General features: G+C 40.2%; 1 protein-coding gene across 2 annotated transcripts; it reads right to left on the reverse strand.

Annotated features, from left to right (window-relative positions):
* Positions 1-4,479: 4,479 nt before the first annotated feature.
* Positions 4,480-60,215, reverse strand: LOC120515643 (transmembrane protein 245-like). 2 transcript variants are annotated; one of them, XM_039736848.1, is made up of 18 exons: positions 59,527-60,215; positions 46,490-46,607; positions 44,095-44,193; positions 43,879-43,992; positions 41,927-42,130; positions 40,695-40,864; positions 40,297-40,320; positions 29,120-29,224; positions 28,575-28,657; positions 26,517-26,607; positions 23,472-23,570; positions 23,192-23,323; positions 20,712-20,834; positions 20,160-20,305; positions 16,926-17,026; positions 12,257-12,431; positions 9,889-10,083; positions 4,480-7,694 (listed from the first exon to the last, which is right to left on the reverse strand). In XM_039736848.1, the coding sequence occupies exons 1-18, from the start codon at positions 60,145-60,147 to the stop codon at positions 7,649-7,651; spliced, it is 2,646 nt and encodes an 881-aa protein (XP_039592782.1). In that variant the 5' UTR covers positions 60,148-60,215; the 3' UTR covers positions 4,480-7,648. The 2 variants fall into 2 exon arrangements, with proteins under 2 accessions (XP_039592782.1, XP_039592783.1); XM_039736849.1 differs by lacking the exon at positions 40,297-40,320.
* Between the last annotated feature and the right edge of the window lie 11,874 nt (positions 60,216-72,089).

Consider the following 72,089-nt stretch of genomic DNA (forward strand, 5'->3'; position numbering starts at 1 on the left):
TGTGAAGTATATACAGTGGTGTGAAAAACTATTTGCCCCCTTCCTGATTTCTTATTCTTTTGCATGTTTGTCACACAAAATGTTTCTGATCATCAAACACATTTAACCATTAGTCAAATATAACACAAGTAAACACAAAATGCAGTTTTTAAATGATGGTTTTTATTATTTAGGGAGAAAAAATCCAAACCTACATGGCCCTGTGTGAAAAGTAATTGCCCCTTGTTAAAAATCACCTAACTGTGGTGTATCACACCTGAGTTCAATTTCCGGAGCCACCCCCAGGCCTGATTACTGCCACACCTGTTTCAATCCAGAAATCACTTCAATAGGAGCTGCCTGACACAGAGAAGCAGACCAAAAGCACCTCAAAAGCTAGACATCATGCCAAGATCCAAAGAAATTCAGGAACAAATGAGAACAGAAGTAATTGAGATCTATCAGTCTGGTAAAGGTTATAAAGCCATTTCTAAAGCTTTGGGACTCCAGCGAACCACAGTGAGAGCCACTATCCACAAATGGCAAAAACATGGAACAGTGGTGAACCTTCCCAGGAGTGGCTGGCCGACCAAAATGACCCCAAGAGCGCAGAGACGACTCATCCGAGAGGTCACAAAAGACCCCAGGACAACATCTAAAGAACTGCAGGCCTCACTTGCCTCAATTAAGGTCAGTGTTCACGACTCCACCATAAGAAAGAGACTGGGCAAAAACGGCCTGCATGGCAGATTTCCAAGACGCAAACCACTGTTAAGCAAAAAGAACATTAGGGCTTGTCTCAATTTTGCTAAGAAACATCTCAATGATTGCCAAGACTTTTGGGAAAATACCTTGTGGACTGATGAGACAAAAGTTGAACTTTTGGAAGGCAAATGTCCCGTTACATCTGGCGTAAAAGGAACACAGCATTTCAGAAAAAGAACATCATAGCAACAGTAAAATATGGTGGTGGTAGTGTGATGGTCTGGGGTTGTTTCACTGCTTCTGGACCTGGAAGGCTTGCTGTGATAGATGGAACCATGAATTCTACTGTCTACCAAAAAATCCTGAAGGAGAATGTCCGGCCATCTGTTCATCAACTCAAGCTGAAGCAATCTTGGGTGCTGCAACAGGACAATGACCCAAAACACACCAGCAAATCCACCTCTGAATGGCTGAAGAAAAACAAAATGAAGACTTTGGAGTGGCCTAGTCAAAGTCCTGACCTGAATCCAATTGAGATGCTATGGCATGACCTTAAAAAGGCGGTTCATGCCAGAAAACCCTCAAATAAAGCTGAATTACAACAATTCTGCAAAGATGAGTGGGCCAAAATTCCTCCAGAGCGCTGCAAAAGACTCATGGCAAGTTATCGCAAACGCTTGATTGCAGTTATTGCTGCTAAGGGTGGCCCAACCAGTTATTAGGTTCAGGGGAGAAATTACTTTTTCACACAGGGCCATGTAGCTTTGGATTTTTTTTCTCCCTAAATAATAAAAACCATCATTTAAAAACGGCATTTTCTGTTTACTTGTGTTATATTTGACTAATGGTTAAATGTGTTTGATGATCAGAAACATTTTGTGTGACAAACATGCAAAAGAATAAGAAATCAGGAAGGGGGCAAATAGTTTTTCACACCACTGTATGCAACTGGCCAATGGTGTCTGCTTTTTCAAAGACATAAGATTTGGATGTTATGAGAAGAAAAGAGGCAGGACAAGGTAAAGTGTTCAGATCCCTGGGAAATCCCGGTTTAATAGTCACAAAGCCACATTTAAAAAATAAAAAAGCAAAACCAAAAGATGAACGTCAGGCATTCACTGATCGTTAACAGCTCTAAGTTTGACACGTCCGTGGGCAGTCTGGCTCCATCAGTCGTGGTTTGTTGAATGAATGCCCACTTCCAGCTGCACAGGCTGGGGTATTTGAGTCAAGTAAACCTGGGGAGCGTTGGATGAGGGTGGGTGTTGGACCAGCGTGGGGTCTGGGCTGAGGAGTTGCATGCAGCAGATTTGTTGTCCCTCTGTATTGACTTCATTAGATGACCAGTAGAGGCCAATTACAGAGACGGACAGAATGAAACATCAGGGTTGGGGTATTTAGATGCACTGGGGCTGTCAGTCAGCTTTTGTACCTGACCTGTCCCACAAGTGCTCACCATTTGAGGGAGATCAGCCTTGGGTGAAATGGAAAGGAGATGGAATGTGACAAACCAGACTGACTTTTGTGTTCAATGGTTTGAGCTCAGCTGAGAGAGAACCTGTGTGTGGACCACATGCTTCAGTTATGGGTAGAAGTACCAGGTGTTGATTAGGTGGAACCCTCTGGGGAAGCAGTGAGGTTGTCTTCACAAACAAGACTTGGATGTTCAGCCGTTTTTAACTGTCTATGTGATGAAGACGTATTACAGACCAGCCATAACTGCAGTGGCACCCAAAACATCCATTTTCACCGTCCCATCACAGAGCGAGAGTAGGCCTGCTGCTGTGTAATAGACAGCCACTGTGTTGAAGTCGAGAGGGCCATTGCTTAGCAGAGGGAGGGAGAAGCTGGATTAGCACTTGTTTCTAACTTGGAGGCCCTGGGTTTCATATTAACCTAAATATTGACGTTCAAACACAGAAGGATGTGGCTGTCATTGACATGACTTATGAAAACACCCAGCGACTAACTTGCCAACAGTCCATGTTAATTCATAGCTGCCATGGGCTCTCGTACTGCATATGCGCTTTTGAACCACTTTGAGATTATACGTACATTTAATGGGGCCTCACGCACAAGTCCTGAACATACTCTTCACAAAGTCTTGAACAAGGTACTAACAAACAAAGCTGTTCTAAAACAAATGTATAACCCCTCTAAAAATAATTCACTCCCTTTGGAAGTTGTTACATTTTCATTTTAGAGAGTGTTGAATGATAGTGAATTTAAATGAGCTCTTTTGACATTGACCAATAGAGAAAAAGACTGAAAACAGATCTCTGCAAAGTGCTCTCAATTAATGGCAACTATAAAACACAAAATAACTGATCGCATAAGTGTTGACCCCCTTCGAGTCAGTGTCTCATGGCAGCAAGCGTTCTTTTGTATTCATTTGCCAGTTAGGCCACAATACTGACTGAGCACAAGTTGGACCTTCCACAGGCAGGTGGTCTCCATTGAACTAATTCTGTTACTTCGAACACCAGCTGGCAGCACAGTCAGGACTTGGGGGGAATCCTATAAAAGGGGGTGAACACTTACATGATCAGTTGTTTTGTGTTTCGTATTTATAATTAATTTGGACCATTTTGCACAGATTTGTTTTCACTTTGACTTGAAGAGCGGCGTTCTGTTATCAATGTCAAGAATGGCCAATTAAATGCACTGTGATTCAGTGTTGTACAAGAATAAAATGTCAAAACTTTCATAGGGCTGAATACTTTATAGATGTGGTCAATGCAGCTCTGCCGTGTGATTCAGTTTACAAACACCTGACAAAAGCACCAGTAGCAGAGCTGTAGAGAGAGGATGGTCCAAGGGCGTGAATACTTTTTGTTTGCCCCCCGTCTTTACATTTCTGTTCATCTTTCCACATGTGTATGGCTGACATGGACATGGAGCAGGTGCCTTTGTACTTTGCAGTTTAGCGGCTTCAGTAGTTCCCCTTGGTCTGCTCTTCTCTTCCATGATGCCTCCTTGCTGCCTCAGCTGGACCACCTAAAAGTTTGCAGTCTTCTCTTGGCATCATTTGATTTAATGTAGCGACTTTCTCTATTGAACATCCAAAGGCAAAGGTAGCATTCCACTCATACCCAGTTTAGAAGAAAAGGTGACGCAGTTCATGAGTGATGGGGACTGAACAATGCCCATCATCTTCTGGTATTACTGTGTGTGGAAAGGAAATTTCACATTGGCACTGACATTGCATCCTCTCATGCACAGAAGAAAGATTGTAAGAAAAGTGTGCAGAGATGCATTCTTCCACCGTCCCGATTGTGAAAGCAGGCTGGGTGTTGGCGGACGGTTTCAAAACATAACTCAGGAAGGACGTGTAGTTGATCTGCAGCAGTGGACACCTGACAGACATTTCCTACTGAATTTCTAATGCCATTTTGGCGTTTACATGCTTCTTTTATATTACTGTTCAAAATGTTATATTACATTCATATTTCTTGGGGAAAAAAAGTTTGAGTTGTTTTTCCGGGGATAAACATATTGCTAAGGAGGTTAATGTGGGTCTCGTATGAAATAAGTTAAGGAATAAATACTTCAACAGCAATTAATACAATTCAATAAGAAATTAGTTTGGAACAAAAGCTTACAGCCTCTGTGGTCCCCTGAGGACTCGCACATTTAATAAGACCATCAAACAACAAGTGAAGCCAGCAGCCCCTCATAACCATTTCACAGCCTCTTGAACCAGTGGCCCATCTAGCATTCTTAGTGTACAGCCTGATGGGACACTTTAGTCCACTGGGGCTCTTTTGCCCAGCAAATCACCCCACCACACTCGGCCCAATTTTGACAGAGAGAGAGAAAAGCCACTGCAGACACACTCTGCTCTGCTCTCTGATGTTTTATTGGTGTTTTTAGTATACAAATGGAAACTTTAAAATACTTGAGATTCCAAAAACATTCTTGACAAGGTTAGCTACTGAATAAGTCTTTACACAGTGCATTATATTCAAACTCTCATGAATAAAAAAAAAATAAATTAGCAAAGTAACAGAAAATCAATGGCATTTGATTAGACATCCACAGGCTGCTCCAATAACGATTAACAGAGGAGTGCCAGGTGCTGCCCTCTTGTGGTGGACATTGGCAGCACACATCTGCTAAGCTCCCTCTCTTCCTCTGGTTGCTCATTGCTTTCATCTCCAGGTCAGCAGGGCCGCTCCACAGCGGCAGAACTTGTAAAACTTCAAAAAGCTGTGACAGAAAACAAGTGAAGCTGTGTGGGCTGCTAATTTGTAAAGCCATGACACCATTTGTGTGTGTGTGGTTTTTTTTGCAGCCTTATAAACAAAAAGGCCAAACCTGTCAATGTCAGTGGGAAGCAGAAAATCTGCATGTACTGCCCTTCATCTCTGACATGATCAGCATGTGTCTTCTGGTGCTTTGCTCTAGAAGGTTGACCTCCTCGACCATCTATAATAATCGTTATTAATCTGAGATGAGGCCTTGGGCAGATTCTGTAACCTCTGGTTGTGCTTTTTCAGGGAGGGCTATTATGGAATCGATAGGGGATGACCGTCCTGGTAAAAGGTAACCCTTGGTTGCTGGCACTGGCACAAAATAGTTTAAAAAGATGCTGAAAATACTAGAGACAAATGTCAAGAAACCACTGGAGCCAAGCATCCATTCATGGTAGAATGGTGTAAATTATAATGAGACTGTGACTGTAAACATGTTAGTGTCTCTTGATAAAACCATGAAGTGACTGGGCCTGCCATCTTGTGGGCTGAAATCTGAATTTTTAGCAGTGGCACATTGCATTCTGCATTCTTATTTTTTGACAGATACGTATGCATACACCTGCATTCTTGAGGCCTGCTAGGCAGTGTCGCTGTCTACATACTGTCTGTTGTACGTTCTGCACGGTTTCCAATTTGACACTTTCTACATGTTTATTTAAAAAACATAAAAAGGGCGCTTCTTAAATTCAAGGTTCACACACTATTTCATTTTCATGTGTCCAAAGTCCTTCTGAGGCTACACAAACACACCAAGTTAAGCTCATGCATGTTTGTGAAGCAGGTGCCAGTATAGCAGTGTGCTTAGTTGTAATTCTTGCATATCGCAGTAATTTTTCCTCCAACTCTGTTTTTGAAAGAGGAGAGCCTCTTAAAATGGAGCCAATACATTAGAGTATAGAATCTATAGTAAACTAACATCCATACAGTACAGTATGGTATATGGGGGAACCCCAAAATTCCCAGCGCTGTAAATACAAACATATTATACAACTTCCAGCAGTTCCCTTTTTGTCACCTTGACGTCCCAGCACTTCTATCAGTCCTGTTAACATTTCCAGCCCTCAGCGTTTGTTACTGTGGCGTTTTTAGAGACTCCTGTGATTTCCTCACCCCGGCCGGCCCCCCCCCACGTGGTAGCATGTGGTCTTTTCTTCGGTCTGTTTTAATTTCGGGGGGTTGGGGGGAGTCTCAAGGAATGAAATGTAGAGATTTGGGGGATTTAATGTCACTGATTCAGTCTGCTGGGGTGGGGGTACAAGTCCATTAATGCATTAAAACGTGATCATCGTCGTCTTGATAATCGATGTGATCTGATTTAGAAAGAGGAAAAAAAAAATAATCACAGTGTGCCAAGCGCACAACTGCAGAATAAAATGTCAGAAATGCACAATCACCTCAGCACATTGCAACGCAGTGGACTGATTAACAAGACTGTAGGCATAGGAGAGCCAGTGGCATGGCCAATAATTACACGCTATACCTGTGAACGTGACTGATTTTAGGAAGTGTTGGGTTCTCCCCCCCCATATACTGTACACAGACTAGCGGGCCTAAAGAATGGTGGTTTAGCAGGTGCCTTACATGCTTGTATCCTATTTGTCACCTAACACATTGTTTTTTAAAAAAAAAGGATCAAACTAGCAACTGGCAGAAGGTCGAGGCAGTGAAGGCAATCAACTCTTTATTTAAAAACAACTTTCACACAAACTGGTTTGTCACAACATGAACACCACAGGCCAGGCCAGGCCAGGCCATTACAGTCCCAGCTGGCAGCAGGGCCTTGTTGAATGGCTAAAGTCTCCTAACAGTGTGTTGCAGATCATATGAACAAAAATGAATATCTGAGGTGCTTTAAAGTAAAATGGTGGAAAAAAGGCTGGTGGTTCTGACATAACTAACTCCAGGATTCCAGCAAAGATAACGAAGTGAATGATTTTAAAGGATGAAGAAAAGTCTTCCACAGACTGGTCACCTACAGCGTCTGGCATTAGGACACTAATCTGTGTTTAAGATTACACAAGCAGCAGCAGAAGTGCTGCACCACACAAAGAGCTCTCACCTTCATCAGCGTTTTTTGTCAGTTACCGCTCCTCCACTAAACTCCCTTACTGATTTGTTTGTTGCATTTTGGCTTTGTCTTTTTATGTGTTGATTATTTTAATTTGTTTTCCTGTCACTTTGCTATTCAGCAGCTAGGTAGAGCACCTAAGTGACCCTGACACTCGGCCTCAGTGCAATCACAGAATCAATAACTCAAAGGAACGGCGACACATGAGGCCACAGCAGGATGAAAACGGACAAGAATGATCTGGCATCCTCTCTCTGCAGTTTCAAAAATGCAGGACTCGCAGTAAAACTTGCTGTTTGTTAATTGTTCCTGATCTTTGAATGACATTTGCTCAATTGTGATCACCTGTTGAGCTGGACTGATGGCTTCACGCTGTGTCCTGTCCTGCCTGGGTCACCATCACAGGTAGGAAAAAAGGCCCAAGTCAGGGGAATTAAAAAAACAAAACTAATAAAGCACAATGTTTGAGGCACAAGGTGTGCAAGTTCTAAGGCCAGCCTAAGTACAAAAACCAAGTCAGGACCACCAGAGCGGTCCACCGCTTGTGTGTGTTGAAGCAGGAAATAAGGCCCCAGGCAGGCATCTGGGCATGGCCACGCAGGCCACCACTTCCATTACACGAAAGAAAAGGAGTCACAATCTACTCAACTCCACTTTTCAGCTCGTCAGTTGTGTCGGCAAAAGACCTGAGGAAAAAAAAAAAAAAATTGAAATTATGAAATCAAAAAATAAGCAAAAAAGCAAATCTTGAGCCAAAGTACAGACTACTGAGAATATCCTTTGTCTTCTATTATATTCTGAGCTGAATCCTCAAAAACGGAGGACTTTTTAAAAAACAAACATGCATAGAGTGCGCAGCATAGGATCACAAGTACAAGAGTCTGAGCACTTGTGCCACTAGCGAGAAATCAAAGCCAATAAAATCTGAAAATAAAGTTGAAAAACTAGAAAAAAATGGATGAGGCGAGTGTCCATGTCTGTCAATAATATCAAACTTAGATTAGCTGTCATGTTACAGATTGCCAAGTGGCCTTCTCTTGTGCTGCTTCTTTTTCTTTCTCAATACAACTAACTGCTCCTGTAGGCCTCACCTGCCTACCACCATGAACTACGGCCAACCATGAACTTCAAAAGAGCATGAACCGAGCATCAGGTGGTAGACGACTAGAAATCTCTCAAGACACAGACATGTATACAAAGAAACAATTCTTTAAAAAAAAAAAAAGACCCCATTTTAGACTTGGTGAGGGTGCGGGACACAAACAACTGAAGTTTACGGCTTGACAGAGCCTGACCTAAAACAGCAGATCACTCAAAGTGTGCCATCGTGCCTGCAATGCCAAGTTGAGACACAGATTTTATGTACTTGTTTTTGGAACTTCAGGATGGAATTCTCTTGGAACCCTTTATAAGAGAGCAGAAATGACAAACATGTCTAAGTATAAAACAGAAACAGGCCAACAATTTTGAGGAGATCATTCAGTACTTTTACTAAAATAGTTCAAAAATGGGGCCCTCACAATTTCATATGATTTTCTGTAAACATCATTGAAGCATGCAATGCTCACGCAGAATGAAACTATAGCTGGAAATGACACAAAAAAGACAGAAGGAACTTTATAAATACACACACACTTGGTCTGAACACACACCAATATGACTAAAAATGAAGAAAATTTAATAAGAAAAAACTGCCACAGTAACAGTGAGGCTTTATGCAGGTACATTGCGGTTTGTTTAAAGGAGCCCCTTTATAGCGTTTGAAACATGTCTGCTGAATAATTCATTGTCCAAAACTCCTCAGTGCTAGTGTGTCACAGAGAGGATGTGCAGCATTGTTCGTATTGGTACTCTGTTTTAAGTCTATACTTTGCTACGACCTCCAGGGGTTCCAGAATAAGTCCCATAACTGACCTTGCTCTTTTGATTAGCTTGTTGATTTGGTGGGCCTTTCCTGAAGTGACCCAGCATACCAGAACATAGAAAATCAAACTGGCCATCACAGAGGTGTAGAAGACGAGAAGGATGTCATTTTGCATCATAAAACAAAACTTCTCCACCTAACTCCTAACCCTTTAAGTGCAGAATCAGCTGAGAATTCCTGCAAGTGACATGAGCTGGTGTTATATTTATAGTCTGAGGTTCACATAGTGAAGAGCTGGGAGACAGGACTTTTCCAGTGTTGCTCACATCCATATCAGGAGCAGCGGTCTGCCCAACAGGTAGTCCATTATCCAGGACACCATAGGCTTATCCACCTGCATATCTCCGAGTTCACCCCTTAACAGGAATCGGTGGATGGTACTGAAGCGCTGGAGAAATCTAAAAACAAAATCCTCACAGTGCTGCCAGTGTTTTCCAGGTGAGAATAAGCCTGGTATTGCATCATCCACTCCAATCTTTGTCTGATAGGCAAAATGCAGTGGGGCCAGGTGGTCTACCACAAGAGCAGCCTCTCAAAGGTCTTCATGATGCGAGATCTAAGTGCCACTGGTTTGTACTTAGGTGACAATCAGTAGCAACCTTGTATTTTTCTCAAAATGACGATTGGAGGTTCTCACCAACACTACAAAGTAGGAAGATGACACATCACAAGTGGTAACTCTGAAGATCTCCCAGTACCTGAATGCAATATTAACTCCTTATTCTACTAGATGCCCATTTTAATTAGAAAAACCACCAAACTTATGGTGCAGAACGCCCAGAGTAACTTTTCTTGCAATATTTTCATGATTTCTGGTTAGTCAGGCCAAGCCGAGAACATAAATGGTTAAATAACTTAGAGAATGTACAGAGAAAGCAGCTGCTGGTACACACTGAGAAGAGGACTGCCTTTCTGTCCTCTTCAATTGTGCAGAGGCGAGGTCAGACTACTCTTACCTTTGTGCTTGTGTAGGCCACGGGCCCTGCAATGGTGTCGTCTGCACACTGTTCGGGCTCATCAGCATAGCACTGTAGATGTTGGAAGCCACCACTAGGATACAAAGCAGGATGGGCCCAATTATGGCTCCTTCAAAGCCTAGATAGTAGGCCCCACCTGCAACTGCCAGACCCGTCAGATAAGGGTGCCCACCTCTAAAGAAAACACCAGAAAAAAAAAAACAAAAAAAACCAGTTTATCTAATTGTCTGGTACAGCATGGATGTCAAGTATACAAAGCTCTACTCCTGCCTGTGGTATTTCTTACTAGCCATCTGCTGATGGTATGCGATTTATACTCAGCTTGACCAAAGGATGTCGATATGTGAAGCCCTGTCCTCATTAATGACTTTCTAGTAATTAACAATAAGGTCTTATATATGCTTTTTATTTAATTGATTTTGTTGTTAGGGGAATGCCCACCTGGCAAAATGCTGCCAGGGACAAAAGCACCAACAGGATGGCACTGAGCAGTGGAAGTCCTACAAAAAACCCTGCGAGAGAGCTGTAGTGGAAGCAGCAGGAGAGCTCCTGCTTATGTTGGCGTGGAAACTCACTAGTGGGAGTCATGATCTGCACCCCAGTAGAGCAAGAGTGAGAAAGATAAGACTTGGATGAAAGCATGCAATGCTCCCAAAGGAGAACAGACGGAAGGCAACACAGCAGAAGACAAGGGTGCCTGACCCTCCATGAAGGCAGTGTTTCTAAGCATTAATGGCACACATTGTAGGTTGTCCTGGTGAAAGGTAGCAGAAGGCAGCCATTATCTGAGGAAATGTGGGCCAAGCTGCCTGTTCTAAAGGGGAGTTTATTATTTAACTTTATTAATCCCGAGGGAAAATGCAAATATAGTCCAAAATAGTAAAAAGTGGATGGGCAGCTAAGTGGCTACCTAAGAGACCCTTCCTTGTTAAGACAAAAAAAAAGGCTTAGAGCTGTAGGAACATTGTGGCTGGACAGAAGACAGACATTCTAGCCTGGTGTCCCTGATATGAAAGCGGAGAAGGACTGACAGCAAAAATGATTGTGTGTCTTGGCTGTAAGTCATTTCAAGACAAGTCATAAAACCACCTAGGAATCTGATGCTTGTTAAGTAAACAGTTGGAAGGAGACACTCGGCTGAGCTTCACATATACACATACACTCACTGAGCAAATTTTTAGGACCACCTGTACACTTGCTTTCCGTGCAATTGTCTAATCAGCCAATTGTGTGGCAGCAGAGCAATGCATAAACTCACACAGATACAGGTCAGGAGCATCAGTTATTTAATGTTCACATCAACAACACACACCAGAATGGGGAAAAAAAATGTGATTTCAGCAAATTTGATTGTGGTATGATTGTCAAAGCTGGATGGGCTGGTTTGACCATTTCTGCAACTCTTTTTTTCACACATAAAACAGTCCATTTTTGTTTTTTGTGCCATTATAAGTATACTTGAACAATATAATGAGCTGCAGTTCCGTGGACAGAAATGTGTGGTTGATGTCAGAGGTGAAAGGCCGGACTGGTTCAGGCTAACAGGATGGCTGCAGTTACTCAGATAATCTATCTGTACTACTGTGGTGAGTACAAGAACCATCTTGTAATGCACAAAATGTCAGGCAGATAGCCTACCACAGTCAAAGACCATGTTGCATTCCACTTGTGTCAACCAAGAACAAAAAGAAGAGGCTGCAGTGGGCACAGGCTCATCAAAACACTATACATACATACACACATACATACATACACTGCGGAGAATCAGTCTCGACACAGACAGACAAACGGACTCAAAAGTCCCAAAACAACACACGTTTATTATTTTGTTCTTTTCTGCATGCAGCACAATGCACAAATCAGCAATCCAAAAACTCAGTCCCTTTTTCTTTCCTTTCCTTGTTCACTGCTGCCTCCACCCCTCTCTCGCAAGCTCTGTCCTCTGCCACCCGACTCCGGCTTGCCAAATGGAGCGAGGCGGCCTCTTTTATACCGCACCCGGAAGTGCTCCAGGTGCTCCCTGATCAACTTCTGGCAGCGCCTCTGGGTGTGGCAGAAGTTCTGCACACCAAGGCTCCAGAGCTGTCCTGGTGCCCCATATTGGTGGCCACAGGCCCCAGCAGGGTTGAGCTTCTAAGCTCCAAGCCCATGGCTCCGATACAAACCAGGGGGCTGCCATCTTGTGTCCTGGGGGAGGTACTACTGTTGACTTGTCCACACTCCCGGAAGGGTGTCCAGACCGGGCAAGGACCCTGGCAGTCTGTCATAATTATATATATTCTTTCCACATGCAGATATAATAATAATAAATACGTAATTCTTTGGCTGCCATTCCTTAAAGACTCACCCTGAGATGTCTGAATAGATGGCTGTATCTACAAAGTAGGTTGGCAGCAAGTGGCACACCAGGAGCAGCAGTGCCAGGACACTTTCTCCTTGTACGAACCAGAGGTCCAACACAGCTGGCAGTGCTGCCCAATAGGTTCCCAGGAATGGCACAGCACCAAGGATAGCTGCTAAAGCTGGAGAGGAAGGAGACAAACTCAGAAACATGAGCACAGTCACCATTGACTCAGTAACAACAAACACCCGGTATAAGAGCCATTAGTTGGGCAGATAGATTAGAAGAGTTGTGACAAGAGGCGGCCATTAAGCCCAACAAGCTCATCCATCCGATTCATATGCTGTAGTTTGTCTGGTTGACGGACCTCAAAGACCCTGCTCATTATCTTAGTGTTGCAGGCTGCTTTTTACTCGAGTGTGTCCTTCCAAAAATCACAAATCAGACCAAAGAATGGAACACTCAGCAAACCATTCTGCATTTTAAGAAGTTAAATTCAATGTGTTTATGTAAGAAAACAACTTCAGTTGAAATGTTTTACCAAAGCTACTGTAGCTCACATTCTTAACTGACCACTAATTTGGATTCAGAAATGTTTGTAGGATACAATTTGCTTGACTGTCTAGTCAAAAGATGAACCTTGGCAATAGCAACTTGTCAGCATGCAGAGGCATGTGAATGTAACCGGGCACATTAGAACATCTGTAAACCAGATTAATGATTAGGCTGATAGCTTGTTCAACAGTTCACTCCATATACACCCTGTTGATAGTTTCTGGCAGTAAGATTACTCATGTCAACCTGGAAAAATCACATTCATCATCTGCAAAACGAGGTTTACTGTCAATTATGTCGGTTCAGATTACCGCAGTTTACAAGCTGTAGTCCCTGCCAGACTTTTTTGCATTACAGTCGATGAATTCTGGTCAGTACAGACATGAGGAGACTTGAGGTCTTCCACAACAGATGTCTCAGACAAATCTGCCAGATCTTTTGGCCCAACAAAATATCAAATCAACAATTATACAAGAAAACAAGCAGTCAATGCATCACCAAGGACATTACAATAAGACGCTTAAGATGGCTTGGACATGTGTTATGGATGGAGCAAAACTGCATCCCAAGAGTTGCTTTAAGATGGATACCACCTGGAAAAAGAAAAACTGGAAGACCCAAAAACACCTGGCGTAGAACGGTGGTACAAGAGCTTCAAAAGTTGAGCCTGTCATGGGGAGAAGCACAACATGCGAGGAGGGAGCTCATTGAAGCCTTATGTCCTACAAGGGGCGAAGACGACTGATTGATTGACGAGTTCACTACTTGTCATTATTTTATTAGATCTGATATGTTGCTTTGCATACTTTTACCCTTTGCTTACTCTTTTTCAGATAATGATCTTCTTCTTAAATGATGCCACTAGGGTTGGCCAAGTATAGCCAGGTTTCCATCCAAGGAGTTTTTGCGAAAAAATATTTAGCGCTTCAAATTTTAGCTGATGGAAATGCTAATTATCGATAAAATGTTGTACATGTCGACATAATATTTTTCCGTTTAACTTTAGCGCATAAATTCCGTATCGATACTTCAGATGTCGCAAAAACTACACTGGAAACATTTTTTGTCGGAAAAAAGGGCTTTAACGCAAATAAATGTGTCACATGATACATTTTCATCACGTGCAATTAAAACGAGAACAGCGGAGCGGTTCGCATGGTCTGATGAAGAGACTCGTTATTTCTCGTGATGAGCCAATGCAGTAGCGGATAGGCTGGATCTCCTGCTACTAAAAGGGGTACCTGAACTCCCTCCACATCAACTGTAGCCTGGGGGTGTCTCTCAGGATGGCTAAATAATACAAAAACCGCAAAAGGTAGTTTACTGTGCCAGTCAAAATATTTAATAAACCGTGTGTTTCATTATCTAAACATTTTTTTCTTATTATTAAATGGCAGATGTTTTAGCATATATGAGAAATTCTCTCATTAATATTAACTTTAGTTTTTTTTTATTAAACGTCATTATTTTGTATTAATTCAAATTTTAGTTTTAATTAAAAACCTTAAGGGAAGCAGGTTACAGTACTAATTCAGTTGTTATCGCACAGAGAAGCGATGTTGAAAGGTAGGCTCACTTGTACAGATCCGATGCTGCAAACACAGCTGCATCATGGGCACTTCCAGGAGTGCCAACGCAAATGTCTTGTTTCACGCACCTGTCATCAACAAGGGCCTGGAGAACAATAGATGGCCACCCTTTGCTATTAATGTAATCGCGGTAGCCTTCCGTCGGGGGAAGAATGGGCACATGCGTGCCATCCAGCGCACCGTAAATCTGTGGCACAAGATGCACCAAGGAATTGCGGTATGCAATTTCATTGGCCTCCGCTACAGTCGGAAGTCTGATATAACGACGCATTAATTTTTCTTTAATAGCGGTGCACACAGCATATACACATCGATGGACGGTAGTTTAACTAACCCCGAAAGTTTCTCCAACTACTCTATACTCGGCGCAGGTTGCCAGCTTGTAAAGGGGGATGGCAATCCGCTTTTGGGTTGGAACCGGTGGTCGATGGCAACCTGTGATGAGCACAACATCAGGACTGATGAATCCACACAACATCTCAAACGTTGGCCGTGTCATTCTAAAATGTTGCAGCCAGAGATTTTCTGTGAAGTGTCTCCCCACCACCTCCTCCCAGAAGGTCTTATTTCGTCGTCTCTTCCATACCCGTGGGTTTCGTCACACTGGGGTACTTTCTTCGAGCTCTAGGGCTATCAGACAAGCAACTGCTTCATTCTGCTGTCGTCTTCGGATATTATGTACAATTTCAATTATTTGTGAAACTGAAATAGCAGTAAGCTGGCAAATTTAAAAAAACTGTCTAAATAATCTCTCCATTTCTTTGTTTAGTGGAGGGGGTGTAACGTGGAAAACAAAAGGTAGATAATTTGCGGCATGCACAAAATTATGTATGGAAACGGCTCAAGGGCAGATTTTTTTTCGCAATACAACAAAACTTATGCGACAGTTCGTTTTGGGGGGGATGACGTCATCACGCACACCATTTTATCGATAAAAAGCCAGTTGGATGGAAACAGGCTGGAGAAAGCAAATATCGCACATTTTTTTAACGTATATTCTGTTTGTCGATAACAAAACGTCGCAAAAAACTGGATGGAAACTTGGCTTATGAAAATATTCTCTCTTTACTACAGTGACTAAAAGCCTACCCCTTATTACCCTTTTCATTTCTTTGGTCAAGGTCTTCATTACCATTTTTCTAAAAAAACATTACTGCTGCCGTGGACCAGGATGGTCCATAATGGATGGTAGTATCATTTGTGGTTCAGAAGTAAACTGATTAAAACTTAAACTTGATTCAATGTTCAAAGACGTCCATGAAACTTATCCTGGCATCCTTAAGGCATCAGGTGCTATATTCTTCTTTCTTTCTGTGTGGTGCCATGACAAGGCTCAAGCATCTTGTGTGAAGAAACCCCCATGGATGACAGACTTCCAACAAGATGTTGCGAGTATGGGGAATATGATATGCAGATGTTTTAGCTCAGGACGTGGTAGTTTCGTTGTCTCAAAGCACGCATCAGTATTCGGTAATGTTGTTACGATAATCATGTTCATTTAAAAATGCTGCCACTCATAATGCTGTATTGGCATGAAACGTGTAGTTTTTGATTTATGACAGTACAGCCTACGCTTTGTGGCTTACCTACTGAGAAGTATATGCCTGCACTGCTGACCTGAACTGGCATCTAATTAGAATGGTGTTGTTGGGTTAGATTAAACGATCCTATAAACTGGTTCATTTGCACAAAGTATATAGAATGAAATAACATTCCTTTGGACTATAATTCCTTTGTCCCTTGGGGGGGGGCTTGGTAGAAAAGAAAAGAGAAAAAAAAAACCGTCACCCTTTCTTCTTAAGGTTTCTTGCTTTTCTTTTCTGGAAAATGGAATTTGGCTTTGGTGTTTTAACTCTAGAATCCCTGAACTCTGCAAAAACATTCTTAATGCTGAGCCACGTTAATTTTACTCGCACCTCTTCATCACTGCGAAGTGCATAGGAAAGTAATATATCGTTAGTTGAAATAAATACATTTCATTTGTGTTAAACGTCTACAATGATCTGTGTAAATGTAGGATGACATTAAATGTTGAACACATAACTAAAACAGACTTTTTTTCATATTTTATAGTAGTAACAACAAAATGTTGATGTGAAGTGTTTAGAGTGTGAAGACTTAAGTCCAAATATCAAGCAAACACTTTCAGTTCAGGCTACGGTGCCCCTGCCTGCACTCTTCCCACTTTTAGTGCGACGCACTGATCAGGCTGCCTTCACTCTGCAGCACACTCCTGCTAAACTACTGGTGGCTAAGAGCAGGAATCTCACACACCACACCTCCAGCCGTGAGTGTTTAAGTGCCGCATGGCTTTTAAAAAAAACAAACAAACAAACAAACAAACAAACAAACAAACAAATTGAACGGCTGCAGTTTGGCATTTTCAGGAAATTTCTTCAAACATCTTTAGCCATTTGGCAATGTGCCCAGTCAGTAGGGGATGGACATTATCATCGGCCATCAGCTTGGCTCTAATATACAATAATAAAAAGGCACAATTTTCATAGAATTGTTAGCCAAAAATACTTTACCTGCTGGAATGAACACAATATTGATTCCAAACACTGTGTGGGTCAGCCATGTGTACAGCCCATAAAATCCAGCCATCTTCAATGATGCATCAAAAACACCTCTGCAATATGACAAAAAAATGTAAAGTATGAATGTATATATCAATTGTAAATATAAACATTTAATACGTTGCCACTTTTTCAATTCAGACACATTTTTACATTTGTGCAGTATAAAAATAAAGTCCCACTATGTTAGCACACTGATATTCTTTAAAATCGATTTTGCTGTACATAGGCACATGGAGGAAAAGAAGAAGAATACAATAAAGCAAGAAACAAATTCTTCCATATTCAGATGTATGTATGCTCAGTTGCTATTTGAGTTGCTAATGTCGAAGCAAACATCACTTTAATGATAAAACAACTCACACCAGACCACCAGATTGACAGCAGCAACTGGCAGGAATGTGAAGCAGAGGAAAAGCCCCAGTAGCTTTTAGTGATTGGGTAAGAGACGGGGGGGTCGTTCAGAAAAAGCTCCTCGCTGCCCCATGAAATTGAGAAAAGGCAGCCACAGTATCAAAATCATTTTATCTGGGAAAAAAAATCATTCTGTGAGGCTGCTATCACTCTAATACGAAAACTCAAAAAGAGAAAAAAGGTTCTGTAACAATCACATAATGACGAGGGGCCATTACTGTTCAAAAATATGCAAACTTAACTCTAAATGTAAGGCTGTACAGACTTGAATGTAGTGTTTGCCTAACAGTATACAGCACTGCCTAATCTCCAATGTCACACAGAGAATCCGTTTCAGACATTTCCTTACTATTGATCTTCTTTATGAATGATCTTATATTCTACCTTGTCTTCATTTATAAAAATGCCCTTTTATTTAAAGTAAAGAATAATTGAGTTTTACTACAACGGGTGCCTCAGAGCAGCAGGGCCAGTCCAGGCGAGCTCGGTGCCCCTCACAAGAAGCTCCCACTTCAGTCTTCCAGAAACAAAGACCCTGCTTACTGGGCATAGTCTCATTCAGCCTGCTCTCTCCGACACACACATTAGCACTCCTATCTGAATTTAAATGGAGCCGAAATCTCTAAACGGCTCTTTCCACAGTGCATCTCTCCTGCTATTTAAAGAGCACAGAACATACAGTACGTTGGCAAGCCACAGGGCACCTCATACCGTGAGGCATCTCCTTTGTGCAACACAGACCACTCCATTACGGGCTCAGCACTCCTCCTTGCTATCACAGCAGCGTCCCTCTACAAATCACAAAGGTTTTGAGTTTAAACACATTTTTCAGCATCACAGTCCACAAAATAAACACACACCATTCACGTATTTCACAAAATTATCACAGGTTCATGTAAAATCTTCCTGATATTTTGGCAATATTTTATTAACTTATTTTCAAAGTATTACTCGGAACAGTTAATGATGAGAGTTAAAACTCTACTGCTCTGCCTCCCCAAACCATAGACTAAAACGTTATAACTACAAAAAAGTAAGTTGATCTGAAATGTTTTCTTAAGCATTTCTCTATTTCAGATTAATTCCGCTGCAGTCGTAGGTTGATCATGCAGGCAGAAGTTTAATTACACTTGTGCTTGGCTGCTTTAGCCCTGATTAAATTCCAGGCGTATTAAGTTTGTGTCTCCAGCTAATGATTACTAACTTCATTACTGCATTCTATTTGCATATCAAATACTGAAGGTCACTGAATAAATGATCAGGAAAATAAAATAATGTACGGGAGCAATTTGATCGCGTGACGGCCTCCATACTCGGGTTTTTACACACACACAGCCTGTATTAATGAGCAGCAAAAGTGTAAGCAAAGAAGCCGTTTTCTACCAAATTAAAAATGACACAATCATCAAAAACTAGGAAACTGAGAGTAACTATTTAAATATCATTATTTATGCAGAATATACTCTTTCTGCTAAAACAAAAATGACAAACATTTTATATTGTTATATTTTCTATTTATGCTGTTGATCCCACCAAAGGATCAGCAATACTGTTGAATACTTGTGTGTGTTTGAGAACAGAGTCAGAAATTCAGAAAGGGTTTGTTGTTAGATTGGTTTCTGGACATTCTTGTTACAATTTTCCTTTTCTAATAAATATCTGATCACTGGCAATGTGATGTCTGCTAAGTAGATCCGCACTTTTTCGAAACAGTTTCAATGTTTAACATGTTATTGCCGTCTTTCGCAGACCACCTTGAAGCCTTTGGGGTGCTTAAATCTACAGAGAGTTTGTCTAAGGCCCCATCCACACTACTACGCTTTCTTGTAAAATGCAGACATTAGGCTCCATGTTTGCCTTTTGTCCACACTGCCTGTAGAAGAACAGAAGCTCAAGGTTTGCATTCTGCTCTGTTAACTTTAAATCCTATCACTAGGAAAATATATTTTGTTGTTTAACAATAATAATAATAATTCTTTGCATTCATATAAGTAATGAACTGGCTATTTATGCATGTTAAATAGTTTTATGTTTGAAACAAATCTGTAACTTTATAGGAAATTAAGTATATCATACCCATAAAATATTTCTACAGACAGTCATTAGTGTTACATGAAGATGATGGGACTCCTTTTTATTAAATGAATATCTTGGTAGTTTAAGGAGAGATTGTTTTAGATAAGACAATTAATGACATTTGTAAGAAATAAAGCTGATGTTTGCTAACCTATGTCACCAGACATGACTCAAGTCTTGTTTGGTATGAACCAAGCAGTTTGAGCCTTATGGTAAAGCAAGAGTTTTTATGGGTAGTTTTCCAGGCTATTTAGAGTTCCCACCGTGTTAATTGGGTATTCGGGACTTTAAAGTTTGAGACACTTTTTACCCTCAAGTCTAAAGACTTTCCAACAACCTCTGTTAAGACATACATTTCAACACTAATATACAGCAGGCATTGGTAAACTCGCACAGTCACAGTGATGACAGCAGACAGCGAGTCATGGTGGTTTTCCCATGGAGGTTTCTGAATCTGATGACCTTATTTTTTTTTTCATGGCAGCGTTACCTGATACACCTCAGTAATGAAAATGGCCAGATGCTGGGTCTCCTACACTCTTGTATTATTAATAAATCAAAAGGCTTTCTATCATCAAACGATACAATCTGAATGAATATCTTTTCATAAGCACTGAGAGAGCCTCTTGCCACAGACCAAATGATGAAGAAGAATGTCCAGACTCAGGAATCATTGCTCAGGTGACCAACACTGACCTTATAGCTTCCTCAACTGATTGGCCCACAATGTTGGACGATGGTCCAGGTTGTGACAAAGGCGTTAGACTGATGACCCACTTGACTGGTTTATAATATTCTCCACTGGAACTCAACAGGTAGAAAAGCGTGGTCAGAAAAATAACCTAAAACCAGGAGGATAAACAAAAAAAAAAAAACACAAAACAAAGTATTACATCATGAAATTAATGACAATAACAGCAGGAACACAAAGTCACATGACTGTTTCAGCTTATTTATTATACATGTTAAATCTGTTCTGTCACTGATGAGACATTTACTCTATATGATCTACAAAGAGTAGACGGTGTGTACAACCTCTCAGCTGACAAGCCAGTCTTGGGAAAAGTGCAAAAAGTAACTTCCCTCAAACTTCATCGTATGGACAATGGCAATAAAAGGTTTGAATTGAATTGAATAAAGGGGCAAAATATGTGCCTAACAAAATATCCACAGTAGATCTTTGTTCAATGTCATTTCAATACATCATAGCAAAAAAAGCTGGGCTACTACAGAAGCAAAGCTCCTTACCATGGACAGCGCAAAGTTGAGCAAAGCTGTTCCGCTGTAGAAGAGAACGGTCAATAGCGTTGTTGCAGTGGTGAACAAAAGACTGACATTTCGGCTCATGACGATCCACAGCGACTCTAAAATCTGCAATGAGGTACAGACATTAAGCTTTTTATATTAAGTATTAAGAGAGTGGAATGCACCAACTCAGGAGAACACACATCCTTAGGCATAAACAAGAAAGAAAATTATAGGTGGTCTGGAGAGAAGTCACTGAGAAACCAAGCAATAAATGCACATTTACCTTATCATTATTATTATTATATTAGGTGATAAAAAACATAGTGCTGCCAAGTATACATGTATACTACCATCATGTGCATTATTTTATACTCCTAAAATTCAATGATTGATCAGTCACATTTGTGCATTGTCAGGATATGAATACATGATTAAGAATTTCTTTATTTTCTACTCAATTTTAATTTATCAGGAAAATATCTGGTTTTTAATGAATATACAGCAGGGAAAATAAGCATTGAACAAGTCAATGTTTTTCTTAGTAAATATATTTCTAATGGGGCTATTGACATGAAATTTTCATCCGATGTCAGCAACAACCCAAGTAATCCACACATACAAAGAAATCAAAACAAATAAGTCCATAAATTATGTAATAAAGTGGAACGACACAGAGAATAAATACTGAACACAAGAAAAGGAGGTGCAAAGAGGCATGGAAAGCCAAGACACCAGCTGAAATCTGTCTGTATTTAGGAAGCAATGCTGATAGCCCCCCATCAGTGCAAATTAATTTCAGCTGCTTTAGTTCTAATTGATGGCCTATAAAAGGTTTCTCCTCACCAAGGTGTCATACAAGAAGCATCACATGATGGGTAAAAGCAAAGAGCTCTCTCAAGACCTTTGCAACTTTCTTGTTGCAAAACATACTGATGCCATGTTTGGAGGAGAAATGGCACTGCAAACCACCTAGAAGCACCATACCAAAGCGAAGTTTGAAGGTGGGAGCATCATGGTGTGGGGCTGTTTTTCATCATATGGTACTGGCAGACTTCATGTAATTGAAGCAAGGAAGAATGGAGAAATGTAATGGGATGTTCCTGATAAGAATCTGCTGCCACCTACCAGGATGCTTAAGATGAAACAAGTGTGGACATTTCAGCAAGACAGACAGTGATCCCAAAACGCACAGCCAAGGAAACTCTCAATTGGCTTCAGAGAAAGAAAATGAAGCTGCTAGAATGGCCCAGTCAATCACCCGACTTGAATCCAATTGAAAATCTATGGAAAGAACTGAAGATCAGAGCTCACAGAAGAGGCCCCCAGAACCTTCAAGATATGAAGACAGTTTGTGTGCAAGAAAGGGCCAAAAATGATACCTGAGCAATGCATGCAACTCGTTTCTCCATACAGGAGGCGTCTTGAAGCTGTCATTACCAACAAAGGCTTTTCTACTAAGTATTAAATAAATTTCAGTAAGTGTGTTCAATACTTATTCGCTGTGTCATTCCACTTTATTGCACATAATTTATGGACTTATTTGTATGTGTGGTTGATTTACTTGGATTGTTACTGACATCTGGTGAACATTTCATGTCAATAGCCCCATTAAAAATATATGGGGCTATATATATATATAAATATATGAGAAAAATGTTGACGCATTCAGTGCTTATTTTCCCCGCTGTATAACAGCAGTTCTTAAACGTTTAATAAAATACATACAAGGTTAACTTTTGGTTTTTCATGGAGATATAGTATCTGTCCTTCAAGACTCTGCATAACTTACAAGCACCTTGCGGGGCCAGCAAGGGCTAGGATTGACCCTAGGATAAGTAAATGGACTCCAGTTACTTTAGTTAGAAACCCTAAAGTTGCTAGAGAGCAATGAGTGTAACCTCTTAAAATGTATTGGGGAAGACACCATTATAGCTTTGTGGTGCTGGGCACGTGCCCCTTCAGCCTTTGGTAATCATGGGCCAGGGCTTTAAAGCCCCAGGCTGGGGTTGGGGATGAAGGGATAAGAGTCTTCGTCAAAGGCTCTACTGGCATGACAAGTCAAGTGGGTGTTAAGATGTTACAGGTCAGAGGTTGAGAATGTTTAGAATTTTGGGCAACTGGACCCGCCATCCCATGTGACAAAACCTGGTGTTCCAGTATTGTTTTTCCTTGTTTTGTATATTGTGCTCTCCCTGGTTATTCTTTTCTCAACAATAAACACCATCAAAATGTTCACAATGTCTGTCACACTTGAACCTAACTGAGGTTTGAAAACAGGTTAACAGTTCACCTACCATCCACAAACTCGACATGGTAGCTCAGGATTCACCCACCAGGTGTACTTTCAGTACCTGTGATTACATATCAATGCTTCTTTGTGAACCTCTAGTGAACAAATCTGGGAGTAACATTCACACAGCACTTCCCTTTCCATTCTGAATTCTGATTTGCTTTGAAAATAAATTTTTTTGCACACTTACAGAAAGAAATGTTTCAATGTTTTCATGCACAAAGGAGGCGATGTCTTGCCAGTCCAAAATGTCTCCTAGCCAGCTATTCTGCCTCTGAATGTGCATCTTGTGACCTCGGTGCCTCCCAGAATGGTTGACATTCTTTTATAAGGGGAAAAAAAAACCAAACAGTCTTTTTATTTCTATGTACTATTAATATCATGCAACTGGAAGAGAAAAAGAACCCTAAAAATACGATTTGAAAAAAAAAGATCTACTTAAATAAAAAGGTGTCTTTAGGGTGGCCTACCTTTACAAACCAGGACTGATATAATCTGTCCCAGAGCTCCAGAACCTGCTTCTCAATTACTGCTGTGTTATTCACCTTCTCCCCTAAAATTTTGTGCAACTGAAAAAAGAATACAAATATTTCCCCAAGTTACAAACATTATTACCCTCTTTTAAGCATTTTAAAGATTCAGTTAATGTCAAAAGTCTAACATTAAGGCCTATGTCACACTCACTGAAGTTTAAAAAAAGAAAATCCTTTTTCTTTAATATTACAGCTTGCCTCACACACACCATATAAAAGAAAATTTCCAAAGCATGGGAAGTTAGGGCTGAAGCAGGCCTTTCATGAATAAGCAAACATCCATCCATCCATTTTCCAACCTGCTGAATCCAAGCACAGGGTCACAGGGGTCTGCTGGAGCCGATCCCAGCCAACACAGGGCACAAGGCAGGAATTCAATCCCGGGCAGGGTGCCAACCCACCGCAGATAAGCAAACATAAAATGAAAAATTGTGGTGCGATATGTAGTGCTGCCACCTCACTGATCTGGTGTTCTGGATTTCAATTCCAGGTTATCTACGTGGTATTTGTCTACTCACTCAGGTCCACATGGGCTCTACTTCAGATCCTCAGATGTTCCTTCCCACATCACCAAAGACATGATGGTTACATTACTCTGTATTCCTGATCCAAAATGGCTCCCATGTGAATACATTAATGGAACCTTCAATGGTGTGGCAGCTAGTCAGTGCCCAGTGCTGACAAGATTGGCCCCTGCAACTGTGAATGTCAAGATGCTGTGCAGAGTCTGGAGCAGCTCCATCTTTTTTGTCGGTCTGCTTCTCTAAGACTTTCTTGCTTGTGAGGTAAAGAGGTGGCAGATTAAAGAGAATGATCAAGAATAAGAATCTTACCTGGGAAGCTCCTTTTGAAAGGATGAGTAATACAATGAAAGGGAGTAGAGAAAGTTAAAGAAGAGTGGTAGACGTGAAATGTAGCCTTGATGACCCTCAGGTTACTTGGACATCCTGATGAACCCTAATCTGTGAAGTATTTGTAAGGAAACAGTGCAAGGAGTGGGCTTGGATGGAGCCTGAAGAAGTCTACCAGTAGGAAATCCAAGCTACGTTTAACCACTTGGAGAGCGCTCTGCCAACCATCTTATCCATTTTTCTTAAACTGATTACATGAGCTGGTGTTCCAGCAGGGTCATCGATATGGACTATATCCATTTAGGCAGTTTCTTGACACCTGGACTTTGAGTGATTTGCTATTGTTCTCATCTTTGATTGATTGCATTTAATGCCAGAAGTAAAATGCATAAAAGTTTATTGAGGTTGCAAGGTGGGTCTGTAAATAGGTATTGTTTCTTTCAGTTTTCTAATATATGTATAAAATTGTAAGAGTCTTATCACGCTAAAACCCATGCGACCAATGAATTTGACATTCGGCTCATGGCCGAACAACACTCCATTAAATATTTTGAATGCTGAAGACTTGGGAAAGGATGAGTAGAACAATTAAAGAGTGCAGGGTAAGTTAAATATCAAATGTTCATAAGTTGTTTACCAAGAAGACACAAGACTAAAATGCTTAACAGGTTTATAAGATAAAAAATAATTAGAAATCGCTGCTTACTAAACAATAGTTTTGTTAGCTACTATTTTTATCTTTTCTACTTCTAATTAAGGTACGCTGATGCACTTAAAACAAGCTTGCTGTTCAAACAGTAACTAAAAAAGGTCTGAATTCGTTAAAGTCGCTTTTCCTGCCGTTTGCCCATCTGCACAGGACGATTCCTCCGATTGATTTCTCTCAGTTTATCACTCCACCTGCTTTAAAATTAAAAGCTAATATTCCAATCTCCTCTCACTCTCTGCTAAATGGAAGAATCCACATTGCTAGAGCAAGTCATGATAAATTACTGTAAAGCTTAGAAAAGCAAGGCCTAAAACAATTGGTCTATTTACCAACCTCTGATCAAATCTTTAGTAAAAACTGGCCGATTCAGACTGGCAGCCAATCAATCGGAGTAACCCTAAAACATAATTGGAATTGGGTAACTTATCTCCCTATTTTTCCTCAATAGTAGCAGCGTAGATAAATTCTGACAAAATTATTTCATTGTCTGGATTACACATTTTAGTTTTGATGTAATGTGCTTGCTCATTTGCATTGTTGTCCAGTTCCCAACAAACCACATTTTTCTACTCCTTCCGATCTTAACAGACAAAATCCACCCAGCATTAAAACAGCATCTGGAATAAGACGTTTAATTTGGTTCTCCTCCATACATAGAATGTCACAGTACCTAAATGCACAATGACAGCTGTCCCATTTTAATTGAAAATGTTCAAAAACATTCCTCATTATATGGAGGCAGGCTAGTTCTGAAATTGGTCCACCATACTTTTATCCTCGCTAAAATTCTTCACCGTTTCAGACTTCAGGAGAGATGCTCTTCTGATAAGCGCCTTGAGCATGGGATAGGACGCTATATAAATAAAATTATTAATATTAAGGTTTAAAAGGTGCTAGCGACCGCAGTGCCACCAGCTGACTAAGGGACTATTTAATATACTCCAATGTACAGTGTGCAGAGTCTTTTAGATTCTCAGATTCTGCATATGTAAGGTGGCCTTCAGATCCTAGTCGCTCCTTCTATCACCTCTGCCAAACTCGCAGCTTGTCTGAAAGGCAGTTCATGAGAGCAGATACTCAGTTTGCAATGACGGCAACATATCGTGTATAATTTCCTAGAAACAAGCCAGATGACAGTTAGTACATCTAATCTTAGCATCAGTAATTGTAAATGGAAAACAAGTTTATAAAAATAGTAACTACAAAGAAAAAAAACCAGAAAGATCATAGGGCCTGTGCAAAAAAACTGCTGCTAATCTAACAGAAAATTATGATCACTAGCCAGACTTCACTGGCAGTAGGTGACAGGCTCATTTTAAAAATGACAAGGACTGTCAATGCTACTTCTTTTCAGCACATTGAGGATAAAGCACAGTATTCAGAAACGGACATAGAATGGTTTCTGCAGAGACCACCACATACCTTGTGTGTTATCCACTCTCTGCCATACTGGTACACATTGTTAGCTGCTGAATTCAAGGCTTTTTGTACAACTTGAGCTTCAGGAAGCCAGCTGTTACAAACAGAAGACCACAATAAGAAACTGAATGGATAAAATAAAACAAACAAAAAAAAGACATCAAAAAGTTTACTTGAAGTACGCAAGTTCTTCCCTCAAACTAATGACCCTGGAAATATTCATGACTTCCATTTTTTCTTAAATCACCTTTCTGTTACAGCATCATGGTGAGTTTAGCCTATCTTAAAAGCATTACACAGAAAATCCTCTAAACAGGACATCAGCTTTTCCATGTAAAGCCACATGGTTTGTTTTAAAGTAATAAATTAACTTGGCACCCTCTGTTCGGGATGTGGGACACAACTCAAACCTGCATAGACACTGGAAGACTGTGCAAACTACATGCCGACTGGAGAGGGGATCAGGCCACAATGTGCTATTCCAGCATGCCGTTTTCAGTTCATGTTTAAAGGTAGTCCACCATGGCCCATGCCAAATTAACGCATTACCAGCACACAGTTTGAGGATTTAGCATATTAGAGCATAAGAACAATCTAGACATGAACAGGCCATTCGCTCCAACAAAGACCGCCAGTCCTATTCACTTCACTCTTCCAAAATAACACCAAGTCCAGTTTTGACAGTCCCTGAAGTCCTACTGTTTGCAACACTACGTGGTAACTTATTCCATGTGTTGGACGTTCTCTGTGTGGAGAAAAACTCTGTAAAGTTTTTTGTGAAATTTACCCGAGTTTCCAGCTGTGTCCCCATGCTTGTAATGAACTCATTTTAATGTAACAGTCTTGATCCACTGGACTTAATCTTCTTTTGCTTAAACTAAACAGGCTCAGCTATTTCCTTATAACTCATCCCCTGTAGCCCTGGAATCAGCCTAGTTGCTCTTCTCTGGACTTTCCTGGAGACCAAAACTGTACACAGTACTCCAGAGGAGGCCTCGCCAGAGCATAATAAAGCTCCTTGGACTTGTACTCCACACAACAGGGCGCTATATAGCCCAACATTATGTTAGCCTTCTTGATGGCTTCTGAACATTGTCTGGCAGTTGACAGTGTGCAGTCCACTACAACTCAAATCCTTCTCATAAGGTGAATGTTCAATTTTCAGACCTCCCATTGTGCATTCAAATCCCAACATTTTTGCTTCCTACCTGTAATACTTTACATTTATTTACATTAAAATTTCATTTGGCACAAATCTGTCCAAGTTCCTCAGTAATGATTCAACAGATTGAAGATTAAATGCCAATCCACCTACCTTGGTACCATCTGCAGACTTAACCAGCTTGTTATTTATATTCCTGTCCAAATCATTTATACACATTAAAAATAGCCGCGGCCTTAGCACTGACCCCTATGGGACACCACTCAACATCAGCCGATTCTGACAAAGTTCCTCAAACCGTAACCCTTCTGCACCAACCTGCACACAACACCCTCAACTCCCACTTTGAACCCTGATGATCGATATGAGCGGTTACATGGTGTGTGATTTTAGACGCAGAGCAGATCAGCAGAGTCCGTACGAATGTGAGAAGTTGTCCTTGTCAGCCTAGTGAACTGTGATGTGCCACAGACATGGTCTTTTCAACATTTGATGCATGTTTAACACTCTCTCCATATTATAATTGTCATTTGTATCCGCTGCAATTTTCTGGACGATTTGCATCAAATAATTTGAAATAAATATAAGGCTAAGAAAGATGAAAAGTATCTTTTACCAAAGTACAAAATAATCAGCAAATAACTATTCAATAATATCTTGCCATGACATAGATACACATATTCAGACTGCTTTAATATGAGCAGGATCAATGAACAGCTTTAAGAGGCACATTTTTTCAGAAAAAGAAAAAAAAGGCACATATTTATGCAGACGTACGGCCACCGACACACTGAATGCACACTTCCACGGTTTTTGCACTCGGCCTCGCCTCGCTGGCACATTCACTCCGATATACAGAGGATTTTTGGTCTTTCGATCAGTGAATGCATTTTACTTACTTTGCCCACTCTGGGTGGTTTGACACAGTCTCGTTGATGAGGTTGCTTGTCACTTGGATAATATGCACGCTCTCTTCATGCACCTAATAATTGAAAATTAATAAACTTATTTACATTTTAGCACTGCATGGTTTTCTTTACCTCTTCAATATGTCCCAGATAAACAAAGCCAGCAAACACTTCCGCCACTGGAGAAATTAAAATTATAAGCTAGTTCTTTACATGACATACTTTTAAAAGCACTTCAATAGAACTGCCAGAGGTTCTAAAATAAATTTTGCATATGGTACACTTTAAAGAAATTAAACAGTTTGCCTAACTTAAAGTCACTGCCAACTGATTAGGTGAACAAATCTGCAAAATGAGAATGTAATGCATATTCACGGTTACGGTAAATTCATGTCAGTTTTGTGCAACATTCTTTTTTTCTCTCCCACAAACAAAGGTGCTTAATGACTCCTGCCACTCAGATCTTGTGCTGATGCCCAGACACTTGAGATACTGCTGTCAGACCGATTATGAAGCTTCATGTGAGCCGGCCATACCTTTGCTGTGAGCAGCAGGGCCAGTAGCAGCGTTCCCATAACCAAGAGAAAGATGATAAAGATGCTGATCAGTTTGTCCAGCGACCTCTCCAGCCAGATGACCATCTGTTAAGAGATCAGTTTATACGGTGATCATTCCAGCATTTCAGGGTACGACACAAAAAACAAGTAGAGCTTGGAGACACCCAGGTGGGCGATTTTCTTTTTTTTTTGCTAGTTGAAAGTCATCTGTAAGAGTAAAGTAGTTGAACAATATCTTAAGAGAAAAAAGTGCACTTCACTTTGTTCATTCCGTTATGTTAAAACATAACCAAATGCAGCATTCTGAGCTAATATACTCGGGGGTTATTATCTCAGAAGAAAAAATGCACACTTTGATAAAAACAGGAAGGGCGGTTTCTTTGAACATGTTAGTAATTAAATACAAGATATTTCTGACTACTACAAATATGACAATTTGTAACGCTTTCACAATGTCATTTGTGGCCTTTGATTTACTACCAACTTACACAGCCAATCTGAATTACAAGTGAAAACTTAGCTTAAACAAGATATGCTCACTTGCTTAAATGCGTCGCACTTTTTGGTTTAGATACAAAGGTTTTCATTTTCTAGGGTGATTAATAAAATGCCCTTGTGCACATAATCTTACTTATAAACATCAACCTGAGGCAAAGTACCATTAAAACTGCTCTAGGATAAAAAAAAAGAACAAAAAAGTGTTTTCTATTTCTAGATGTGTGCATCCAAACGGATTTCTAAAATACTTCAATTTGAGAGTACAAGATTTTTATCACTTCCTTTCTGCTGCCCAGTAATACACTCTTTACAGCGAGTGGACTGTCCTGTCATAAATCCGATCTCCTTCATCTGGGCTCTGCCTTTTCACACGCATTTCCACCAGCCTTTGTGGTTTTTTCTAGCAGTCCAAAGCCATGCTGACAAGATGACTGGGCGGAAAGTATGTTTGGCAGGTTGGCAAGATCTTACTTGTTTTCAGCGTCTTCAGAGATGGTACACACACAAAAAAAAAAAAAAGAGAGACTGCACATCTGATGTCTGCTCTGAAACAGCCCCCTGGACTGGTGTTTACTCAGTTATATTAACCTCTTTGTATGTCGCTTTGGTTAAAAGTGTCCACTAAGCGAAGAAATGTAAATATGAAGATTGCAATGAATGAATGAATGGACAGCCTGACTACAACACACAAAAGTGGTCTTAATGGTGCGGTTTATCCTGGCCAGGTACAATAAAAATAGCTCTTACTTAATGAAGAGGTACTGGCTTTCTTAACAAACTTCACGTGCACGGCATGATCTACGGTGGAGTCTTATCAAATGTATCCCTAAGCCTAACCCTTAACAGTGCTCATTTCCAACTTAGGATCTATCCCTTCACGGTTTGTTCCCGTCTGTTAGTATATCAACCATAGATTGCATCACCAGGTTAATCTACTTGCAGATATTTGAGACCCTGAAACTGTTACAAACAATCTTTTGCTCAAAACAGCAGCAATCTGAAAATAATTCCAGGTTATGCCCTAAGCGTGGCGACGTCAAAGAGATGTGTGGGCGCAAACGGCACAACTGACCTCATGGCATAAGCATGTAACTGTATGCCACCCACTTTAGCCCATTCAAACCACTCAAACCTTCCAAAGATTTTTCAAATTTCTAATTGCACATAACACATGCTGCTACTAACACTACCTCCAGTTGATCTTAATGTGTTATTTATAAAATAAAAATAATAAAAAAAGAAATTAAACTTTAAACAGACTAACTTTATTAAAACAGTCATATAGGCTAAGTAAGAGTGTAACTTGATTCCTAACGTTTTTTCCTTCAACCTCTGCTCTGCAAACTATTGTCAGTCTAAAGAATTAACATTTGATCAAATAAAACCCTTCCAATCAATTCTCTGAACACAACTTTACCCAACATGTGGCACAAGAAACGGAGGCCTTTTCCCTTCATGACTACACCCGCCATCATTTCACTGTGCAAAAGCTGATCGATTAACCTGACGGTATGTCTTTGGACTGCTGGAGGAAAACCAGAACGCCAACTTGGTGAGAAGTACGATTGTATTTAATTGGTACGGCTCTACTCATCAATACAAAACACAGTAGGGCTTTTAGAAGTTCAAAATGATCTTGTATCGCTTACTTTGACTAAGAGATGTCAGACACATAAAATAAATACATGAGCACTAAGGTATTACCTACTATCTGCATGACAGTACTTCAAGAGTATTTTATGGTTCCCTTTTCAGAAAGAGAGAGAGGGGGGGAAAAAAAAAAAAAACACACCCCAAAGTAAATCAATATTAACAAAATAAGCACACTTGTTTTTAAATTATCTGGTTAAAAATAGCAAAAGAAGTTTAAGAAAGAGAAGGTAGAGAAGAATCATTAGTCCAGAACAGATGTTAAATACACAAAGGCTATGAATCAAACAATCACTACATTAAGGAACATTAGACTAGAGGACTAGACTACTCTCTGAGAATGGTCTTGACATGAGCTTGTGAATGCAGCATGTACTTCTGAAAATTGCCAAATGTATAGAAGTTATTATGAAAGCTTAGATTCCAAAGCAGATTATATGTATTTATTTTTTAGTAAGTCACTAAAGCCCTCAAAAAATACTCGTAACCCTGTCTTTGACCCCATACTAGGAAAAACATTAACAGACGCATCTTTACTTTCTACATACTGCTTACTACTAATTACTTTCAGCAGAACACTTTAGTTTTACTTGAATAACTCTGGACATTTCAGAAACCAAACCGATTCTACTATAAACTCCCTTGAAAAGACGGCGATCTACGAGGTTAATGACATTGATACTTAAACTAGTGTGGCTAGTGTGATCTTCTCTTTTTTAAGTTTGGAAGAAGGTCACCTAGGCTGATGAATCCTGATGTTTCTGTTGCATCATGTGGACAGCCAAGGTTAGTGTGAATCATTCACCTGGCGAAGAGATGGCAACAGGAAGCACTACAGGAAGATAAATCAGTAGAGGGAGTGCGATGCTGTGGGCAATGTAGTGATGAGAAACCCTGGGTCTGGGCATTCATGGAGACATCACAGCAGACCAAGAACACTCTCTCATGGCAACAGCATTACCCAAGAAACTACTCTGTTATGAGAAAGTTTGTTTTCAGAGGTAAACTAAAAATGGACAAAGCAGAGATGTGTTCTTACACAATGAAAATAGTATACATATACAATAAACAAAAACTAAAATGTATTCTAAATGAAACAAGCAACATTAGACAATGAAAATTTACAAAATGTACAAAAACTAAGATTCATTCAAGGAAACACTAATTTTTGAAAAATATATCTAGTGTTGATTGTTTGGATTTTTTTCTTCTTTTATGTAGTAACTGCACATTTTTTCTATTGCAGTACTGCATGTGAAAGTTCGTTTGAATGTGGCGACTTCAGTGCAGTTTTGTGCAGGCTTTATAAATTTTGTCTGACTGACTTAAGATTTTTAGAGTGGATTCTGCTAAAACACAGATGCTGCTAAACTGAACTTTTTTTCAGCCACTAAGCACTTAATAATCTTTAACTTTGTTTTGAGCAAAACTGCTTTCCTATTTCATGATTCTAATATATTAAACATATAAAAAAAATATTACTTACTATAACATTGAAAACTAACCTTATCAACGTTTCAATGCTCTGCAAAATAGGGCGAGAAAAGCCTTAAAAACCATCAAGACACGTAATGAACTGCTGGTGAACCGTTCACTGTGTAATATGTGCAAAACACAAGTTATGTACAAGTTGTGACTTTGAACATCTAAACGACGCAGCAGGGGTTTAGCAGTAGTCGGAAGTTAGCTCCATTGTACCAAAACTTTGTAGTAAGAGGACCATGAAGACACGACAAATACAAGCACAGAATATTTGTATTCCACTGTACAGTAATTTTAGAAGACCTAAACACACATTTTTCAAGTGACTTTGCCTTTACATTTGTCATCTCAAGCCATGGTGCTTGCTCTTTACTCTTACTCCAGAAGTGGCTTCATATCTAGAATTTCTCCTTATTTTTATACTTTCATTTAACACAGCGAGTCACCAAGTGTAACACTGCCACAGGATCTTTTGCTTACATTATGTGAATAAACGTTGGTTATCTAATCAGAGAGCAATTGCAGTCATTTACAGTAAGTATTTCAGTCCATGCTAAAGACAGGCCAGTCTCGTAAACAGGAAATGACAGACGGTAACAACGTCATCGAAAGCCTATTTATCATTGAAATCAAGTGAATCTGAGCAAAACAAACATTTAATAAAAGAGTCTGATTAAAAAATATTCAGAGGGCAGCCTGTCTCATACATTTGAAGTCAGAAATTAACTTGAATTACACAACTTCCACATCAATATACGTTTTGCTGCAAACAGCACAGATAATTTTTAGATATGATGATTGCTAATCCAGATATTCATACTTCAGTAACCAGTTCCAGTAACACGCTAGTTTAGGTACTGCAAAAATGTATCGATTACTCCTTTACTCTTATGTAACAATACCTTAAGAAAGGTTTCTTTTGGTGTTAATTATGTTTATAAAGCTTTAGTAATAAGCTTATTGTCTCTGTGCAGCACAGCATATTAAAAACCTGTGATACGCTGGCAAATTGCTTACGAATATCAAGGATTTACAAGTGTTATTTACCTTGATACCACATACTTTAGTAGATGTCTCACTTAAGACCCACTCTGACAATTCTAAAAGCGCCTTTCGCCACATCACACTGATGAATAAACATTATACTGATGCTTTGTAAATGTGATTAATCTCACATTAAAGAGTAATAGATGCACCTTAAAGTGCCTAGAGTGTTAACCAAGCTCCCAGTAATGAACATGACCCCATTTTACAGTATTTATGTAATCTCATTATTTGACTGTTCTGTTCACCAACTACACCCATTGAGTCAAACAAACTGTTAGCAAAACAAGTATAAGAACATTAATTTCCTGATCAAACTAAAAGTAATGCAATAAACGGCACAGCAGTTAACCACTTCTCATAGCTCCGAAGTCCTTGGCTCAAAACCTTGCCCCCAAGGAAAATCTGGCATTTTACAGAAGCTCTTTAAATAAAAACAAATAGGTAGAGAAGTAAATCTATACTAATAAAAGGCAAAGCACTGACTGACTCATCACTAATTCTCCAACTTCCCATGTAGGTAGAAGGCTGAAATTTGGCAGGCTTATTCCTTACAGCTTACTTACAAAAGTTAGGCAGGTTTCATTTCGAAATTCTATGCATAATGGTCATAACTGGAACCTACTTTTGTCGATATATACGGCCATAGCCTGCAGCTCGGTCGCCTTGTGAGGCGGAGTTGCGTCCCGCATCATCACGCCTCCCACATAATCGAGTGCCTGCCCATATAAGGTAAATATTCGCGGGTGAAGGACTGTGCTTAGCATATTCATAAGTGCGGCTACTGCGGAAACCCTCTGACGCTGAACAAGCCTTTGTACACATATCAATAGGAAAGCAAGGTGTAAAGCTTAAGTTTAAAACTGACCGGTGATGTAAGACCTGATGAGTTAACCATGAGCTTGAGTGGTGGGCCATCAGGGCCTGCAAGGCCTTTTCTGCTGGCCTAAAAAAATATCTTAATCACAAACTGATGTTAATTATATTTTGTCCATGAATACTTATTAAATAATTTCAAATAATCTGTCTGCTTCCTTTCATAGCTTTTCCAATGGTTGTGCTGCTTCCAGACATATATTTTTCTATTAAAGCATTTAACCAATCACATTTCAGCCATCATTTGTTGCCAGGCAGAGGGGCCTTCACAATCCATTGTGCAGGCCCTCTAACACAGAATAAATGTCAATTAAACTGTTGCTTCAACCAATGAGATTTTGAGTTGGCGTCAGTAGGGCCCTCTAGCAGGCGTACGGCAACGTCACCGTATTTAGACCCATTGATTAGATAGAAGCCGATATGAGGAACTATGAGGCCACTGAATGCACCGCAGGCACTCCGAGCGCCAGATCCTTGCGCGCACTACCGCCAACTCCATGGCAGGATTCTGGACAATATTATTTGCCAGACGCAGACCAGATTTCAAGACCACGATAAACTGATGTTTGTCATGCTCCTTGACCCCCAGAAGTTTCGGGAATACAAGAAAAATGTCCCACATGCAGCCTTCTCCAGTTTAACACAAGAGCCACGGAGCGCTTTTTGATCTGTCTCGGGTAAAAACAACTGCCTGTAATGTAAGCCATGGATGATTTTGCGGGAAAATTTCTCACTGATCTCCTTGACTTCCTTCATCAGCAAAATCTGAATGAGAGCATGGGGCAGCTGTTCACATTGGTATATTTGACAGTGATCATTCCCGTGTCCACCGCTTCTGTCAAGCGGACATTTTCAGCACTAAAGTGAATTAAAACTTATGCCAGAAATACGACAGGGCAGGTTTGACTTTCAGCATTCGATTCGATGGCGATAGAAAGGGACTTTTTGATGGAACTGAAGCGCACGGATAATCTGTACAACAGAGTAATTGAACTGTTTATGAGGAAAGAGAGGAGGATGGATTTTGTTTACAAATAATCGGAATTTTTGGTGAGTAAAATGTTGCGATTTTCCTAAATAATATTACAAGTTTATGAGTTATTATTGATGTTTTTATGTGCGTCACGACTGTAGCTGCAGTAGAAAGGAACTTGTTCACCCCTGGTTTGTCTATTCAATAAAGGCATTTACTGTGGCTACAGGAGTTCTCTCTGCGATGCAGCGGCTCTTTATACTGTATTTCTGCATATTAAGATGGTTTTTATAACCATAAATTAGTTCTTGAGGGGCTGGTTGATTCAGACGGAGCACTACTGAAGGCCTAGGTGTGAGATGCACGGTCCGCCACTGGACCAGATAAGTAAATTTGAAGAACATTACAACCCGAAAATAAATGAAACTGTAGAGAGGTTCAGATTATACTTCTCCCAGTGCGTCTCATAAATCCTCCATGCGTGAACATTATCATGAGGCTTAACAATCTTATTGTTACACCTTCTACGTGCACCGAACTGTTCTTATTACAAAGTCTTCCTTGCCTTACCGCTGGCTGCTACTTTCCATTCACCTTCCTAGCTCTTTATTTAAACAGTTTTCCTTCTCACTTTTCCGCTCCTTCGCTGTCTTCTCCCTTTTCGTTCAAAATACGCGCCTCCTTGCATTTTTACAGTCAGCTCCCCTTGCGTCACACCATGGTACGTTTAGCACAAGTTAATACCGGGAATGCCTGCTAAACATCTTACATTCATGAGTAGCGATTTGCGTGGTGAACACTTCGATGAATGAAACCTGTTATCTTTACAACGGTTGACAAACACGGAATGTAACTTCAAAACAACACGTCCTCCAAATACGAACCTGATTGAAAGAAATAATGATAATCAAATCCTTGATGACAGCAACACTCATATCAATGACAAAACAATTACATTGACAATCAGGTTATGTTATTTTTAAAATGTTTCCTTTTCTTTTTCATAACTTCTTTAACACACTACTTCTTCGCTGCGAAGCGCGGGTATTTTACTAGTAAATGAATAAATACTGTATACTTTACAATACAGTTTTGCAAAATGTGTGGTCACTGCATACCAGCAATCCTATGTTTAATTCATTTAAATCAGAAAGTTGGCGACATACTCAAATGATTTTGAAGGTTAAATGTGTCTTCTGTTCATGCATGTTAAACTCTAACTTATCAATTAACGTCACTGCGCTTTTCATTAGGACCTCAAGGGTACTGAAATACCTTGTTTTACTGGTATTTGTGGTATTCATGTTGAATTCTCCTTATAACATACCGGTAATAAAATACTGTAATGAGCACTCAGATGGAAAACAGAGACAGTACACAGAACTGAATTTCCATCATATTTGGTAAAAGCCGCCCAGTTTCTTCTCCATTCCTGTTTAACTATTGCAATCACACTTGCTCACTCTCTGTGTTTCACTGTACAGTCCACTCTCTCCAGTCAGAGACCCGCAGCCATTCAAGAGGAGGTACGCTTTGATTCTGGCAAACTAAACTTCAGTCCAAATCACTAAGAAACCCCAGCTGTACAATAAGAGCATTGCTGCCAACTCAAAGATGATGCAGAGTTATGAGATCATCGTAAATTGTGAAGTCTGCACAAATAAAAAGTTCAAACTGAAGCTTCTACTTAGTAAGGAAGGGTACACATTAGAGCAATAAGAAACCAATAAATATCCCAGCCATATCACAATCACACCTAAGCCTGAGAACGTTGCCACATGACAAATCTGTACTGTAAGGTTGCAATGTAGAAAGAACAATCTGCCATAATCGGATACGGCCATTCTTGCTGTGCCAGTTATGTACTATACATAATACATAATGGGTAAAACAACAACAACTTCATTTAAGGCTAGTGCCTACTTTTATTTGTGTATGCTTTTTGGCTTTCACACCATGTCAAAAATCTTGATGAATTATTTTTGTTTCATTTAACTTCGGTATTAAGATTCTTAATCATTGTTTCTTTTTCACTCTTAGCAATAAGAAGAAATAGCTTAAAGCTGACTCTACAGTTTGTGCGAGTTATTGTCACAAAGTGGTTGTTAATTTTATTAGAAATTTGAAAAAAGAAAAAAATTGACACCTGAAGGTAAAAATCACAACAATCCATAGAAAACTTTGTTGATTTTTCTCAATAAATTAGAAAACACACAATAGTGTGGGTACAGCAGAACAAAAGCAGAAGTTAACCATGCATTTAAAATGGCATGCGGCTTTAACAAGAACAGTCATTGAATTAAATGGCTGAAAGGAAACCTGCAGGTACTGTGGCAGGCCAGGGCTATATATGGAATCAGTCACGATATATCATTTACTAGGAATATCAATCAATCGGGATATTTACGGGCCGACACTGATGACCGATTTCATATAACTAGATTTGTGTGATTCTGATTCCAATTTTTTTCTTTATCCTTCAATTCTCTTTCTACACTAAACTCCTGTATAAGACGCCTTATGTTCTAAATTAAAGTGTAAAGTATTTTCTATTGACAAAATGAAACTGTAGGTGGATTGTTCAGTGACCAAAAATAAATAAAATCCAATTAAAATACATTAACTACTAAAACATGTACCCAAAGTATTTGTGATACATATCACATAAAAGTGCTTGTCAAAATTACAAGCCACACTTCAAACAAAATGTTCATAAGCTCTTTATCAAGAAGATTCAAGCCTAACATGTTTAACACGTTTACAAGTAAAACAGACACATGTGGATGTTAAGCTAACACGCCTATTGTTTAGCATGCAGTGCTCTATCTGTACTTTTTCTAATTCAGATTGTGACCTGCTGAACTAAACAAAACCTTGCTTACAGTTCACACTCAGATTGAGAGATTCTGTTTAAATTAAAGAACAAAATGAAATATCTGAACTCATGAAACCAGCTTCTCTTTAAACTTTCTACCAAAGACATGCCTCTCTTCCTTCCAATCCAAGTTCAGCTGGACAGCATATACCTTATGGCTGCTGCTTCATGATGCTCCAACAACGATGGATGGAGTTAAAGGCAGAAGTCTACGTGACCATCATCATCATCAAGCTCTTCCGTCAGAACCCTAAATCCAAAGAGGACTGTTTCATTTATGTTAGGTAGAATGCCCAGAGGGGACTAGGCGGTATCATGGTCTGGAATCCCTACAGATTTTATTTTTCTCCAGCCGTCTGGAGTTTTTTTGTTTTTTCTGTCCCCTGGCCATTGAACCTTACTCTTATTCGATGTTAATTAATGTTGATTTATTTTGTTTTCTTATTGTGTCTTTTATTTTTCTATTCTTTATTATGTAAAGCACTTTGAGCTACTGTTTGTATGAAAATGTGATATATAAATAAATGTTGTTGTTGTTGCTCGTCTTCACAAACAGGTGAACTCCTTCGATTCCTGTTTCTGAGTTTATTACTCCACTTTCTTTAATATAAAAGCCAATACCTGGTCTCTCTCTCTCTCTCTCTCTCTCTGTCTGTCTGTCTGTCTGTCTGTCTGTCTGTCTGTCTGTCTGTCTGTCTGTCTGTCTGTGTCTGTCAGTCACACACTCAGACTGTCCGGCTGCTTTCTGTTGACAGGAGGCTCAGGCAGCCAAACTAGACACACAGTTCCTGAGGTATCACAATACTCTGTGTAAAGTAGAACTACTAAATTACCAGAACGCTTCGAAAAACAGATTGTCTAATTCACTGATCACCAATTGAGTCGTCTGATGTGAACATCAGCAAATTTATCAGCGCCTAATCAATTGAAACATCAGTGATATTTACAATTTTAGAGAACTAAATAAAAAAAAAAAATAATACCCCAAATAGATCAAATAATAAAAACTAACTTCAATGAATGACTGAATTCTAAATTTCAAGTTCAAAACTGCCGTTTGTGTCACAGTATTATAGTGGTTAGTACGGACATTCTTCTGCTCAGCCCTGGCCACTGTTTGTGCAGTTTACAGCCTCTCCCCAGGTCTGCTGAGGATTTTCTCAAACACCATAAAGACATCCGCACTGTGATAACCTCCGGTTCTAAATTATTGCAGAGTGAGCGAGTGCATGAATGGCAGTATAGCCTGTGATGGACGGGCAGTTCATTTACAGCTGCTTGCTGACTTGTACCTCATGCTATCAGGAATAATTTTGGCTTTGCTGCAAACCTCTAACTGGATTAGGTGGGAGCAAAAAAGGAAACATGGAACTGAAATTATATAAGAGATACCATATTTTCTTACATTTCTAATTTCTAATCTTCCATACATATGGCACAAAAAAAAAAAAAAAACACCATTCTGATTTTGTACTTTGCAAGTTAATAGCACAATAATTAGTATTTCACAGATGGAAATTTTTACGTTTAGAGATTTTACTTGTCAAGTTGAGAAAAAGACATACAATAAATGTGCCTAGCTTGATCTAAAATAACAAATAACTAACTCCATAAAGTCTACAAGCAAACATTTAGACAGCAGATGTTAATGAAAAGAAAATGATTAGCGCAGAAGACAACTGGTGGAAGCGTTTAAGCAGCATGCATATCTTGCTCACGTAAAGCATCCACTCCATTACTACCGGTGTGTTATATTACCTGCTTGTTAAGCCAATGCCAGAGCTTTGGGAAGGAGACAAGAAGACAAGGAAGGATTATTGAAGAACACAACGATGCAAATGAAGGATTCACATCACATTTTTTTCCATTTTTGAGAAGAAAAAAAATAACTGGGAGGACCAAACGTTTTCTCTAGAATTTTTAAAAATACTTTTCAAGGTTTAACACATTAGACTTGACTTTTAACAGGTAAGATCAAACCACAGGGATTTGGCGGTTGGGTAAATCAGATCATCTGTATCTTCAGAAAATCTGGCCGAGGTTTTACATTTACATGCAATCATATACCTTTAAAGTTTAAACAATTAAACTAGCAACTTTTGAAAAAGGGAAGAAAAAAAAGCATTCTTTGCACGAGGTGCAGAAAAGAACATTACCTTTGTATCAACTTTTACGAGGAAATGTCCAACGCCTTGAATGGGCCCAGGCACAAGTGCCTCCTGTCGCTCTTTTAAAAACTCTCCTGTTATCTCCCACCAGGAAACCAAAGTCTTTTCTGCAAAATTTAGCAGTCCAAAGCGTAGAACCAATTTCTTCAGAAACCACACTGTCACACAAATAAACAAACAAACAAACATTCATATGTAAAATGTAAAAAGAAACAAGCCATCATCGCCTGAGTTGCAGGCACCAGCTCTGATCAAAATGTGGACCAAACTGTGTCACAACTGAAAACATCTGGAAATTCCTCTGACATTTCTCCTAAATGTTAGTGTTTCACTATCTAGGCTACTAGTTGGTGTGTTTATTAATCATTAACACCCAGGATCTACCTGTAAAACATCAGTTCTAGTGTTACAGACACGTAGGTTTATTCAGGAGTGATAGTCACCCGGCTGAGACGCAGCACATATCAAAACACAACGGAACAGAACATCACAGAAAGTGAAAGACAAATACATCTGACGACATCAAAAAGCTGCACTTTACTCGCCCTTATTCAGTGAATTCTAGAATTAAAAATGCTCCTTTATAGATTTCATTTTATCTTTAACTGCATGTTCAAAATCCGGAATTGGTTCATGTATTCTGCTGATAAAGTTAATGTGCAGACCCTGAAATATGATCTGCTATGACATGTAATTCCCTTTCACAACATATGAAGAATTTCCAGGAGTTCACCCAAGAATTCTTTTTTGTTTTTGGCTCACAATTTGTTACTGCAATCTTGGATTTAGAGCTAACAAAAAACTGGAGCAATGCTACCATTTACAGCTTTTCTTATAAGAACTACATTACATTTTTTTCATATGAAAATGATACGGGATAACAGACTGAGGAGGTAACGTGAACACAGTAGCTACCATCCACCATTCCCTGAACCTGCTTCATCCAGCTAGAGGGTCTACCTACAGCGTCAATGGCAAGCAAGGAAACACCTCTGGACAAGCCACCGATTCTTTTGCAGGACACAATTATTTAGATGTCCGCTATGACTTACACACGCTCAGCCAATTCTAGCACACAACAATTACGTTTTATCCTGTACCTAATTCACTTTTTACAGAGACCATTTTATATGCAATACATTCATTATTTTTTTTCAGTCACTCAATGGAGGACATCAAAATGCTTTAAAAGATGGAATCTTTCACAGTTTGCACATTACCAGCAACAGGCACTGGAAGCAGCTGCAGCAGCCAAAGATTGAGCCAGATCTGCAAAATAACAATGGCCCAAACCAGCAACACAAAATAGATGTCACTGGTGTTCTTCTTTTGCAAGGAAAAGCGAAACTCTGGTCTGGACCGACTGCTTGATGAGGAGGGAGAACAGGAAACATCCGGATGGGACGCACTATTTTTAGGAGAACCTACAAGGCAAAAAATACAAAGTTTTTTGTACAGAACACTCATTGTACGTGCATACAGTACTTAAGAGTCAAATGAAGTTTACATTTACTGAACTGTGTAATATGGCATTGCATCATGTCAAATAGAATAAGCAACAAACTCCAACACTAGGACATAAAGAACAATCAATTATGGATGCATTTCAAATACAAGACCGCACTTCTGTACCATCAATCCTCTGCTTAGCTTCTCTTACTATATACAGCAGTTCTGTCATCTCAAGTGTAACACAGTTTACGCAGGTCCTGATAATGACACTACAATTCACTAGAAAAGAAATTTTATTGTTTCTTTTCTCTCTTATTTAAAAATAAAGAGAGGACGCTAGAACATTCTCTAGGAGGCCAATGACCACATGCAAAGGAAACCTCAGTGATAACCATTAACATTTTCTCGTCCAAGTCATTTGACACCTACTGTACAGTATTTCCGAGTGTCAATGGAATTATCTATTCAACCACAAAAGTTGCTAACTACCCTCATGTCAGACGAAGTCTTAACAGAGTGCACATCCACTGAGCAAACCATCACAGCACCATTACAATGAATCTGTGAACAGATGTGCAGAAGAGGACAGACAATTTCATATAACACGGTGTATGAACAGACGTGAAATGTAAAATGGCCTGCCATCTTAAATGTACCTCAATATCTATCGATTACTGATACTGTATCTACTTACAGAGGAGGCCAAACATTCACATACACCTAAGCTAAAGGCTCTCCAACTCACTCCCTGTGTTAGCTCAATTAGGGCATCTACTTCATTTCCTTAAGTGCTGCAGTCAAAATAATAGCTAAAAATCAGTTTATTTCAGCCTTTATTTGCTTTATCAGATTTTGAGTGGGTCAAACGTTTACAAAACACTTTAATATTTACAAGCATTTTGTTTTAATTGCTTAACTTGAATCAAATGTTTAGGGTAGCTTTCCATAAGTTATCAGAATGCGTGGCGTTACACCTGACAAAACTGGCACAAGTCAGCGAGGATTTTAAGCCTTCTTGCTACGACACGATTTTCACTTTAGAGAACGCTTCTGTGATATTCAACTGTATTTATTAGCCAATCAATGCTGATCTGAAAAGACAAATTCTAAAATATACAGCTACTCCTCCTTAATACTAAAATAGTTGATTATACAGTTTAATAACTTGTATAGATAAATATCTCATATCATGATTATTATGGAGACTCCAAAGTCTAGCACTTCACAGGTTGCTTGTATTTTAGTTCACTGTAGTTTTTCACTCTTCTTGAGGTTACAAATTATTATTACTGCACTATTCATCCATCTACTCCATATCAGGAGTATGGACAGATGAACCTCTTAAAATGCAAACCTTGGTGGACTTCTGCCCATCGCATAATCACATACTCATTATACTCACTCACAAACTTAAGAGTCACCAATTAACCAGACACTGTAGAAAACGCACACATCACCCTCATCCACTGTCACTCAGGGCCCTCTACAAACGCTCATTAATCCAATACTGTCGATTCTTAAGTCACTGCAATTCCAAAATACACTTTGGGTCAACCATATAAAGACTGAAAACAGGACTTTATTAATTTAATGGTGCATATGTGATTTCTCAGTCTAAACAGACACAATGCTGTTCAATCAAGAGCTACAATTTCAAATTATTGACTTGTAAGTAAGTCTAAGTATTAAATGTGACAAACACCTTTGACCGCGCACTAACCTGCAGGTTGGGAACCAGGACGTTCCCCAGATGTTCCCCCAAATAGACTAAAGGAGATTGCCATGCTGATAGTGTTGGCTGCAATGGAAAACACCTGGCCGGAAAGCTCGCCCCCTGGAGGAGTAATAGGAAAGCACAACTGACCATTAATATAAGTATTACGAGTCTGAAAGCCCAAAAAAAAAAAAAAATGTTTTTTCAGTTGCAGGGTCTCACCTTTTCCATTTGCTCTCTGTTTGTCCTGAAACGCGCCAACTATCATTAAAGCCACAATCAGAAAGAAGATGGGGATTCTCCAAGATCCAGTCACGGAGGCTAGAGAAAGAAGCAAAGGCTTTACTTTACTCTCTGCATACGCGTGTGATGGGAGATTCACCTTCATACTTCTAAAGGCATCTGTGTTTTAACTGAACACAACGCGATCAGATCTGCACGTCATCGTGTTTAGAAGGATAAAAATAAGCAAATTAGTTAGGACTTGCTGTTATCAACTGGAATAGCTGAGCTTGCATTTTTTTCCAAATGATAAGAATTCCCTCTTTACTTTAAAGCTGCATATGCCAACATTAATTACTATTATTCTATTGGCCAAAGATTGAACTAATACTATGTAATTAAGAAAGAGGATTACAAAAGGTACAGTGTATTGTATCCAGAGAGTCTACACAGTATAGGGCTTACAGTTATAAGAATAGTTAACGTTAAAAATGTATTCCCTTAAACTCAAATTCTGAAGAGTATGCACATTACTATATGCTAATAAGACAGTAGAAAACCAGTAACAGGAGGCTTTGACAATAAACTTACAGTATTTATCGGAGTTCTATATATTTTTATGCTGTGGCACGGATGTTAAAACAGCAGGTCAGGTTGGGAAGCATGCACTGGTACACCCACCACACGACGAAACAGCTCGGGATCCTGGTTGGCAACCCCCCAGGCAGACATGTGGTCCAGTCCCATCCTCCGGAAATGACCCTCTATCTGCCACAGCTAGGTGTTACAAATATGTTAAAATACCCAAGATAAAGTTGTGAGAACAAACAATGAAAACCTTTAATGGAAAATGATTTTATAAGGCATCTCCAAAACTTTGTCTAAATTGGCTACCCGTACAAAAAGGTGAGATAAATCAGTCATCAAAAACTCCACTGACTGCTCTAGGTGCTTCTGGAACTCTCCTTGGAGGAGGGGCCTATCTGTCAAGAGGAGGAATTCCCCTTGATTACACCGTATGCCCAATCACACTTTTAGCGTTGCTTTTATAGCCCAAGCGATACTCGGGTCTTGCACTAAGGAGGTTAGCAGAGACACATTTTCTGTAATTGGCATCAGACTTATAAACATGATCAAGAAAAGCAGTCTGTTTTTGTGTAGTTCACTTGTATATAGCATTTCAGTAGTCATCTCTGCGTTATCTGCGGTGGGTTGGCACCCTGCCCAGGATTGGTTCCTGCCTTGTGCCCTGTGTTGGCTGGGATTGGCTCCAGCAGACCCCCCCGTGACCCTGTGGTCGGATTCAGCGGGTTGGAAAATGGATGGATGGATGGATGGATCTCTGCGTTATCGTCTCCTTTCAAATTTTGGGCAGTTTTCTCTCAATATAAACATTTAATTATTTCTATCACTCCTTTTGTAGTGAAATATTTTTATTTTGGATGGGGGTATTTTGAACCGATACTCTAGGAAACCTTTGTTGTGCAATCTCCCCAACCTACCCGCAGAAACTTTGTTTTAGCTACTATCATAGCTGTTGCTTTCTTGGCCTGCCTTAATTTCTTAAGTCCAAAATCCTCTCTTATCCCACAGGATGTGGAGTTTGTTTCTTTAACTTGAAGACTTCCCTCAGCATTATGTCCACCACAAGATACTACAGCTGCAGTCTTTACAGACACTAAAAACCATTCAGCCACAACTACTTGCAGTTGTGTCCATTATTAAGGGCATCAACATATTCCATTAAGGCTCCATGATCTCCTGCAGGACCTGCAGGAGAAGCTCTTCCATAGACAAGAGCTGAACTCATTCTAAACAGAGATCTGAGTCTACTTGTTGTTGTAAGGAGACTTGTTTCGGTCCTCTGGATATCAGTGTGTAGTATCTGTGTACACAAATATCCACATTGCAAGGCCTCAGATCAGATTAGAACATTCAAAATCAATCACTGACCTTTAGGCAAGATTCTCTTCTCTGAAATACACACATGAGCAGCTGTGGGTTCAAACCTTTTCTTTGTTAGTGCTTAAAATGTCCAAAGTAGGGCTATAACAACAACTATTTTGTTAATCAATTAGTTTGCTGATTATTTTTTCTATTATTCAAAGATTTTTTAAATGTAACATTTTTTTGGATTAAAAAAATTCCAACATCCTTTGAAACAACACAAGTATGCTACAAAAAAAAACCAAAAAAAAAAACAAAACACTTAGCAACACGCACTTTAAAAGTCAAGCTTGACATTTTTAAGGCAACTGTCAACATCAAAAGGGTAGGAAGCCGAGTTATTGTTATCCATTAAAGTTACCTTGAGTGTATTGTTTGATTACATGTGCTAGGTGGCAGCAAAGATAGAAAAGATGGAACAGACTTAAAAAAAACTACACTTACTCACCAAGATACAAGAGCAGTACTGTCCAGACTGGCACAGAAATGGCCCGAAGATAATATTGGGTGCCTTGAGTCCATTTAAATGACACAGCCAGGATGTAGCCAGCAACTAGAGTCAGGACCTGTACAGAACAATAAAGGAAAAGTATTCTTCTACCTGATAAACTGTATTTTATATATACAATATATATATAAACACACAACAACAAAACAAAAAATTGTGGAAACTAAAGGACACAGCACTCAAGACAGAATACAGGGAGCCCATCCTCAAACACTGGCAGTGTCAAAAGTAAAAAAAGCAAGTTAGGGGAAAGGTGTAAAAATGTCCCCAAATTAAACTATTTGCCCTTGAAAACACACTTTTATTCCAAAGCAACTCCTTCCTGCATTGCCCAGTCACTTGCTGTAATCATTACCTCTCTTTTGTAACACCTCGTCAAGCTCAGCCTCTGTCCAGGTCAACCATTACTGGCCACTGGTGCAGGTCTTCAGCTTGCAGAGACCACGCAACCCATTAATTCAGAGGTTTGCTGTTAGGCGGCTTTCATGACCGAGGGGCTCTCATGGATCACTAACTGAAACAAACACCACTGGACTCGATAAATACCTTTAATAAATGTGACAATTGTAATACAAAATTACACTAACAGTTGCCCGTTGATTCTCAGTGGTCCACTGTATCTTTAAATTTAATAAGCTGGGCTCCAGCCTGAAACCTCTAATTTGTATGAAATATGCTAAAGTGTTTCATTATTGATTGGATCAATATAATGCTTAGGTTTTAGATGTTGTTTACCATTCTGTAAAATAAAAAAAATAAAAAAATAAAAGGGATATCTGCACACTGCCCTGTGGTAGGTTGGCGCCCTGTCCAGGGTTTGTTTCCTTCCTCATGCCCTGTGTTGGCTGGGATTGGCACCAGCAGACCCCTGTGACCCTGTAGTTAGGATATAGCGGGTTGGATACTGGATGGATGGAAATCTGCACACTGCTAAGCTTTTTTTGCAAGATTAAAGAAAATTCCTACCAGTGCTTGAGTAAACCACAAACTGTTTTTCAGAAGTAGATCACTTAACCAGTAATGCACTAGATAAGACCCTTGAACTGGAATCAAATTAACTACCGTATATACTTGTGTTTAAAGTTCTCTACAGATAAGTCGGGGCTTGATTTTACCGTATAATTTCCAGTATTTTTATAATGTCAGTCGTATAAGTTGAATGTGGAAAACTCACGCTATTGGTCCACGAGATTATGATATGCTAACACCTAACTTGAGAGAGTAACCACAAGCACACGGCCTTTATTTCTATGTACTGTGCCTTCGTGACCACACGGTAATACCTGAACTATTCCAAAGTGACGTTTGCACTGTTCTGTGTTTTTTTGTATCTCACACCCTCATACACCTTGATCGTTAGAATCTCTCTTATCTACGATGGAGCATTCGATCAGAAGAAACTATGAAGTTGGTTTAAAATTAAAAGTCATTGAAGTGGCGAAAGAAATTGGTAACTTCACTGCTGTAACAAAATTTGATGTGTCTGAGAAACTGATGCGAGATTGGAGGAGGCAAGATGATGTTAAAAAAAAATAAATACAAAAATTCAGTGTCATATTTTTTGAACAGGCGTATAAGTCGGGTCTGATTTTATGATTGTTTTTTGGGGTTTCAAGACCCGACTTATACGTGAGTATATAAGGTATGTCATAAAAACGTCTTCTTTAATTGGTAAACTTCTTGTTCCTACATATTCATTGTTCTATACAAAACACTCTGTTAAATGTTTTTTCTTTTAAAAAGCAAAAGGTTCTCCAAAGCCATTTTAAAACCCTGTGGAAAAAGAACCACCATTTTTTTCTTGGCTAGATGACATTTGGAAAGAGTGAAAAACAAAATGAGCAGAGTCCTTGGCCTCAAATTCAAAACTAAATTTTCTTCCAGCCATGGCCATCTCCTCATTAAAAGGAATAGTCTGGTAATTTTCAAATCTAAGTTATTTTTTCACAATCATGGTTTACATTAATTTTGACAAAGGAAATAGTCTTACTAAGTTAAATGTTTTATACATTTAAAAAAAAAAAAGGTTTTGTATTTTTTAACTGCAGTCTACGAGAGATTGGTTCAAATGTGAAGCAATACATCAGTTTTGAAGATGCAAAGTTTTTGCTTTCAGAAAACATTTCTTCAGTGTTTCTGAGGTATGTTTATGATCACAAAAACCCTGGAAGCAATACATCTTATTTCAGAACATAGGATTCACTTGCCTGTCTGGTGCAGCTCCTCATCGGTGTATTCAGACGCGTACAGACGCACATGAAGGAGGCGGTGTGACTGGGACATGGCACCAAATGGGCTAGACAGTAACCAGAGTCAAAAAGGGACGTTAAGTGGAATATCCACAAGTGGGTGAGAATGAAACTGGAAATAAAGCAGGGCTGCAACTAACAAATATTTCGATTATCTATTAATCTGGTGATTATTTTGTCAATTAATCGATTAATTGGATGGTTTAAAAAAAAAATCACTTCACATTAAACACAAAGTTCATGAAATGGAGCTTTTCACCAAATAAACAGATTTGTATAAAAGTTTCAGAAATTGAATTTTTTAATGAACCACCTGTAGCTATTTTAAACAAAATATAGGTTTTTAGAAATGAATGTAATAATAATACATCGAAATAAAACTATAATAACTAGTGTGGCATGCGGCTGAGGGTGGTACCCAGCCGGGACGGCCAGGAGGACCGGAGGAGGGCTTGTGCCTCCTCCAGACCCCGAGTAGAGAGCATTGAAGATCAGCCCTGTAGGGGCTCGTGGTCACCACCAGGGGCCGCCCCAATGCCTGGAGAGCCCTGGACCTCAGCACTTCTGCCACACCCGGTAGTGCTGGGGGAAGAGGAGCAGGGACACCCGGAGTGCTTCCGGGGATGCAGCTGGCACTTCCGCCACACTGGGGCACGTCGGTGGAAGATTGCCGGGAAACACCTGGAGCACATCCGGGTGATTATAAAAGGGCTGCCTCCCTTCATACAATGGCTGGAGTTGGGTGGAAGAGGACAGAGCTCAGAGGACAGGAGTGGAAGGCAGACCAAAGACAAAGAGGGCAACTGGTGCTGTGGCACTGGGTTGTGTACACTGTAAATAGTGCAAATAAACATGTGTTGTGGTGCAAAAACAATGTCCGTCTGTCTGTATCCAGGCCAGGTTCCACACTAGAAATAAAACACTTAGTAGCAATTCTGGCTCTGGTTGTGCAATGCACACATATACTTTCCTTAAAAACACAACAGTTTTTAATAATTCAAATAAACTCACAATTTGGTTTATGTATTCAGAATCGCACTAAACACACACATCAAAATTAAACATGCAATTTAAGCTTTTTTTTCAGTTACTGTGAAAGAGAAGTTTTACTGGTGAAGCATCATGAAAATATCTCACCTCCACAATATTCCAGCACAGAAGAATGTGTTGCACCATCATGACTAATTTTTTTATAAGTCTGTTTAAAATGAGTTGTCATATGTTGGTGAAATGCCCAGACTGTTTTCCTTTTGCAGCAAAGCAAGTGCTTTCATTGGTATAAACTCGGTTCTCCCTTTCTATGTAATATGCCAATGCGTCACCATTCGTCTTGTGTGTCTGGAAACCTTCAACCACCGCAGACTCTCTGGACATTTGCTATCAGCCCACACACCGTCGCAGCCTGCCGCATATCAATCCCTGTCAGGAGTGTGCTGTTAGATGTTCACATTTCAAACTGTGTGCTCATGCCACAAAATCTGTTCTACCAGCTAAACTTGACTCGCACGTTATTGCGTCTTCCTCCTGACCGCATAAAAGCCAACCAGTCTGGAACTTTCGCTTATTCACCCCATTCCTGCCTTTTCACTCAGAATGAGAAATACAGAAATACACCTTTCAGTTGCGACTGGTGTGCTCTTGGATTCATTGCTGCACTTACGCCAAGTTTGATTTCCTTTGCAAATGACACTGAAAAAAAAGAAAAGAAAAAGTATCCTGCTCGGACTGATACTTAAGTTTCCTCTCGGCCATTTTTTGTAAGCACACACATGCTGATGTTACACATGAATGCAAGCTTGTAATGCAGCACCATAGTTTAGCAGAGTGACCGCGGCAGAAAAATAAATAAATAAATAATAGCAAGTGAAAATCTGAATGTGTACTAGCTAGTGGCACATATTTTTTAGTCAGTCATCATAAAACTGCCGCACGTTGCTAGTGTTTTAATTGCTAGTGCATTGTAGAGGGCTGGACTGTGAATCAAATTTTTCCTCATTTCAACCCAAAAGTCATGACGTTACGCCTAGCCTAGCAAACCTTGTGTTTATATGCCAGTATCACAACGCTGAAGTGACATTTAACTAGGGCTGCAACTAATGATTATTTTGGTAGTCGACTAATCTTTCAATTTGTTTTCCCGATTAGTCAGGATTATTTCATGCCTGACTATTTTGATGCCTGCAACCTGTGGTTGCACATCCTGTTCTGGGCTCCAGTGCATGTCTTACCTCATTTGCTCACGTCTGTCAACCTGTGAATGTCACCCTGATCTCTATGCATTAACATAATTAAAATTAATAATAATCAAATGAAAATAACCAGTGAAACGTATGAATTTGAAAATAATCAGATGTGCATTTTAACTGTCTTAAAGTCCAAAAGTTTAAATAAAGCTTCAATACAAATAAAATAAAAAACTATAATGTACAGTTTATGAAAGATTCAGTTCATATATTCCTGATTGCAGTGCAGGAACGTGAGCATTTCAACATGCTCTGGTATGAGGCTGCCTCTTTTCTTTGAGACAATGTTTTCAGCTGCTGAGAAGAGACGCTCAGAGGTAGCAGGAATACACAAGAATAATTTTGCAGACAGAGAAAGATGTTTTAATCATCACACTCTAAAGGAAAAGTACTATATTATGCCAAAATAAAAAAAATAACGGACTAAAATATGTAACAAGCTAATTACTGATATACTCCAAAACACAAGTTACCTAACGTTAGTTAGAGATAGTTTACTATTCATATGAACTCAAATACTGCGGTGGGTTGGCACCCTGCCCAGGATTGGTTCCTGCCTTGTGCCCTGTGTTGGCTGGGATTGGCTCCAGCAGACCCCCGTGACCCTGTGTTCAGATTCAGCGGGTTAGAAAATGGATGGATGGATGGATGAACTCAAATATTATACGAAAAAAGAAAAAAAAAAACTTGTTTACTACAGTATAGCTCCAATCACGTTAGCAAACATAACTGAAATTATATTCACTTAACCTTAAAGCTACCACAACCGGCTGTAGTCATGTCTCAGTGCAATTTGCCAGCACGCAGGAGGTGAGTATATTCGGCGACATACATTCATTGAACCCCGCAACCGGCTATATTTGCTTCACAGAGCAATTTGGCAGAACGCTGGAGCTGATAAGTCAGTGCCGTACATTTGTTCAACAGCCAGCTCATGACCACTGCCAGCCCCAGCAGAACTGCAGCCTCACTGTCTCTGGGATTCAGCCGCTGCACTAGACGAGCCTGCAATCATCAGCGTTTACCTCTGTGTGTTTGCTTACAGCCAGTTCAAGCGCAGTTGGCTCTGCGATTTCCTGAATTTCATAAATGGCTTCAGTTGCACCTTGAACATATACAGTAATAATAGATTGTTGCAGAGTTTTTACAGTTCATTTGCAGTGTGTAAAATGATCAGTGTTGTAGTAATTGTGATGCTCTTTGCATGAAACAAAATGTGTTCCATTAAAATTTCACATTTTCTTTGCGAATTGTGACGTTTACTTAAGAAGTGTAGCTAAAAAGTATTTGGCGTCCAAAGTATGTGTCGATTTAACTAAAATTGTCGAAACCTTGATATACACATTATAGTACAAACATCAACATTAATATGTGACACTAAGTTTACTCGCTAAAACTTACCTCTCAAGATTCAGCGCCATCACATCTCCTGGATGCTTTCGTTTCAGATGCTCATGCATTGCGGTGGTGCTGTCGGGAAAAGAAAGCTCCGCTGTGCATAATCTGCATTCAACTTTTTTTCTTTTTCGGTGAAGTGCTCCCTCACTTTAGAATGTTTCTGTCTAAATTTTTTTCCATCTCCTTCCCCCTCCTCTATCCGACTCGCTATTGCAACCACGTTTAGTTTCCTCTACATTCTTCTCCTCAGATGTTCTTCTTCGTTGGTACGACTGTGTGCGTCTTGACAAACAATAACAAACGATACTGCCCCCAGACGTTCATGTAGTGGTTCTTTGTGACTGGAGCCTCTATTGAAGGTTCTGTTTATAACGCGTCAACAATAAAAAATCTGCGTCGACATCGTCAATTACGTCGACTAATCGTTGCAGCCCTACATTTAACAAGTCCTACTCCTCCACAGAGCATGTAACCGTTATGTTTCCTGTTCAAATGTTTGTGGATCTCCAATGTGCTCTAGTGCCATATGAAATCAGACTTACACTTTGCAACTCACCACCTTTTTATGACCTTGAAAGTCTTGGGTCGCACTGTCATTTTCTGCCACTTGCTTACCATTTACCTTTTTTCACATGCGTTCACAGCTGAAAGAAGTAGTGACGCAATTGCACAGCACAATATATTAAGCCTAATGACGTAATCAACTAAATGATGAAATTGATTGATTACATCGTTTTTAATAATTGATTATTGTTGATAATGTTGATTAGTTGTTGCATCTCTACATTAAAATCTTGCTGTAACAGCCTTTTGGCTTTAGCTAATGAGGTGATAAAAAGGCAGACGACAGAGACAAGGTCAGGACCAGATGAACAGAGAGAGGTCAAAAATACAAATCATCAAAAGTCTGATACACTGAAGCAAAAAATAGTTTTGAAATGGAACAAGCAAAAAGGTCTTTAGATTATCTTTTTTATCTTTTCAACTACCTAAACTAAAAAAACACATTTGTTTTGTTTTCCAAGTTAACCCGATGCACAGATAAAATTCTTTTCCAAGTTCCATGTTTAAATATGGAGTATATGATGAACTCTTACATGACGGCAACATCTCACCACAAGACTAGCAATGGACAACACAGTCGCAGCCATGCAAAACTAACATCATCATAACTATAAAACTATTACTATAAAAAATATTGAGGGGTACTTGAACATTCCTTAAATCTACAAAAAGTGCAAGGATTCCAAAACTCAGATTACAACAGTGTGGCTCAGCAATGAGGGTACACATATCCTCTTCTTCATAGTCAAATATATTGGTGGTATAAAAAGACAGCTTATTTTTCTAAATTCTGAGAACAGCAGCAATTGTAGGACTCACAAAACTAGCATCAGGAAAGCAGCGAGTGAAAGGCTACCAGAGAGTGAGACAGACAATGCGGTGAAGAGCACATCCCAACTTCTGGCAAATGGCACAATCCCTTAAAAATATGTTTCCCCTAAAATGACAAGGATACAGTGGAACCTCGAGATACGATCACCTCTGTATACAAGAAATTCAAGATAAGAGGAAAGTATGAGCGAAAAATTCAGATCTAAATACAAGCATTGGCTCGCGTAAAGAGCCACGAGCCAGGCTGTGGGTATGCGTGACGCGTTTCCCGATCCGCCTCGACTCGGGGATTCACCCAAGCCGACGCTGCCAGCTCGTCAGTTTACTCAGTGTTCCTTGTTCTCCCGTAGCGCGAGGATCTACGCGTTTGTGATTTCATTGTTTCGCTGTAGCAGTTTGCCATATAAGCGTATCCAAAAAAATCGCGGCCTTGCAGACTGAGAATAGGAGACGACTGCCCTCAAGTGGAGAGAGAGGCGCACGAGCGAGAGATAAGGAGGGAGAGAGAGAGAGAGGCGCGAGCGAGAGAGATAAGGAGAGAGAGAGATGCGCATGAGAGAGAAGAACCATCAGCTCAGTTATGATCACATGATGCTCAGCAGACAAAGTGTATCCATATTACTTGTATTGCAAGACATTGCTCGTTTTATTAAGTCAAAATTTAAAAAATTTAGCTCGTCTTGCAAAACACTCGTAAACCAATTTACTTGCAAACCGAGGTTCCACTTGTATAGATTATCAGTCTTATTTGTTAGGAAAATTGATTTTTATGTTGATATTTTTGGGGGTGCGGAACGGATTAACTGGATTTCCATTATTTTCAATGGGGAAGTTTGTTCTAGATACGAGAAATTCGCTATACAAGCTCAGTGCTGGAACGAATTAAACTTGTATCTCGAGGTTCCACTGTATGTGGTTTTACAATAAGTGCAATCTGCAAGATATCGATCAACACTTGAGAACATTCTTGGCTTGCAAACTGAACGCATTCATCAAGTCTTAAAGGTTAAAAACTTACTCAGAGGGGTGCCCTTCAGATGTCAACTGCAAAAACAGATATTTTAAAAATAAAAATCACTTAAAATACAGTTTCATGTGGCAAATGAATATACAACATAATCATGAAAAATAACTTAAAAATACTGAAAGTATTCTTTACGTGCCATTTCACAACATTCAGTTTCATCCTGCAACTGATCGTCTGCTGCCTGACAAAACAGCAACAGGCACACTTAACTACAACACGGAATCTTGATCACATCTCAATCAACAGACTCCTAATAAAAACAAACTTGATTGTGATCAGAAAATGTCTCCTTAAAAGGAAACATGAATCTAAATCTGTCTGATTAGTCTCCGAGAGTCTCAAAGATCTCTTTATATAATCGCACCACAGCAAAAAAAAAGATATATAAATACACAGTACTGTGCCAAGACCACAGGCCACCAGAGAAAATTAAATGAAAATTAAGTGTTTACTTGCTCATGAAAATGCTACATAAAATTAGAATAAACTCAAATAAATATTGATAAAAGAAAACAAAACAAAGAAAAAAAAAGAATTAACATAAATGTCATGTTTTCCACAAAGTTATGAGGTCTTTTGAGATGGCTGGAAGAACACCGGTTTGATTGTCAAAGCTCTCCTTGTGGCACCAAAACCATCTCATGTACTTTTAAACTTCCACCAACAACACAGTCATCTGGAGCTAAAGTATGTGCTTCAACCATACAAAGAAGTCTTAGAAGAAACAATGCCGTAGGGAGTGTTTCAGCTAAAAACCCTTCTTGTGGAAAGGCAACAAGCAGAAAAGATTGCTATTACATGAATACCATGCAGCATGATGTAACATCCAGATTCCAAGAGTTTGGTTCACAAAAAGACTACATACAGTATGTGCATGTCTGCTGACTGTTGTGAAGCAAGATGGAGGGCTCTGTCATGGTCTGGGTGTGCATTTAATGAAATGGCGAGTCCTCGTAAATGCAAACAGATTTTTATTGGTCATGCTGTCCTTTCAGGAAAATTACCAATCGGAAAAACAACCTTTCATTATGATAAATGACTCTAAACACACAGCAAATGCAATTGAGACTCACTTGGGAGTGGAAGCCTGCAAATGGAACCCTAAGTGTATTAGACTGCTCGCCTTAAGAGTCTCAGTCTCAACATAACTGAAGCGCTGTGGGAGAACTTCAACAGGGAAGAGCAATCAAAGATGTATGGCATACCCTGCAAAAAGCTTGGAAGAATCCTACCTGTCAGGTTTTGCCTTTACCGCCATGGTATACCTTAACTGCCATTACTTAAGGACATTTCAGATTGTGAAACTGCTTGCTGGAAGCACTTTGCTCTCCTTATATAGTCCCACTCGAACACTGACAAGGAAGGACATATAGCAGATCCTCTGGAATGACTTGGAAAGTTCATGCTGGCAAACATTTTTTGCCAGTGCCAGCTTCCGGTCTGTATTTGGATTAGTTGTCCAACAATTTATTTTATTTTTGCAGCATCACAGTGGGTATGCCCCCCCACCCCCACCTTTAAAGTTAATAGGCAAGACCCAAACTACTATTCACATGCGCTTTGATTCTTGTAGTTCAGGTCAATTGCTTTTTGATATAGTATTTTTATAAGCATATAGTGCAGTACATAGTTACAAATACTGTGCATCAAAACATTTAACACAAAAATGCCTGCTATGTGAGAAGTACAGAAAAATACACACGTCTATAGAATTATATGTTCTAAATTAGATTCTTAACCTAATAATTATATCAAAAAAGCGAAAACCGGCAGTAATGAAGATTTTAAAAAAATAAATACATAAATAAAAAAAAATTAAGTAGAGTCAAGATTTCTTGAACAAATGGCTGACCGTCCTTTTTGTTAACACGTGGAAGGTAAATTAAAACAGAAGACCAATGGTGATCATTTTTGACAACCCTTTCACTTCAACAAAAAGAGCAGGACGAAGAAGAGGCCCGAGAATGACAAGAGGCAGTTGCAAAACATTTCACAATATAAAAAGCACCATGCAACTTAAAGGAACCCGCCCACCTGCACTCCATTTTCGCTCATGAGAGTGTGTTCAGGAAGTGGGCTTCACATGTGGATTGTGCCAAATGATTAAAAGGAGGATTTGTTTCAATGACGCTATGATCGTGTAAGTCCACACTACTGCATTTTTATGTAAAAACGGACATTAGTGTTCCTTTTCGCCTTTGTCCACACTACCTCAAACGCTCAGTCGTATAGTTCTGAAAAGACCAGCTCAGTGGCAAAATGTGCGCTTTTGAAAAAGGAGGCCGGCCCCTAATCACACTCCGACTTGTTTGCGCTCAGGACATAGCCCTTCCCTGACTGGATGCCGTTTATTGCAACTTCTCACTCCCTGATTGGTCCCCCTTTGAATGCTTTTGTCATACAGTATACATTTTTCAGTCATGTTAGTGTAGACTTTGATACTTTTGGAAACGCTAGTGTGGACGGATATGGTTTTCACATAAAAACATTTTTAAATCAAAATGTAGTAGTGTGGACATAGCTATAGACCTCTATTATGTCAAAAACGATTATCTCCGTTCTACGTGTAAACGGAGGATTCAAAAGCCATTACTACAAACTGCATGGGGTTTACAATATAATACAAAAAATATAACTTTTGAGAGAAGTTTTAATTTAAAGATTGAAAATGGAAAGTAGTTTATATGCTAGAAAATGGACCATATGTGCTATCCAAAGTACTATTAGAATTCTACTTTGTGTACATGTATTGCCATTACAATCACTCTTTTTTTATTTAAAAGGCAGAGGGGTATTAAAGATGGATATTTACAGAGTGATCTTTACTGACAATTTAGGCCCACCCAGCAGTAATGAACTTTGATAAAGAGGTTGCAAAGTCCACCTCCAAGAATTAATTTAGTTTCCAATTGTAATTAGTTAATTTATATATTAATTTTCTAGCATACTCAAACTACTTTGCATAGATGGTGGGGTGCCATTTCCACCCAGATGATCTGACAGCCGGGTGGCACGGTGGCGCAGTTGGTAGCGCTGCTGCCTCGCAGTTAGGAGACCACGGTTCGCTTCCCGGGTCCTCCCTGTGTGGAGTTTGCATGTTCTCCCCGTGTCTGCGTGGGTTTCCTCCCACAGTCCAAAGACATGCAGGTTAGGTCCATTGGTGATCCAAATTGTCCCATTTGTGTCCTGCGGTGGTTTGTTAATGGGATTGGCTCCAGCAGACCCCCCGTGACCCTGTGTTAGGATATAGCGGGTTGGACAATGACTGACTGACTGACTGATTTGACAGCAGCCATATGCTCACAAGGTTTTAACTATTAGGTGGTGAATGGGCGAGACAGTCAGCCAGTTACGAGAGAGGATGACCAGGGAGTGGTGGGCAATTCGCCAGGTCATGGGGAATCATCGTACTCTGTTCGAAAGATGCCCAGGTGTATTTTATAATCATGCAGAGTCAGGGTCTCAGTTTATCTCTCATCCGTCAGACAGCATACATTTCTAGAGTACAATGTCCCTGTCATTGAACTGGGGCATCGGTGTCCACACACAGGCCACAGGGTAAGCGCCCTCGATGGCTTCACTAATACCTCTAACAAAAGCAATCAAACCTTTTCCCAGATGGTCTCCCATCCAAGTAGTGGCCAGGCACATACTCACTGACGTGCAGGCTATATGGCTGCTGGTTTTATACTATTCATAACACTGGCTGTTAAAATACTTTCAAAACCAAAACCATTTGTCCAATTCAGGGTAACTGGGAGCACTGGGGGCCATTCAGAGACCATCCCTGAATGGGCTAGGCCTTTTCCATTTCATGACACACTTGCATACACTGCTGCACTCACTCATACCAGGGCCATCTTAACAGCATTATAGGCCCCCACCTACACAACCACTCAGCAAGTCACAACATACATAGATTAGCATGGGGTCCCTATGCTTGTAGGACCCCCCGGGCAATTTCCAAGTGTGCCCATGAGTTAAGACGGCCCTGACTCATACTAGTCTAAACTACACATCAGGTTAAATTGAGAAAGGTAGCCGACACTGACAATCAAATTTATGCATGCATTACAAGATTAGCTCAAAAGATTTACATAAACAAATAACTTGTAACAAATACATTATTTATTAGACAGGGGACCAACTCTGCTTATTTCCGTAAATAAAATCTAATCCTACATGGGAAAAATGAACAGATGGCAGACCCTTAAATTTAACAGCCACAGGTGTCTAAAAGCATGCAGACTCCAAGTTCCACAGCGCTGTCTCTTCTTGCTGTGTGGTTGATGTCCATGTTAACTTCACACTTGGATCAAATCTTCGTCAAGTCTGAGAGAAGAGATTTTTCTCACTCCTTCAGTAACCTGAAACTTTGGAGAGGTAAGTTCCAGGTCCCACTCAAGCTGATCTTGTGTCTCCTACCCCCCATTTATTTACCGTGCAGATTATTAAGTTTTATTTCAGGAGAACATTGGTATATCTGAAATACCACAGTATCCATTTCACACGTTTTACATAACGGAGTTACAACCATTTATCTCAAAATGCAGGAGAGATACAAAATACGAGGTCTTAGCACGTGTGAAGCATGTAAATGGGGCGTGGTGCCCGCGAATCAGGCTGTGGTGTAGAGAACACAAAAGGGCACACAGCTCGACTTACCCATACGGCCGTGAAGTAGTCCAGCGCAGCATGGATGATGTCACTCACGCGACTCAGTAGCACTTGTACCCCGATGACACTCCCGCAGTAGTACAGGGCGCAGAGAAGCGGCAGGCCGGCCCCTACAAGAAACAGTAACTTCAGCCTCCTCAGCACCAAGTCGCCCAGAGTTTCCACGCCACGGTTCACAAAGCAAACTGGTAAAAGCAAAGTGCCGAGCACAATCGGAGTTCCGCTGTCTCGCAGACCGGCAAGCCACCTCCTCCCCGCCCGGGCAAGAGTGTGCTTGAAGGGGTGCAGAAAAGTCCCACAGAGGACGGCCCAGAGCAGCGGTCGCAGGAAAGCTTCCAGGATGAAATACACCAGCACTGCTGCCCCACAACAAATAGCCACAAAGATCATTGCCCCCGTATTGTAAAAGGCCTGCTTGATGTTCTTGTCAAATTTAAGGGGCACAGGCGACTGCGTGAACAGCTGGCTCACCATGCCCGAAACGGCTGGGTGCAACGTGTCGCTCAGGCTGAGGCTCGGAGTGCGGACAAGTTTTGGAGATGCTGAGGCTCGTGACTGCATCCCCGGTCCGGGTCCGGACTCGTCGTCAGCGGGATATACGGCAGCCATGTTCGCAATGCGCGGTCTCCTGGATACCGCGCGGAGTCGACCCGGCTTCGGATTAGGGTCGGGGAGTAAGAGAGGGGCATGCTGGGAAATGGAGTTGACAAGCGCTGTTTAGTTGAAGTTCATTATTGAGCATGCAATTTGTTTTAATAGCGCAGACTCAAAGTTTAAAGGGAAACAGTAACTTGAAATGATCAACGAACTCGTTTGAATTGGAAATTTCGTAATACTTTAAATATGAAAAGGTGAAAGTGACTTAATTCCATTGGTCTTTTTTCTGTGAGCTGCCAGCATTGTGACTGCGCCTGTGCGGTCACTTGCAGCTTTCACGACTGGACAAAGAGAGTGGAGCACGCACGCATGTAACTGAAAATATTTACAGATGTCCAGAAATGAAAAAAGAAACAAAAAACTATTAACTATTTAAAATTGATCTTAGACTATTTAAAAAGATATCCTGAAATGATAATCTGGATTGCAGTATTGTTTAAATATGACAATACTTGTTTTAAGATATTAATAAACAAGTTGTGATTTAAAGATATTGATATGAAGTGATGCTTCTGCATTACTGCCAGTAAGGCACAGCCCAAGAAGATGTTGTGTGAAATACATAATAGGCTTCCATCATTAATTTAACTTATTATTAAAAACCTTGTCAGCTTTGTCTTCTTAAGTAACATGTTTCAGTTTTCTGTCACATCAGAATCAATCGTATTCTCCAGTACTGTACTTCATGTACAGCAATTTAGCTTGGCAGGTTTGGAGCTGCTTATAAACAGAACACTACCACATACAAATAACATCCAGGTCGGAAATGGAGTGCCAAGAACACAACACAATAGCAGCTGTTCTTCATGGAGTCTTCACTGGCCAAGTTCAGAATACGAGGGGGCATGGGCCTTGTCTGGAGAAAACTGTGCTGGAATAATGCATCTTCATCTGAGCAGCAAAGGATGGTAGTGGCTGAAGTCCATCGGCAAAAAGTGTGCCAAGGCTGTGTCAAAAAATAAACAGGACCAATGGATGAGATGGGAATGTGTGGAGAAACGTAGAGTCAGCTGGAAGTACAGTATGTGTCAAGATGGAGACAAGGAGGATTAGTTTACTCATATGAGCAACCTATGATGTTCTTTCTACCTCCAGAAATCTCAACCAATGGCTGAGAGATGATCCATCAAGCCTGCGTGGTATGCCAACAACATTCAGATACATCCTAATTGGATGTAAGGTGAGCCTAACTCAAGGCCGGCACACCTGGAGACACAACTATGTGCTCAAGTGCCTGGCTGCAACTCTAGAAACACAACATCAATGCTCAGTCAGAACAATCAATTCAACTCAATTATCTCTTCAAGAAAGGTTACAAGGCCAGAGAGAGACTCCTCCAAGGACAAGGATTGGTCAATTGGCTGTAGCCTGGGACGGAAAAATGTTGGTGGACATGAGCCAGCAGCTTACAGTACCATCTGAGATAGCCAGATTTGGTACGGTGGTCCAACTCATTACATACTGTCTACTTTGTGGAACTGACAGTTCTTTGGGAAGAGGACTATAGAGGAAGCCTTTGAGCAAAGATGGAATATAGCACACTAGCAAGGGACATGGAGGAACATGGCTAGATAGTAAAGACCTACCTGGCGGAATGTGTTGCAGGGGCTTTGTGGCCACATTTACAGTAAGGCTGAAGAAACACCTGGGGATCAGTAGCCAAGTCCTACATCAGACTATCAAGATAGTGTCAGAGTCTAGATAATATCTAGAGATTACCAATTTCAAGAATACATTTTTCTATAATACGTGCATGTCCATAAACATACACTCGCACCTTCCTATATGAAAGGACAAATGAATAAGTGACAACAGGCTAAACGACTGGTTTGTGAGGGCAATGGCTCTGAGAAACAAACTGCTTAGGTGTCCCGTTAGCTTTAGTTTAAATTAATCTAAAGCATTTACCAGAGCACCAAGACAAAAGACGCGTCACCTCCATTCTATATGCTGTTTCATTACCATTAATATTTACTTCAGTAATGGAGTTTAAGAAAATGTGATGAGATTTACTGAAGAGCCAGAGGACCTACAGGTATTGGTTTACAAGAAATAGAGCAGGGGGGATATGCACAGATATAGAGATAGTCTGAGAAGTGGGAGCCCAGCTGAACATACTTTTTCCTGTTTTTCAAAAAACTGTATTAAGGTCAATAGATTTACTTATCTAAAAAAAATAATTGTTTCTTTGGTATGTGAAATTGTTTTTGTGCCAGATGCTGCAGGCCTGTCTCCAGCCAAGGGTCTGAAGCAATTGGCCCAGCTGTGCTCTCCAATGATGGGGACTTGAAGGTCACCGTCTGTATTAAACGGAGGACCGTAAAAAAAAAAAAAATGAGGCACTTCCAGTTCAAGCTTCTCCCATTTGAGGCTAAGCAGCTTGTGAAGGCAAAGAGGAGAGGAAAGTCCCGTTATAGTTACCCTCTTAAAAGTAGTAACAGTGACAAGACCAAAAAAAACACACATAAAGAAACAAAAGGAGAAAATGAGATTCATATCATCAGTGCATCATTCACAAGACATTATGCTGCATCTTTTCACCTCAGAGGAGGACAGCGCAAAATTTGAAAAGGCCACCAAGGAAATCTACATGGAGCTTCTGTATCAAAGTGCAGGGTCCTGCTGTGCAAAGCACATGTCGTACTGCCCGGCACCCGCCTGGCGGCACAGACGTCAGCACTGCTAATGAACGTGTGGCATGCAGCGTGTCTCGCTCATGTATTCCTTCCATGTTATTGTGGCTTTCTCCTTTTTCAACTCAGAGTTCTTCAGTTCCAAATTTGAGTTGCTGCCGTTTCAATTTTGACATTTTGCAGCCAATATCTTCCTAAGCAGCAAGTGGTTACATTGCTCTCACTTTACTTCGCGTTTAAATCTCTATTTCGCTGTATTTCATCAGATGATGCTGTTCTCAGAGGTTATCCCAACAATCTGAGGCCAACTGAGACAGACGCGGCACCAGCTTCCAATTGTTTGAATTATTTTTTGTGAAATGAAAGGTGTGATAACGTGCACGTTTCACTAGAGATTAGCAAAAGGAGAGATATTAATAATCAGGCAAGTTAATGTTTAGGTTAGAGAGGTCTGTGCACATAAAGGGAATTCAGTTACGGCTCCAACAGAACTTCCATACCAATAATGCTGTGAGAAATCATCAAGTAATAATTTAAAGATTTCCTAAATTAATCTATAAAGTATTTCAGATTAAATTTTAAATAAATGGAAGATATATTCAAAGTGTTTCTAGATATCTCAAAATATTTAAAGATATTTCTAAATTATCATTTGGATTGATATACATCAGTTTCTCTCTGACATGCACATACTTCATCTTTTCACATTTCTTTACTACAAAACGGAGCTGTGATGCTTAAAAAAAATACAAGACGACATCTGAACAGCACATGTGATGCTCCAGTCTTTGAATGCAGTATCTAAATGACGAGGCGGGTATTACATGCCACCAACATCTAACCCAACCCCAAACATCCAATCCACAAGCTGCAGCGAGGCGTGCTCAGAATGACCGTGAGGTGTTAATGTTAGCAGCCCGGCATTAAAAAGTTGTTTCAAGTAGAGCATTTACAGAAAAAACACGGACAAATAAGGCAAACCATTTTTAAAAATACGGTTAGGAAAAAAACAAGTCTGTGCTGAAGTTATTGTGATAAAAATGATCAAAAAGGGCTTTCAGATGAAAAGGCTGTACTGACTCAAAAAGACGGTGGACTTTTAAAGAGGAAATGACCAGCAGACTGGACCTGGTCAGAAATCGTGCCAAAATGAAATGAGCAGCGTGGATTTGCACAGCATTTCAGTGTATTTCACAAATCTCGGGGTAAAAAAGGATGGATAGTAGGGCTGGGTGATGCAGGAGTCACCATGCTGTCCATGGAGGTGGGCACTCAAAGCATGTGGTTGGCTGGCCCTCAAATGAATTGAGCTCATGACTGCAAGAACATCTGAAGTGTTGTAGAAGGACGGCTGTAGGAGTTTCCAAGGCTATTCCTGAACCCTGAAGTCATTCTGGCCCAGGCTTAAGTCTCTTCTGGCAAGTTTACACTGTAGCCCAGTGCAGGGTCAGGAGTGAAGTGAGGAGCAAGCGTTTGTCTGGAGGGAGGAGCAAAGGTCAGAGATGGTGTCACAGAGGTATAGGAGGCAAGAAGAAGGAACCTTTTGGTGGGAGGCGGCCCATCAGCTTTTAGATGAAGGTGCTGGCCTAGAAGGGCAGCAGGTCATGTTCTTTCAGCACTGTCCTACCCCACGTATTTATCCCTCCCTCGTGTGCTTTACTCTTATACAAATATGCTTTCTTGGATTTCATTGGCCTCCCCAGTGTTATTAGGATTCAGTAAATGATGAACTTCAGCTCAACAGCATCCCCTATTGACCACAGATGAAATTAGATGAAATCAAAAAGAAATATGGGCATTATCTTTGACATACCTTTAATAATGACATTTCAATACCATGAATTGCTTACTTCATTTAAAAAAACTTGTGAAAATAAGGAAGCTTCTTAGTATGTATTATTTACTGTTGTAATGCTAAAGAAGAAGGGCGCCTCACGCCTGGACAAACTGGTGAGGAAGGCAAGCTCTATTGTAGGCAAAGAGCTGGACAGTTTGACATCCATGGCAGAGCAACGGGCGCTGAGCAGGCTCCTGTCAATAATGGAGAATCCACTGCATCCACTGAACAGGATCATCTCCAGACAGAGGAGCAGCTTCAGCGACAGACTGCTGTCACCGTCCTGCTCCACTGACAGACTGAGGAGACCCCACACTATGCGACTCTTCAATTCCACCCAGGGGGGTAAACGTTAACGTTATACAAAGTTATTGTCTGTTTTACCTGCATTTTTATCACTCTTTAATTTAATATTGTTTTTTTATCAGTATGATGCTGCTGGAGTATGTGAATTTCCCCTTGGGATTAATAAAGTATCTAACTGTTAGGCAGTTTATTTTACTGAAAACTGTCCTAAATTATTACTGATATTGCTCATAGAATTTGCTTCACATAATAGAGTCAGTTTTACTTACATTTATTTGAATTAAGATTTGACATCCACTGCTGAACATCCTCTAAACAAATAAGGGTGTTTCGAGATTCGTCAGAATTTAATGGCATATATGCTGTATTTGAGTGCCATCTGCATAACAGTGAAAAGAATGGATGTTATTTGAAAAACTGAACCCAGACCAAGGGTGGACAAACCTCAGCATCCAGGCTGCATGTGGCCCACAATGTCGATTAGTGCGGCCTGCACACAAATTTAAAACCTCCGTGGTTTTATTATCAAAAATGACAAATTTAAATACGTAATCAGTGCTGCCTGCACACACACTGACGTTTCGATCGTATGTAGTCGGAAGACCGGTTGCTACAGTGGTGTGAAAAACTATTTGCCCCCTTCCTGATTTCTTATTCTTTTGCATGTTTGTCACACAAAATGTTTCTGATCATCAAACACATTTAACCATTAGTCAAATATAAACACAAGTAAACACAAAATGCAGTTTTTAAATGATGGTTTTATTATTTAGGGAGAAAAAAAATCCAAACCTACATGGCCCTGTGTGAAAAAGTAATTGCCCCTTGTTAAAAATAACCTAACTGTGGTGTATCACACCTGAGTTCAATTTCCGTAGCCACCCCCAGGCCTGATTACTGCCACACCTGTTTCAATCAAGAAATCCCTTAAATAGGAGCTGCCTGACACAGAGAAGTAGACCAAAAGCACCTCAAAAGCTAGACATCATGCCAAGATCCAAAGAAATTCAGGAACAAATGAGAACAGAAGTAATTGAGATCTATCAGTCTGGTAAAGGTTATAAAGCCATTTCTAAAGCTTTGGGACTCCAGTGAACCACAGTGAGAGCCATTATCCACAAATGGCAAAAACATGGAACAGTGGTGAACCTTCCCAGGAGTGGCCGGCCGACCAAAATTACCCCAAGAGCGCAGAGACGACTCATCCAAGAGGTCACAAAGACCCCAGGACAACGTCTAAAGAACTGCAGGCCTCACTTGCCTCAATTAAGGTCAGTGTTCACGACTCCACCATAAGAAAGAGACTGGGCAAAAACGGCCTGCATGGCAGATTTCCAAGATGCAAACCACTGTTAAGCAAAAAGAACATTAGGGCTCGTCTCAATTTTGCTAAGGAACATCTCAATGATTGCCAAGACTTTTGGGAAAATACCTTGTGGACTGATGAGACAAAAGTCGAACTTTTTGGAAGGCAAATGTCCCGTTACATCTGCCGTAAAAGGAACACGGTATGATGTTCTTTTTCTGAAATGCCAACAGTAAAATATGGTGGTGGTAGTGTGATGGTCTGGGGTTGTTTTGCTGCTTCAGGACCTGGAAGGCTTGCTGTGATAGATGGAACCATGAATTCTACTGTCTACCAAAAAATCCTGAAGGAGAATGTCCGGCCATCTGTTCGTCAACTCAAGCTGAAGCGATCTTGGGTGCTGCAACAGGACAATGACCCAAAACACACCAGCAAATCCACCTCTGAATGGCTGAAGAAAAACAAAATGAAGACTTTGGAGTGGCCTAGTCAAAGTCCTGACCTGAATCCAATTGAGATGCTATGGCATGACCTTAAAAAGGCGGTTCATGCTAGAAAACCCTCAAATAAAGCTGAATTACAACAATTCTGCAAAGATGAGTGGGCCAAAATTCCCCCAGAGCGCTGTAAAAGACTCATTGCAAGTTATCATGCGCTTGATTGCAGTTATTGCTGCTAAGGGTGGCCCAACCAGTTATTAGGTTCAGGGGCAATTACTTTTCACACAGGGCCATGTAGGTTTGGATTTTTTTCTCCTAAATAATAAAAACCATCATTTAAAAACTGCATTTTGGTGTTTACTTGTGTTATATTTGACTAATGGTTAAATGTGTTTGATGATCAGAAACATTTTGTGCGACAAACACGCAAAAGAATAAGAAATCAGGAAGGGGGCAAATAGTTTTTCACACCACTGTATGTAAGCAATGACATTCTTGTGCGCGTGTTTGGACTGTTCAGATTAATTTGTCCGTCGTTGTCCTAGCATTGTATTATTAACCCTAATAATGAGTGCTACTGTGAAAAAAACTTAAAAGTAAAGACGAATGCTGGGTTTAACAAGGAATGGACAATCAAGTATTTTGTTTATACAAATGTTGAAATGAAAACAGTGTGCCTACTATGCCATGACAGACTTGCTGTTTTTAAAGAGTTCACTTTGAAGAGCCATTTTCAAACTAAGCACACTAGGTTTGGAAGTAACTTATCAGAAAGTGAATTACAGCAAAAAGCTAATTGTATTTGCTGCTTTCTTTTTATACCAACATCGTATGACTAACAAATGTATTTGTTTGAAAATAATCTTTAATTTTTAGTAGAGACCTTACAAATGTCCAGGTGGCAAAGAGAACAGCACAGGACCTAAAATGGAACCCTAGGATACCCCACAGGTGATGGGCGCTGAAGAAGAAGAAAGGCCACCAATCCTCACTCTTAGGTAGGAACCAAACATCTCTAAGCCAGTAACCACATTCATAAGACAGTCCATGAGGACTGAGTGAGTGATGGTATTAAGGGTTGCATTGAAGTCTAGCAAAATCAAAACAGCGCAACATCCAGAACTGACAGCCATTAAACAGGAAGTCATTAATAGCAAGTCACTGAACACCTTAAGGATGCTTGATTCTGTACTGCTGTGTACCCAGAAACCTGACCGATAAGCCTTGAAAATGGTGCATTTAATTAAGGACAAGGAAACCGGAGGAAAAAAATCCCAATACTTTAGATAAAAATGGCAATTTAAATATGGGCCTAAATTTACTTGGAATTTACTAAACAGCTATTGATTATGGAAAATATACTATGTGCTCCAGTTTGTATTTGATCCATCACAAGCCATGAATAATGTCCACAGAGTTATGTCAGTTAGATAGAGAAGAGACACAGGCTGAAAATGGATCAGACACTGGTACATACTCCACGCTCAGAGGGGTCATAGATGGAAGGCAAAATGTTAATCCTTATGTTCATTTTACCAATAAAAGATTTCTGAAATTGTTCAGTTTTTAATAGCTGCATTGGGACAAGTAGAAGGGTGACAGTTTAACAAGGAATGTTTCAAACTAAACAGCTTAGGACCAGGAGACTTTCTAGAGATGATGTCACAAAAATCTTTGCCCTAATGGCTTTAATGCATATTTCTGGCAAGTGGCCAAACAGGTTTTTAAAAGTTTTGTAGGAAATCTGGAGCTTATCTGCCTTCCACTGTCGCTTCACCTTTCTGCACTTCTACCAAAGTGAACAAGCTTCATTATTGAGGCAGGGCTGAGCTCTGTGCTTAGGCCTCCTGACTTGGAGTGGAGCACAGGTGGAAATAAAAGTACAGTTACCAGACCCTCCACTCCCTGGTATAGAGACGGACCCTCAACAGTAACAGATAACAAGACAGCTCTGAAGACGTCTAAAAAATACTGGGCAGTAAAGTGGTTAAAATAAGCAGGAGCAGCAGGATGGCTTGAGAGTCCACACAAGAAAACGGAGTCTCAAACCCCACAGGACTGGGATCTGCCACGTGGGCTTCAAGCATTTCTACACTGCGAACCGGAAGGTATAAAGAAGAGCATAAAGAAGAGGGACACCTCCTACCTGGACAAACTGGTGAGGAAGGCAGGCTCCATTGTAGGCACTGAGCTGGAGAATTTGATATCCGTGGCAGAGCGACGGGCGCTGAGCAGACTCCTGTCAATCATGGAGAATCCACTGAACAGGATCAACTCCAGGCAAAGGAGCAGCTTCTGCGACAGACTGCTGTCACCATCCTGCTCCACTGACAGACTGAGGAGATCGTTCCTCGCCCACACTATGCGACTCTTCAATTCCACCCAGGGGGGTAAACGTTAACGTTATACAAAGTTATTGTCTGTTTTACCTGCATTGTTATCACTCTTTAATTTAATATTGTTTTTTATCAGTATGATGCTGTTGGAGTATGTGAATTTCCCCTTGGGATTAATAAAGTATCTGTCTATCTCATTTTACATTATTGCTGGAACAAATTTCCATGTTTAACAGTCTCCATATAAAACTATTTCTAAAGTTCCACCCCGACTCACAGTTCTAAAGGAGCTTAAAAAGAGTCAATAGACTCCAGCTGTAGACGAGACATGCTGAAGCTGCAGACACTTGGGGAGCCCGTAAGGTGACGCCTCTGTTGTCGGCATTCTCTACAGACCCCCATCCGCTCAGAATGAAACCAGGCCCCTGCAGTCTTAGACATCACCAAGCCTCACAACTGGCAGCCATGGCACATGCACTTCAGAATCGATCATCCACCTGAAGCTCAGCAGGTTTGGGCCTTGCCAGTACTTGGATGGGAGACCATCTAGGAAAAGCTTGAGCTGCTGCTGGAAGATGAGTTGGTGAGGCCAGCAGGGGGCGCTTAGCCAGTGCTCTGAAAGTGGACCCCAATGCAGTAAAAATGGCATCGTCCTTCAGAGGAGATTTAAAACTGAGGCCCCGACTCTCTGTGGTCATAAAAGATACTTGGGCACCCTTTTTAAAAAGCGGGGTGTATTCCGATATCCAGGCTAAATTTCCCTCCATGGCCTGGTCATTCTGGCCCCCTAATCCTCCCCTGTCTCTAATTGGCTCTCTCTCTTCACCACCTTACAGCTAATGTTTGGGGAGCACACTGGCACAAAAATGGCTACCATTGCATTATCCAGGTGGATGCTACACATTAGTGGAAGCGCTTTAAGTAGCAAGAAAAGCACTTTGTAAAGAATTATTATTATTAAACATTTCCATGATGATATCTCTATATATAATCTTCATTTGGATCTTGATCTTTGTTTGTCCGCGAATGAACAGTAGAGAGACAGCTAAAACATAGGCATTGCATTAAGAATCTCCTCCAGGCTTATACTACTGAAGACTGTAGTACGCCAGTCACACCTCAAAACACAGACATTCAAACTAAACAAATTGTTGTGCTTTAAATTAACTAAAGACATCTTCATTTAGATCTTGTTCTTTGTTTGTCTGCGAATTCCACACATGCGTAGACCACCTTCAAGTTTAGTGTGTTGTTGTTACTCACGGATGTCAACAATGTGCCGGAATAACGAAAGGGGTGGTGGACAGTGTTACGCTGGTTAGCTCCGGAGGCCTGGTTAGAGAAGGAGATTGCCGAAGATAAAAGGGTACAGTACAGGCCAAAAGTTTGGACACACCTCCTCATTCAATGTGTTTTCTTTATTTTCATGACCATTTACATTGGTAGATTCTCACTAAAGGCATCAAAACTACTTGGTCAAATAGCCCTTACACAGCCTGGAGGTGTGTGACTATCTGTTGAAGCTCATCGAGAGAATGCCAAGAGTGTGCAAAGCAGTAATCAGAGCAAAGGGTGGCTATTTTGAAGAAACTAGAATATAAAACATGTTTTCAGTTATTTCACCTTTTTTTGTTAAGTACATAACTCCACATGTGTTCATTCATAGTTTTGATGCCTTCAGTGAGAATCTACCAATGTAAATGGTCATGAAAATAAAGAAAACACATTGAATGAGGAGTTGTGTCCAAACTTTTGGCCTGTAGTATACGTGCCTACATAACATATGAATGAAAGAAAGACAGTGGGTAAAATGACAACGTAACAGCACGTTCCAGAAATTATTGTTACGTTGCAGCCGGCGAGTACTGCGCATCTCACAGTTGTACCGTGGCTTGCTCACATGTCAGTGAAGCGATTCCTATTTATGCTTTAAAGAGCCTGGATACCTATGTGTCCCCGTTTTATAACCATTGCTCCGTGTATATTGCCTTACTCTTTGGATTGCCACAAAGCAACCTGCGAGATTGGAGAGAGGTTGAGAAGACATCGTGAGAGGAAACGATTGCGTCGTGAAAACGAGACGGACTGTGAACGGACAGAAGCAGAAATGCTCCTACACCACCACATAATTACTATTTGGACAGTGATTCCGAGTAGGCCGTTCCTATAGAATCAATGTCCAAGGGTTTTCTTTTGTAATTTTGTTTCCCTTATAAAAAAATCATAATGCTGTGCGACAAAGGGCCCAGTTTACGACTGGCAGCCACATTTAAACAGGGTGCCCTTCACAGACAACTTTGACACGTGCAACGTAATTGGGCGCACATGGCTAGTGGTATTATATAGGCTGTAAACTTTAAAAGCCACAAACTGGGTTCCAAAAGTAAAACTTACAATGTCTACTTTAAAAGGTTAATTAACACAGTTTCTTATTGCAGGTAGTAATACAACAGAAAATATCTAATTTTATAAACATGAAAGTAGCCTTTTGTGTCTAGAGTAGTATTGAATAGTAATGGCAGAAAATTGAAAGTTTATGTGAGGAGAACTTTGGCGTAAATAAGCAAAGGTTCATCCTTCCAGAATGAATGCTTGTGTAAGAAGCTTCTCTTCGTATTGGCAGTGATGTTGCCAGCTGTCACCCAACTCACGATGAAAAACGGGTTTATGAAGCCACCTGGGGAGCAAAAAAAGTCTTACTGGGCGAGTCGAAGGACAACATGGCTCTTTAGGCACCCGAGGGCACGAGTATCTTTCTCATGGAGCAGACCTCAGACAATTTATGGGAATATAAAATTCATAGTAAAGGCGATTTAAAAATGAATGACAGACACGGATTATTGACATATTGTACCTCAGTAATAGCATGGTTCACAGTAGTAACACCAAACGACAACGTGAGCAGCAAGTACTTCTGAAGGGCCGGTGTGTAGAATCACACTGCTTGACTGGTTACACAAATTAAATGGTTTGTTCAATTCCTATTAAAGACATTGTCTTTTAATAAAATGAATAACGGTCGATTGTATTTGTAGC

This window comes from Polypterus senegalus, chromosome 15, assembly GCF_016835505.1.
Source record: "Polypterus senegalus isolate Bchr_013 chromosome 15, ASM1683550v1, whole genome shotgun sequence".
Taxonomy (NCBI): Eukaryota; Metazoa; Chordata; class Cladistia; order Polypteriformes; family Polypteridae; genus Polypterus; species Polypterus senegalus.

Bases quoted from the DNA above. Each gene is read 5' to 3' on its own strand.
- LOC120515643 (XM_039736848.1), bottom strand. From the start codon at position 60,147: ATGGCTGCCGTATATCCCGCTGACGACGAGTCCGGACCCGGACCGGGG. The intron at 46,608-59,526 runs GTAAGTCGAGCT...TGTTCTGTACAG, and splicing joins ACTACTTCACGGCCGTATGG to GTCCTGACTCTAGTTGCTGG. The intron at 42,131-43,878 runs GTTAGTGCGCGG...TTTGCCTTGTAG, and splicing joins TCCTGGTTCCCAACCTGCAG to GTTCTCCTAAAAATAGTGCG.